This window comes from Erigeron canadensis, chromosome 1 (genome assembly GCF_010389155.1).
Source record: "Erigeron canadensis isolate Cc75 chromosome 1, C_canadensis_v1, whole genome shotgun sequence".
Lineage (NCBI taxonomy): Eukaryota > Viridiplantae > Streptophyta > Magnoliopsida > Asterales > Asteraceae > Erigeron > Erigeron canadensis.
In genome coordinates, this window is record NC_057761.1 from 6,617,637 (window position 1) to 6,689,725 (window position 72,089).

The window sequence follows — 72,089 nt, forward strand, 5'->3', positions numbered from 1 at the left end:
CATGTAGATACACTTAACGTTTTGTCGTGATCTTGATATACTTAATCCTTGTTATTTATTGTTGAATTGTTGGTTGTGTATGCATGCTTGTAATGATATTATTGGTGTGTCTTCATGATCTTGATTGTCTAAGGTTTAGATAATTGGCTTTATGTCATGGGTTGGTGAAGAATAATTCAGTAGCAATAGGATTAAGTGTGTTAACGGATTGGTAATTCGGTAGACAAGATTGTCATTAAAATAGTTTAACAAACTAATTGGTTAGGCAACTATAGGTGGATAGGGTGGTACTCACACTTGTAGCTAATCGGTTAGGGGATTTGAGTAGGAGACAAGGATTTGTTAGCGGATAGGGTGGTACCCACGTGACCGAGCCTAGTAACTTATTTAGATCTCAATTATGGTATTGAATAGTGCAACCTGAAACATATCATGGATTTGATTCGAGGTAGATGACTTTTTATTTTGTTGTTTTTAAATTAAAATCTTTTCGTTGTGTCTTCCGACACGGCCTGCCTCGGTAATACCGGATTTAATTGTCTTTTATTTTCATTAGTTTAATTAGTGATAAACCCCCCCCCCCCCCAACAAACCTTAGAATTACTTAGTCTTACTTAGTTAGCAGGATACGAAGTCACCTTCGTACAGGTAAAGCTATTTATACCTATAACGGAGATCGACCTCCGTTCAACATAATTACCCCGGAGCTCCAAAGGTAACAACTATCCAGTTCCGAGGATACATATAATAGAGATCAGATTAAGATCTTTCCTATAACTATCATATTTAACATATATCAAAGCTCTGATATACTCAGATACGACTTGGTAACAAGATTACCACAAATCTCCTCAAGAAGGAAACAAGATATTCACAAAGGAGAAAGAGATTTACCCTAATTCTCTTACCCTCCTCTCCAAGTTATCTACCCTCTATATAAATAGAGGAGGAAGCCTCACGACACATCATCATACACATCATACGAATTACATACATAAACCCTTACTTATAGTTTATTCGACCTTCGAATAAACCCTAAACAAAATCCAAAAATCCAAAGTCGAACATAACGACTCTGGATCAACAATATTCGACGTAAAGCGGCCTCTCGGACCCTCTGACCGTAAGGGAATCGCCGACAAACACCAACAACCACACTCACACCTCAGGTTGAGCCATAGTGCGATAATTTGATCAAACGGTACCGATACTTCCGGAATAATAACTCTTTTAAGCATTGAAATGAAGTCTTTCAATATGGGTTTTTATCACAAAATGGACGTTCATCACAAATACATATACTTGAATGTCAAGTACATGATCATAAGTATATTTATATTTAAAACTGGTTTCAAAAAATTCTATAATAGAAAAATTATTATAGCATGTGCCATGTGGAAAGACTACGGCAAACAATTCCATCAATATGTATCAGCTAATAATTACAGTGACGAAGCTGTGATTATTGTACCACAACTTGCAAAGTATAATACTTGGAACCGTATATCTTCAAAATTACAAGCTTTTATGATTTAAATGTACGAAGATCTAATATTAATAATATCATAAGCCCCGTTACAGTGTTGGATACGAGTATAAAATCTAGTTATATTATTACAACATGCGTTTCAAATAGCCAAACACCCATCCGGCGCAAAGAGTAATAATTACGAGTAACAATTTAACATTATTATTATTCCATTAGGATCAAAAAATATCCGATCGCCACACAAACACTTTTGATCAGTTCCCCGCCTGCTGCTCCGCTTGGAAATTAATTAGCAAAAAAGAAAGAGAAATGGAGAGCTCGGGAGAGATGGTGGGGTTCCCGTTATTAATAACGCCGATCGAAACCAATTACAGGGCGTGCACCATCCCTTACCGATTCCCTTCTGACAACCCCAAGAAACCCACTCCCACTGAGCTTTCTTGGATCAACCTTTTCGCCAATTCCATTCCTTCTTTCAAGTATCCTTCCTTTCCTTTCCCATTTCCATTTCCATTTCCATCGCTATCATTTCATAGTTCTATATTTATTATTACTTTTCCAATTTTTATTCTAAAAGGTTCAAAATAGTTTTAGGAAGTAGAAAGGGTTACAAGTAATTTAACCAAAATAGCTTCTATTTTTTTACTGGATCATAAGATTAAATTTACCACATTTAATATACTGGTTAACTATGCTTGAAAACGTATCAAACTGTAGCTTGAAATCTGTAGTTCGTATCCGATTTTTAAATAGTTATATTGTGCGTAATCAGTCTTAAAAATGTTGATGCTGTATGTATCAAGATGTACGTGGCATCGTTATAAGTTTCCATGTCTAGTGCCACACCACTAGTTTACAAGTTTTTAATCGGTCGGATTCATGTAGTTAACACGTGCGGTTATCTAGGGAGGGCGAGTTTTTTGACCGTCCTAACTGGAGTGTTTCAATAGCCGTTTCTGAACACAACTTTCGCATGTTGCCTAGTGAGATTCGAACCTCAGATACGTAGATAGGAATATTAGAAAGTTAGATACACAAATTTTGCCTAGTATAGCATTTGTTTTCTAGTTTTGTATGTGTTACGTTAATATTTTGCCGCAGGAAGAGAGCTGAAAGTGATGAAACAGTCTCTGATGCTCCTGCAAAAGCTGAAAAGTTTGCTCAAAGGTATTACTATTATTTTCATTTGTAACCTCTTCATTCGCTACTTGTTTCATTTACAGGTTTCTACTCATATAGTTTACTTACTATTATTAAGGCAACAACATATTATTATAGTTTTCAACTAGCTAATCTTGACAATGTTTTCCAGAATTATCGTTGCACGTTCCTTAGTCATAGTTATGTTTTCTTTTTGTGTTTAAATTGTACACGGATTAGTGTTTCTTAGTACTTGACTTCAATGTTACTCATGGCAAGGTATGCTGAAATATTGGAGGATTTTAAGAAAGATCCTGAAAGCCATGGTGGACCACCTGATTGCGTAGTAAGCAAAAACTCCCTGGCATCCATATACTTGATGAAGTTGTACTGCAGTTATAGACATTGATGTATTTTTTGGTTTCGATTATTGCAGCTTCTTTGTCGTATCCGTGAGCTAATCCTCAGAGAGGTTGGTTTCAGAGACATATTCAAGAAAGTCAAGGTGAGAACAATATGTTTCACTTTTCACACATATCAATCATTCAATCAAGTGTCAGATGCATGTGAACCTACAATTGTTTCTCTCAATCCTTGATTTAGCTTTTGCTAGCAATTTCAGTGTGAAAGAGTGCATTTTTTTTCTATATAAACATGTAATATGAGTAACCTCAAACCAATACTTTGTTTTTAATGGAAGGATTGTTCTTTTAATCTTTTTTTCTAATTTGATGACTAGGATGATGAAAATGCCAAAGCAATAACCTTGTTTAAAGATGTCATTCATTTGAATGATGCTATTGAGGATGAACCAAAACGCGTGGAGAATTTGGTCAGGGGAATATTCGCAGGGAACATATTTGATCTGGGTTCTGCACAGGTAAGCAAATACTCTTTGGTAATATAAAACGCAAATTCTACCTGTTTGCCATTCTTTCTTTCTTTTTTTTTTTTTACCTGTTTTGCCATTCTACCTGGACATAACTAGTTCTTCATCTTTAATAAAGCAATTTGGCTGAATTATAGTATTTATATTCTGTATTACATTATTATGTCATCTAATAGCAGGTACTCAAACTTGCATCAAATAATGAAATGCATTTTTGATAACAGGCTAAGTGTTGATTGATCTCAATTATTATCTTCATTTTATGATATGCCGTCTTTTGACATTACTGGCTTAATCTATGCACACAAATGTTGATAACTTACGGAGAGTAAAATATATGCCCATGTTTTATCTATGCTATATATGTGAAATAAAGGAATCATTGTTATAGGTTCACTAGCCTCTCATTCGATCCCTGAGCACGTTTTTCTTATTGGGTATCCTTGAGCACATTTTATCATCATATGATAAATAATCTGGTTTCTGGTGTAACTTTTTTCTGATTTTTGAAGCTTGCAGAATTATTCTCTAAAGATGGAATGTCCTTCTTGGCTAGTTGTCAAAATATTGTACCCCGACCCTGGGTTATTGACGACTTGGATACTTTCATTGCAAAATGGGCCAAGAAATCTTGGAAAAAGGCAAGTCCCGCCATGATTCGTCCCGTAATCAAATAATTCTCTATTTTTATGCATGTCAGGGTGAAAATGTTACTAACCTTTATACATTTTTTTAAATCATAACAGGCTGTCATATTTGTTGATAATTCTGGTGCAGATGTTGTTTTGGGTATACTGCCTTTTGCTAGAGAATTGCTTCGTTGTGGGACACAGGTTGGTTGTCAAACCCAATATTTTGTTGATCTTGTAACTCAGATGCTTCTACATATTGATTGCCTAGCATTTCCCATGATAAATATGATTTTAGGAATTGATTTATATTTTTGATAGTTGTAATTTCTTTGTTCTTTGTGTGTTTTCTGTATGCCCAGTTTCTTAGGAAGGGAAAAGTATTATTTGCTTGCCATGGCCGTCTTGTCTTCTATGTAGATCATAACCTTAAAATAACAGTGTTTTCCAAATTTATTCATGTCTCGGAAAGATATCTAGAGTTTCATGCGTTGACTTGGAAAGTTCTAACTTCCTATTTAATCCCATTCAATGATTACCTTCAATGGTCAGTTGAATTTGGTACAACCTTGAAGGTTTAGTGCTAAGTTACCTCTGTGTTTGTTGTTTTTCTGACTAATAATGAAGCAAAGGCTACGTATCCAGTGTAGCTCCAAAAAGTTGAACCTAGGAATTAGATATAATAACATCAAAGCAAGAATGACAGAGTATAAAAAGAATCTGATGTAGTCCATTGACCACTATTGACTGTACTTGTATTATTTGTATGTGCTGTATGGAACTCCCAATTCTCAAATTTTTACCCAGATTTTTAAGCTAAACACTGCCGTGAGCCCTAAGTACCCGTAATGATAGGTGATCACATTTGATACCCGTATATAGCCGAATTCGAAGAAAGGATAGGCATACCTCAAACTAAGTCGAACCGGATCGGGTCCAGATCCCCTTGGCTGCCGGATGGGGGGGTCGGCTCCCTTTATTAGGCTAATCGGGGTTGCCCCCCCCCCCCCCCCCCCCCGGCGCGTCTATGGATCTTTCGGCCTTGGGTTTTAGGACTTGACTTTTATTCAAATAAACATCTACATCCACACAGCATCCAAATGTTTGATTCGGGACAAGGTACGAGATTAGGAAAATACGTGTCAAATGAGGATTGTCTACAGAAGATTGCGTTCGACAGCCCGAATCCTCGTACTAACCTTTTATGGGCCCAAAGATCAATAAAAGAACAAGCCATGTACTTACGTTACCCCAATTTGGGATTATGTAAATAGCCCCAATCATTAGGTATCATGCACGTTACTCACAATCATTTAATCACATTCATTCAATCCTTCTAAAATTCTGAGAAATGCAATTCTCATTTTAGGTCAACCATGATGACCTTAGATTCCATCGTTATACAACTTGTCAATCTAAGCTTAAACAATAGGCCTGTTGAACCAAACTGATTTTTTAAGGTAATATATGGGAGGTATGTAGTCCCTTTATTTATAATAAAGTTATGTGCCTTCACGGCCATGTGATCTTGCACTCTTGTTTATGGGTTGAAGAAATAGAATGAGATTTGGGTCATATTAAGGGTTTTTTTTTTAATAGTTGACCCCTTGCAATATTAAGAGTTCTTTTCCGGTAATAATATGATACCCTCTTTGAATCCTTACCCTAGTTAGATAATATCAACGCCTTAGTTGGGACTCAGGGATAACTACATAAAAGTCTTGGTTTTGCTACAAATGTGGCATCTAGTGAAGGTTATGTGTAACTAAATATTAAAAGTTTGTTTCTGCCCCCTCTGGACACTTGATTGCACTCTAAGACCTGTTAGATATGTGCCAACCGAGACCTGGCTGTCATTTAGAAGCCTGTGCTTCTCATGTCTTGCACAGCCAATCTGCCTTGTGGATTCATTTGTGTGCTTAATGTGAAATCATATCCTCTGATGATAATTCCTTCATGGTTTACTATGGACGCCACTATCCTATCTTGTATGAGTAGTTGTTATAAAACCATATCATTTTTCGTCATCACTTACAATATTCTTGGGATACGCCTATACCTACCTGACCACATCTCATGTTTTACTGCCTGCCATAGTTCTCTAATCATATCTTGTTCTCATATGGCTCTGTTAATGCTTTATAGCTATCGTAAAAGGTTCTGGCGGCCATAAATGAGACCATCCATGGTCTTGTTTCATCTATCACACTGGGTTCTTGCCTGACCTCTTTGGCCATTTTGGTTGTTCCAAAAGCTTGGTCAAAGTGTCCTTGCTTGCTCCGAAGCTTCTAAAAGCCCCAGTGTTAGTTTCAAGAATGTAAAAGGTTCATACTCTAAATGCAACATAATGGAATGAATGTTATTTATATCAAGAAGATGTCTGAGACTCTGAGTACTAATATCCCAAAACTTTTATGGACTTTTCTGCTGATATAGAAAAATAACACTGTACCAAATACCCATAAGTGCTAAATTTGTAAACAATGGGATTGCAACATTCAGTTTTGATCATTACAATCTGATTATTCTCTGCAGTACTCTCCTCAGTCCTCACTAGACAGCTAATCTCTTGACTCATGACCTAGTACTTTTTCACAGTATTTTTCTGTAGAAGTTGTGGGTTACTTTTCTATATGGACTATTCTGTAATCTGTTTCTATCGACTGTGTGGTAACAGAATCGCCCTAGGAGCTTGTTACGATCCGACATCGGCCAAGTATGGGATTGGTTGGTGATTTATAAGCCTAGGTGTCCCCTTCTCATTTGAGCTAGCTTTTGGGAGTGAGTTCTACACTTAGCTTATGGCTTGATGAGAGCCTATTATGGAATGGGTTCGTATAAATTGGTATCAGATCCAGCCGTACCTTTCGAAATCCTAACACTCGAGTGGTGGCCTATGGAGTGGTGGCTTGGACCCGGAAAAAGAAGGGTGCCAACCGTGACCAATGAGCTTGGAGTGGTGGCTTAGACCCAAAAGAAGACGGGTGCTAGCCTTGACCAACGAGGACGTTGGCTCTTCAAAGGGTGGGGTATTGTTACGATCCCACATTGGCCAAATATGGGATTGGCTGGTGGTTTATAAGCCTAGGTGTCCCCACCTCCTTTGAGCTAGCTTTTGGGAGTGAGTTCTACACCCAGCTTATGGCTTGATGTGAACCTATTCAAAGCTCTGCAGTCTTATCTTTTCGATATTTATCTGGAGTATATTTTGTCTCGGCTTAGCCTCTAACCCTATAATCCCTGTCTTCTAGACGAATTCCATTCTGTTCCTGTTGTGCTTTCTGGTATGTCAAGGCATTGTTATTCTCCTTTTCTTATCAGGTGATGCAAGCCGTCAAGCAGGCAACAAAGTTGCTTATTCGTCTTCCCTTCTGACAAAGAAGAAAAAATGGAACTGTATTTTTGTTTCAACTCTTCCGAATTGTTTCAACTCTTCTAGTTTATATTGTAACCATGTTACACTGTTACACGGTTGCTTTGTAAAACTGATTTCAGAAGCATTTTCAGGGAGGAGGTGGAGGTAGGGAGGGACATGTACAGAGTTGCATCAAAGCTAGTTGAGAATTTTTCGAGAGTAGAATAGGAGACTGCACTATTGGTTGTGTTTTGTTATACCAAAAATTTGCTTAATAAATAATACCCAAACATACAAACATACCAGTAGTTGAGCATCATTTTATACTTTTTAGGGGTTTGAGCACTTCAAGCTTCTTTGTGAGGTTCTGCATGCTGGATAGAGCACATACTAATCTACTTTTTTCTTCAAATAGAACCGGGATTTTTTAAACTAATCCTCCAATCTGCATCATCCTGTTAACATCTTCAGCATATCTGGTTGTCTCACTGACTTCATTTACATTAACAAGCTCGCACGGATCATAGCCCTGCATATAAGATATTATATAGGTAGATCAAGAACTGGACTCAGTGGTATCTAAGTTTGTTGAGATTTTTTATATATAGTAGAATATGAGAGTCAGTACTCAGGACCACGAGACTATTCGTTGTGTTTCCCTACACAAAGAAACTAATACTTTAGCATAAAAGCCTGCCAGTAGTTGAGCATCATGTATACTTCTTAGGGGTTTGAGTATCTCAAGCTTCTTTATGAGTATCTCAAGAACTTACACAAAATGTTTATGTAATCCCTCTAGATATACAGCTCTCTGATGAAGGAAATTTAGGTCAATGATGAAGATTACGCATTTGGGTAGATAAAGGGTTCACTTGGATAAATATGATCAAAATGCTTGTCAGTACATAGGGTTATAAATTCAGAAACATTACGACTCTAATGCAAAAGAGTGACAAAACTGTCGATCCATGACTTAAGTAGTCAAGATGACTTGGTGAAAAGAGTAAACCACTAACTACATTGTAATTGATTGGAATAATAATATAACTATAATTGTCAAAGGTAACACAAATATGGATATATTGTGTGATACATTTAACGACCCCGGTTACCTTTCTTGTAAGGTTTTTCTTTCCTCATCTTATATTTCAATCATATGGCTGTCATGGTACAGGTTGTGTTGGCAGCTAATGACCTGCCATCTATTAATGATATAACTTATCATGAGCTACTAGAGATTATATCAAAGGTACTAGATCTTTAATTAATTTTGTATCATATGTCGTTGGATTTTGTTTAACTAGAGAGGTATTATTGCTGTCTGGTTGATATTTATATTAAATATGCTTTCTGAAAATCTACCAGTTGAAGGATGAAAATGGACAGCTTATGGGTGTGGATACTCAGAATCTTTTGATTGCAAATTCTGGTAACGATTTGCCGGTAAGATAGAGGAAGCTGTTTTATTTGGTTGTTCATGTGCCTCTTAGTTTGTTGAGAATTATCGAGTACAGTAATAGCGATCTAATTTTTAATACAGGTTATCGATCTCTCAAGTGTGTCCCAAGAGCTTGCATACCTGGCAAGCGATGCTGACCTAGTAGTTTTGGAAGGAATGGTGAGTACTTTTTTTGTATGAACCATGCACTATTGGTTTGTTTGCTCATCAGTTTATCCCTATGAGATTCCTTGAACTCATTAATATTGAAGCCATCTCAATTTGATGTTGTAAGTCTTGATTTCTAATTCTCAACTGTACATAAAATATCTGGCAAGCTCTCACTGTGATGGGTGGACCAACAGCCAACTTAAACACATGTGCCAACTTAAAATTGGCAACATGAAGTTAGGGAATTGCATATATGCAAGTTCTAAATAACAAATACAAGTACTCATGGTTCATTAGGCATCGGAAAGCACTTGCCACACATTATATACAAACATACAATTCTCAAGCAGTCATCTTTGTGATTGGTAATGTCTGTATGGAATAGCCACTGTTAGCTGATTTCTAATTTGTTGACAGGGTCGTGGAATTGAGACAAATCTTTATGCTCAGTTTAAATGTGATTCTCTCAAGATTGGAATGGTTAGCATTTTATTCATGTGAACTCCCTTTCGTGTTTTCCATTCCCTTTTGCTTTAGTCTTAACTTTTGCATACAAATAGGTCAAGCATCTAGAAGTTGCCCAGTTCCTTGGTGGAAGGCTCTATGACTGTGTACTCAAGTTCAATGAAGTTTCAAGTGGTTGAAGTCACTCTGCAAAGTAGATAGACTGTTTATTTGCAAAAGGCTGGATTAGATCGATTCTTTCTGATACTATAAACAACCTGAGTACCCTATATATGATATGGACTTTCCGTCTTGTCCTGATGAGAATCTTATGCCACTTTGTCGTTCTTCCAAACAATATTTTAGATCTTAGATTTTCACTGCAACAAATTTAATATTATATCCTCATTTGGTCCCTCTGAATAGTTGATTTACCAATCCTCATTTGGTCCCACTAAAGAGTTGATTTAGGCTTTTTGCTTGAAATGGTGTCCATTGTTTATGTTTACCAGGGCTCGTAAATGAACCAAATAGAGTTTATCTGTGTTGGTTCGTTTAAGTCTAACCAAACTAATGATTGAACACTTAGAAACAAACGGATTTTGTGTTCATGTTCATTATTTATTTACATTTAGACGAACAAAATGATTGAACGTAAACATTAATTGAACGAGAACTTGTTTGTTACGAAAACAAAGGTTCTTGTGCTCGTCCATTTAGAAGGGTTAAAGGAAACGTATAACCTAAAGTTAACAAATAAAAACGTATTAACGTCCAAAATTACAAACACCTTTGGTAAAGTTTCTCATGCTTATACGGTCATACTCACGACCAACACCTTTATATATTACACATTATTTTTTTCTTTTTTTATTTTTATTTTTATTGTATACACTATTTATTTGATGTATTGAATACATTTGGGCCTTCACATTATTAGACTTAACATAATTATTAAAAATTTAAAATGGACAACAAACTTACATTATTATCTTCTTTGGGGGTGGGTGGTTGTCTACTTGTCTGGGACCGAGAAGTAGTGGCTTACCCTTTGATAGCACCCAAATTTTTTATTTTATGGTGTGATCTATTATTTATCTGTCTCTTTGGACATTTATAAAATCCATCCATTTAGTAGCACCTGAAGATGACATAGCCTTAAAGTTAAGGGCAAAGTTCAAATGAAGAAAGCCTTACGCTGGACACCTAGGCACCCAAAGACACAAGGAAGTAAGTCACGAAATGCTTCGGGAAGATAAAAATAAACATAGATCCGGAGATTACCGAATACGTTCACCTTTTAAACTGCTCATAAATCCATAGGCATGCAAGTGGCAGAAATTAAAATATAATTCTAATACAAAATTAATATCACAAATGTAATAAACTGATCTTTGTGAACCTGTGCTATGTGATTCATCTAAAACTTACGGTAGCTATTGGAATCATATTACGTGTACCGAACTATTGATTACATTTTACCGAAAAAACTATTGATTACATTCACTTAATTATAAATCTCTTTCTGATGCGCTCCAAGCAGCGTAATGTAAGATGATCTGGGGGTAGTATATCTTCATTATCATCTCTGCAACTTTCCAATGGAATGCAAATAGATGGAAACTGAAACAACACTAATCACATATGCAAATGACACAAGGTTAACCTCAGTCCTCAGTGAAACAACTTGTTTCATTAACAGTAACTGAACATCACTTACGTTGATCCAAGGAAAAAAGCAAGGGATAGATGAAAATTAAACAGGAACACAGAAACAACTGCTGTTAGTAGCATTGCTACAGAAGTCGAATAAACCTGCAATATTCAAGTGAAACACTCTTTAATACCATAAACAAAAAGCAAAAGATATGTAATTAGTGATCCCCTCTTAGTGTACCCTTTTTAATGAACACACATGATACCCCATTACCCCTTGCCTTCCATCAAGCATATTGCAACAGGCTTGGCTTACTCAAAGTATTATTTCAATATGTTATGGACGAGCCATTTTCAGAATCCCATTGATCCGGAAAGAGGTTACGGTTCTGTCACCAGGATGGCAGGATCCCTTGACTTGCATAAATAAAATTTCGAAATATGTAGACTAATAATTTGTTTTGTTTATACAAAAGCTATGATATGAGACAAGTAGCAATTTTATACTAGAACTAGCGCGTACCCTCAAAATGCAAAAACCTTACTAATTTTAATTTATTGTATTTTAGTTTATTTCCATGTATAGGTGATTTAGAGTCGTTATATTTCTCAAACTTTCAAACTTTAGTAGATTTAGGTTTCATATCATATTCTAGTTCAAATACGTATTTCATACTTTACTTTCTATGCTGAACCTATTTGAAAGCCAATGCTACAGCCATTTAGGGGATCCGGGATCGTTAAGTTAATCTAAACCCGCAAACTTCTATTCTCTACAGTCTACACTATTCTGTCTATTCACGTATCGTTAGTTCATTACTTTTTAATAAGGTTTTAGTAGTTTGCTAGAGCATTAAATCAGTTCTTAACATGTGATTTAAACAAACCCTTCACTTACTCTTACTCTAGTTTCAGGACAAATAGACGAAGATTAACCATCTATCCAAATTTAGTCAAAGAATAATGGCCACAGGAGTTATCTTCAATTACAAATTTTTTATTCATACCGGTCCCCTTATGTGTACTATTCTTGGCTTAGGTGCCTACTACACCTACACCATCTAATAATAAGAAGCCTACTATAAGTCTACGATTGGACTCAAGTGTAATATGATAGACACATCAAGCATCAGACCTCTAGCGATATGTTTCAACTTTTTTATTGACTAGAAAGGAAATCAAATATGAAAAATTCAAGCCATCAATGAAGCAGCTTAGTGGTATAAAATCATTTCTTCATTAAAGAATTAAGGGCACCACGAATAATAGGGAGCATTGAGATACAATATAAAGCAAGCCCTTACCTTGACAATATTGTCAGCATACTTCATCACCATAGAAACAGCAATCCCACTGAAAATATTAAACAACTTTCTTTCAGATATAAAGCAAACTGAAAGAAGTTGACCCAGAACTTTTGGCATGTTCAGAAAGAAAAAAAAAATTAACGTTACAGTTGGAACTCAACTTAGCAACTATCATATGTAAGCAATAATAAAAACTGTCAGCCTCTGTTGTCTGACAAGAATCAACGGTAAACAAATTCCCAAATAGATAGATGAAAACAAGGTATCATCACTCATCAGGTTTTTAGGCCCGCTGTCGGTGAATGTCAGGTTGTGTGAATGTGCTTCCGTGTGCATGCTTTCAACTATTTCGCAAAAGATTTATGCGAGCATGGAGTCCTTTTCAAAAAGTAAGTAGAAAACTGGAGGATGCTTATTGTGGTTAGAAAAACCAACTTCTAGTACATTCGTATGTATGTATTATAGTAATTCCCACCTTTGGGTACCAAAGTGCAATTGTTATGCTTTTGGTAGCATTTTAAGTGGTACATGATTCCACGAGATACTGAGCAGTAGAAAAATTAACAGAAATAGTGGTCTGCCATTTTCAACCACGATTGTTCTTCACAAAGATGATGCAGGATTCATCAAGCTGATGGTCAGAACGTTCAGTGTTTCTAAAACATCTCTGCTTAACCGGACTGCACAAAAGGGTCTTTTAGCCCAGCGGTGTTGAGGTGAACTGACGGTCAAAATGTTGAGTTCGATTCCCATTAGGAACACGTGTGGATATATAGTATGGTGTGTATGCGTATCTTTCTAAAATTATAAACAAAAAACAGTCTAAGGTGTTAAGCATCCCCAGAAGCTAAGAACTTAATGATTAAACAGGATTAATTAAGCCGGGTGGGACTGATCAGGTCCATCCATGAATATACTTTTTTCGCTAAGAAAGCCTCTATATGCTTAACACAAACTGGTCCTCCCTCTAGCACACGGGGATCGGCCCTATGCACCGGGGACGAAGCGTAGAGGTCACTTTAGCTTGTTGTACCGGAGTGGTTCATCGTCAAAAGAACAACAATGGCGTGTACTCTAGTAGTTCAATTGATGTTATGCAGAAGTATATCTTTAATATCATGGGAGACAACTGACAAGGGATCAAACTACACTACACACTACACAGCATTAAAAGTGTCCGACGCAGTACCTAGCAGCACAATTATCTAAAAGAACAAATAAATACCTCAGGGCATGGTTGATAATCATGAGAACTGTAATAAGTGAATATCCATGGAAAAAACCCCTGTATCAGAAAGTGGGGCATTTCATTAGCAGTGACTACTCCTAGATAGATATCAAACTAAGTACGACAAAGAGCTTAAGCAGCATACTTGTTCACAACCGCATCAAAATCTTGGGTCAATATCGCAATAACATTAAAGACCATCCCAAAGACATATAGCCAAAAATTCTGTACATTTATGTTTCTGGAAGGCCGCTTTTTTATAATAGCCTGCAAAATTAGCTTGAACATATAATTGCAGATACACCAAGAGCCTTGCAAGAAGTCATATAAAGTTCCAAGTGACAAAATGGAGTAGAGATGAAACAGCCTAACAATTACAATGTTCCTAACTGGAAGTGAACTGCATTTTTATAATAAAAGTGCAATACACACCCTTTACCTCAGTGTACACCCCAGCAAAACCACTTAGAAGTGCCATGATCTGCATCCGAATAATCAAATACAAATTAGAATGCCACTTAGGTGAGCAAAAAACTTTTTTGGTAACATGGAGAAGTAAGCTGAAAAGGTAAGGACTCACAATGGCCATCATCCAGCCTAGAAAAGGAGTTTGAAGAACATGATCAGAACTGTGAAAACAAGTAAAGCACAATATAAAAAGAAGGGCAATAACAAGATATAAGCAAACCGGGAAATAGAAATTTCAAGGACCACTAGGTTTTCCTAGTCACTGCATACCCAGGACCAATACACAAAGAGGTTTTTTTTAACTTCAAATAGAGCAGAATAGCAGATATTCATGTCATGTATACGTTGATATGAGAGGGAGTTACAATTAGGTACAATGCAACAAAAAGCAATTCCATAATAGCTAAACAATTTCGTTTAGACTATCAAAGGGAAACATATGCACACTTGTGGATACGCTATTATTTACTAAAGAAAGAAAAATCCAACTGTGTTCATATGATCTATGTTTTTTCTTGTTACTTTGTTTCCTAAGTAGATAGGGTATAGTTCTCAGCTGGAATTGTTGAGATCGTACATCAAAATGAAAGTCCTTGGAGACATTGGACAATGGGGCTTGGGCTCTACCTAGCTTTGACGATGCAATACATGAAACAAGTAGAAGAAAAGGCATAGGAAGTTAAGGGTCAGGAAACCAGAGACAAATGAACCACATGTACATAACTATCAGGAGAACAGGAGCCGGGGAAATTTAAATGACCTAGGTACATATAATTAAATAAGCAATGATACTGTAAATGAGTTAAGGATGATGATGAAACTCTAACAGCTGTTTAAACAATAAAGAGTGGAACTGAATGATAAAGATCCATATGCAAAATGCACACATACATCAGTCTAAACCAGAAACAACAAAAGCATGGAACCTGCAATATAGAGGGAATCAAGCTTACGAAGGATTAAGTTGTGCTGTTGTGCACCCCGCACAAAGTAAAACGAAAGCAGCCCATTGGATCTCGCTTAACCTGTTCAAAATAAGTGTAATGCAACTTCGTCATTCTAAAATATACCTGATCAGAAACAAAGAATAAATGGCAGCAGAAGCTAAGGTTCATCTTCAAAGGTAAAAGCACATACTTCTTCTTGAGAATTATGCGGTAAAGCACACCAGTGCTGATAATATTCAGATTTTTGAGTATTTGATACCCTGGAGCATCCACATATGCAAAGATATAGTACTGCCAACACATGCAATCCTCAGATAGATGTAAAGTAGAACCTACTAATAATATCAGATAAAACAACTATAAAAATCAACCTGGAGCAAATTCTTGACAAGGTAAAGTGCCGCAGGAATGGGGTAAACACTAACTTCATCCACTGTTGTACTTAACCTGACACCAGATGACAGAATTAAAAGAATTAGTGAAGACTGCAAGCTTCTTATAATGGTTTGAAAGACGTATGCTGAGGAATTCTTACAATGTATTCCATGTACAAAGTAGTTGTCAAGTTATTACTATCTGATAGGATTTTCAAGTTTTTATTTTCTTTTACATATGACTTAATATATGAAGGAGAATTCACACTAAATTGGTGAATGCCAAAAAGGCTAGTCCTAAAAAGTAATTAGAACGGCTTATCTAGTTATATGAACTATTACAAGAACCCAAATGCTTCCACTGGTATTTAGAAAGGCTTGGGAATGTGACCAAATTGAAGCACGGATAGGTTTGTTGGGGACAATTCATCAACTTCTCTCAAGCAAAAGTTTGGTGAACGATATAGCCTATCATACATTTGTCCAACGTCAATTACTCAATTAGTCACTAATATTGTAATGAAGTTTGTTTTTCTGAGGCAGACTCAAATGGCTTATTCTCTAATTCTAATGAAGATGTTGATTTCTCAAGGTAGAGAGGTAAGGGATGTCCGGCTTAATAAGTGGTAATGCAGAAAGTAAACAGACTCAAGTGAGCTCCATACAACAAACTTAAGGACTCTACATATTGTGTATTAAACCTTCTCTCTAAACAACTTATATACCCTTTACGTACCAAAAAATAGTCTTGTATTGTCATAAGCCAACATCCCTAAAAGTACGTCTATATGTAAATGACTTCAGTTCTAAGTGGAATAACCGCAGATGTAAGGGGTAAATGACTAAATTGTGTAGCATGATCCAAACCACTATATCGTACCATAGTATCAAAGTTGGTACATCTGCAAGTTTCGTAGTGGAAATATTAAAAGTACCTGTTATCTTCAGTCACACCTTCTGTTCTCCATGTCCTGGACAATGCCGCAAGAGATAACGCACATTTTAAAGCCTCAACCTGATTCCAAAGCAAGGAAAATGGAGGTCTAGCATAAGACACGTCAACCAAAAAAATCCTCAATCCTAGTACAATGCAATAAACAGAAGATAGAAAGCATTAAAGATAAACGCATACTCACCAAAAAGTTAGCTGTAGTAACGCTATACTCATATCTTCCGGCTCTTTTTGACCAAACAATAAGTATAGCTTGCGAACTAGTGAGAAACGTCAAAGCCAATGTAACCATCGACCTATAGTAGTCAAAACAAGGTACCCGACTATGAAAATCACAATGACACGAAGGTTTGCTTATTGTAAAACAAACATGAAAGAAAGTGAGAGCGACACATGACAATCTTTGGGCAGGTGTGTATGGGCTTGCATTACTTTTTCATATGTATGAAGAAGTGAGCCACACCCACCCAAAAATCGCCGGATGTCATTCTCTGCTAGTTGCATATTTATTTTACCTTAAGGGTTTTTTACTTAAAAATTCCTACATGTATATATACACACATATACATAAATACATACATATATTTTCTGTATATATATATATATAGAGAGAGAGAGTTTGATTAAAAAAACTTACTTCATTTTCCACTTGGTTTTATCATAAGGTACAGGAACTGCATATACATATAAAAAACAACATATAAACCCCAATAAATATTTTAACTTAAATTACACAAAAAAATAAAATATGAAAAAGTATAAAATAGAAATTGAAAAGGGAAGGATGATGATGATGATATTGATATACTGGCATCTAAAATGGGGGGTCTGCCACGTAAGCTTTCAAGGTCATTAGCAGGATCCATATCTTTATCCTGCCATTACAAGAATTGATTGTAAGAAAGCCCTAAAAAGAAAAAGAAGAAGAAAGAATCTTTATGGAACCTGATCTTTGATTCTTCTGTACTCCATTGGATCTACACAAAGATCTCTCTCTCTCTCTCTCTCTCTCTCTCTCTGTATGCTTATAGAGTGTCAAGAAACAAGTAGATTCCCAGACACTATCAAGCAATACAATACTGTAGGATTTTATGGGTTGTTTTGGACTTTAGATTGTGATTTGTGTTAAAAGTTTGAAACTTGGAGGGTTTTAGTAACTTTTTGATCACTAGAGTTTGTGCTAGTGTGATTTCAGGCTAGTTTTTTTTTCTTTTCAAAGGAGAATTTCGCTCAAAACTTCATGTCGCGGTTCGACAGCGAGAGATCTAGCATATGTTGTCTTAATCGGATCCGCGCTAGAGAGCTCTTTCAAAGTAGAAATGCTTATTTCAAATACCCGATGGGGGAAAACCCCCTACTAATCCGCCCGAAGGCACGACGATTAATAGGAGTAAACTCTGCCCCTTTAGACTTGAACCTGGGTAAAACCCAAGCCAAACCCTCATAAAGGGACTTCCTTATGTCCTCCCTAAGACTTGAACACGTAACCTCATGTATGAGGGGTGGTCTTTCAACCATTGAGTCAATGCTTAAGGACGATTTCCGACTAGTTGGATAGGAGGATACACGACTAAAGAGCAGGGGTATTATGTCCGGTTTTGTTTACGGGTCGGTTTTATATGATAGTTCTTGTCTTCGTGATACTTAAGTAATTAGAGTGTCGAGATTTTAAACGAATTATTGAACTAATTTGATAGATTAAAAATAAGATTAGCAAATGGATAATCATATTTTTTTTTTTAAATGTGAAATTGTGAATTACTCATATTTAAATTATTATCAAATATATATGACCATAAGCGTCGCTACATCATTTGGTTTGGTGATGATTGGATAATATTTAAGTCTTATAATATATTTAATTTAAATCTATTATATATAATTATAACTCTAATATAGTATTAGAATTCGAGTTAATATCATAAAATTTGAGTTAAATCTGTTTTCCTGATAAAACAGGATCCCAAATAAAAGAACCTTCAACAATTTACCACGTGACAACTAGCCTAACATACAGTATAAATCAGTATTTGTTATGTATGGTACATTCCTACTCTAAACGTATGTTTAGGTGGCATGTCCGCTACTCTCCCCTTAACGTAGCCGGGTGATACTTTCAGTAAACAGGTATATTTTTTTCTCATGCTTCTTTCGACCGACAGGTATGTAACCTAATCTCTTTACACCTTTTTTTACTTTTACCTCTTTATGGCCGGAGGTCCTTATGGAAGCAGTCTCTCTACCTTTAGGTAGTGATAAGATTGTCTACAGTTCACCTCCCCCGTACCTCGCTCAAAGATTGGGTCCTGTTGTTGTTGTTGTGGTTATGTGGGGTACATTTATTACTTGCGGTGGGAAAACTAACAATTCCCATGTAATATGGCTTCCATTATTGTGTCTTTGAAATTGTTAGGCAAATCACAAAAGAGAACCTCCCAACTTTAGAACTTATGAAATCCGAAGATTTGCTTCAGAAATCTAGAGCTAAGTGGATTAAACAAGGGGACGAAAATTCTGCCTTTTTCATGGCTACATAAACAATCGAATAGCCAAAAACAGAATAAATGGGCTGGAGATTGACGGGGCGTGGCATGTTGACCCACCTTCCATCCGTGATGCTGCTTTAAAGTTTTTCAAAGATAAATTTAGTGAGCCCATCAAGAACCAGCCTGAACTACACTGTCACGGGCTTAGAACCCTGACCCAGGAAGATGCAGCATCACTTATCGCCCCATTTACTTTAAACGAAGTCACCCAGGCAGTTTGGGACTGTCACAACGAAAAGGCTCCTGGGCCCAACGGTTTTAACTTTGCTTTTATCAAGAGATATTGGGATTACTTAAATGGGACTATTTCAATATTTTCTTGGATTTTCATTCATCGGGCTCAATCAGTCGCGGCTGCTACTCTTCTTTTATCACCCTCATCCCAACATCAACTTCTGTGAAGACCCTAATAGATTACCGTCCGATCACCCTAATTGGAAGCATAAAGAAAGTAATCTCATAAACACTTGTAAATAGACTTAGAACAAAATTTGAAAGTGTCATCAGCCTGACTCAATCATCTTTTCTTAGCGATCGGAATATTCTTGACGGCCCATTAATGTTGAATGAGATTCTACCCTGGCTGAAAAAATGCAAGAGAGAGGTCTTTTGCTTCAAGATAAGTTTTGAGAAAGCATTCGATACGGTCAACTGGAATTTTCTTCTCTCTATTATGTCTCAAATAGGCTTCCCAGACCTTGGGATCGCTTGGATTAAAGGCATCCTCAAAGCAAACAAAACTATTGTGCTTATCAACGGTTGCCTTACACCATAATTCAACGTTGAAAGGGGAGTTCCACAAGGGGACCCACTCTCGCCATTTCTCTTTCTAATTGTTATGGAGGCCTTTTCCAACTGCATTCATCGAGCTTCTACACCGGGCCTTATCTCTGGACTACAATTGCCGAATTTTGGCCCAACCATCACGCATCTCTTGTATGCTGATGACACCATTATACTTGGCTCCTGGTCCCCCGCATACCTCTTAAACATATCACGAATCCTTCGCTGTTTTAATCTAGTCTCTGGATTAAAAGTGAACTATCACAAATCCTTTTTCTTTGGCATTAACCTCTCCGCCGATAACATAAAGCTATCTAGTGAAATCCTTCTGTGTAAAACTGGTGAATTCCCGATTTCTTACCTCAGTCTTATGGTGGGTGCCAATATGAACCTATTAAAAAATTGATCATCCGTTATCACAACTTTTGAGAACCGATTATCCCTTTGGAAAGCCTCTACCTTAACACTTGGTGGTAGAATAACCTTCATTCGCTTCGTGCTTGACAGTATCCCATATTACTTCTTCTCTTTGCACTGGGCCCCGGTATGTATTATCTCTAAACTTGATTCAATTAGATGTTCCTTTTTTTGGGGGGGTTCGGGTTCAAATAGAAAGATTCCCTGGGTTTCTTGGGATATGGTTAGTGCTTCTATTGACTCGGGCGGGCTTGGTTTGGGATGTTTACACTAAAAAAATCTTTCTCTACTCTCCAAATGGTGGTGGCGTTTTAAAAAAGAACCAAACAGTTTATGGGCATGTGTTATCACTGCACTACACGGTTCACCACGCAATTGTTTGCTATTACCTCTCAAGTCGGATATGGCGGGAGTTTGGAAGACTATTGCCAAACTCAACTCCCACCTCGAATCTTTTGATATTGCCTTGGAGAACCACCTTACAGGTACGGTTGGAAATGGAGCAACACTTCGATTCTGGATTGATAATTGGAATGGAAATGCTCCGCTACACACCTCCTACCCTGATCTATTTAAGCTGGAGAGACACAAAGGTTGCTACATTAAGGATAGATGTACTAGAAATGGACGTTTTTCCTGTTGGGAATGGGAGTGGACTCGCTCACCTTTATCCTCCATCGAGCTGCACCAATTTCAAGACTTGCTGTGTCGAATCTCAAATGTTTCCCTATCAAATTTGAACGACTCATGGCACTGGAACAAAGACCCGACCGGAACCTTCATAGTTAAACCAATGCGTCTTCTTCTTCAATCATCTTTCCATGGACCCTCTCGATGGATCTTTCCATGGAATCCCCTTGCACCTGTTAAGGTAAACGTCATAGGATGGAGACTAGCTTTGAATCGACTCGCAACGCTTGACAATCTCATAGTACAGAAGATACCAGTAGCCTCCCCTCTCTGCCCTCTCTGTAAAAACCACCCTGAAATGACGGACCATTTATTCTTAAACTGCACCTTTGTTGATTCTGTTTGGAGCATTATATCCTCATGGTTTAACCAGTCAAGTGCCAAAGCTTGTTCGATAAGAGATCTCTTCGAGCTACATAAAACAGTCCATACAACCTCATTGAAGAAAAAGCTCATAAATCTCATTATCATGGCTTTCGGCTGGACAATTTGGTAGATCAGGAACGATTGCACCTTTTCTAACAAAACGCGCTCCATTCGCTTCACCATTAAAGAAATCAAGAGTACGAGCTTCATGTGGTTTATCAACCGAGCAACCAAATCAGATGTCAAGTGGCCCCAATGGAGCAGCTTCAGTTTCTAAGCATCGTTTTTGTTTACAGTTCCCTTGTTTTTATGTTCTATGATATGTAACCCTGTATTTGTACTCCCAGACTCTGTACCCTTCAACTAGCTACTCGCTAGTTTCTTCAATATATACGATTTAATGTTAAAAAAATAGGCCAATGTGAAAGTGGATTATTAGTGAGTTTTTCAAGAATTTTAGGTTGCATATTTGTAGTTTCGAAGTAGAAGTGAGATAAACTATCGTTAAAAAAAGAAATGACATGTGTCTTACGTTATAGATAAATAATCATATTTAATGATCTTATTTTGAGGGTGTAAAGACTATATGTTGTGAGTTTAATGTTACTATTTCATCCATTTTTCTCATTAGATGATGGTTCATGCATATGTTGTCGATATTGAATTTGGATTCAACATTTGCGTTTTTGAAAGGTGAGATTGTGGTTTTAGAACATACGGAGCTAGTAAGGGTGTCAGAGGACGTTTGGTCCTTTTATCTAACATAACTCACAAATCCTTGTATAAATTTTCATTTTAAAGTTTAAATCCACGTTTTTTTCTTCCATCGGTTCCTCCTAATTAATCAAGCAACCACTCCTTTTAATGTTAAATCCTGATTGGGTGTGAGATTAAGACGAATGTTTGCCAGATATTGAGTTTAGTAGTTTGTTGTTATAGTTCGATTGGACGACTTCTAATATTTCTTTTGTTTATGTATATGATATATGATGATGATGACATTGTAAACTTTACATACTCCTTGTTTTGTGTTACATTTTTGCCTAAATTCATTCAAGGTTGAATACATACCGAAAAAATTGGGATCAAACTCAAGTAGTTCATATTTCATATATACTACACTTATGCCTGCGCAATGCGGCGGTAGTGGGGGTAGTAATGACGGAGGTGGTGGTGGTGACGGTGGTGGGGGCAACAGTGGGACAGTGATGGGGGCGACAGTGGTGGTGAATGTAAAAGTAATTGATGTTAAAGTGGTATTATATTTATTTTAAGTATTGGCAGATCTATACTGTAAATCATTTCATTAAGGGTATTATAGGTATATTAGATGGAGATGTTTAAATTAGTGAATAAATGAGAAATGTATTTTTGGTTTTTCAAAGACAGAAAGTTTAAGAAAAAAAAGAGGTGGTTTGTTTTATTAGACTAAATGGGTGCCCATGCGATGCAACGGTGATGGTGGTAGCGACGAAGGTGTAGCGACGGTGGCAGTGATGGTGGCGATGTACGGTGGTGATGAATGTAAATTAATTGATATAAGAGGGGTTAATATGGTTATTTAAAAGGTAGAAGATCTATGTTGTAAGTTATTTCATTAAGGACATTATAGGTAATAAGTGAAAATGTTTAAATTAGTGAATAAAGAATAGGAGTAATATGTTCATTTCAAAGTTTTAAGTGAAGGAGATGACAATTTGCTTGCTTTATATATTAGTATAGAAAATCCTGTATGGTGTGTGAGATTAAGAAGAATGTTTGCCAGATGTTGAGTTTAGTAGTTTGTTTTTGTAGTTCAATTGTCGACTTTCAATATTTTAAATATTTTATTTGTTTATGTATATAATATATGATGATGATGATGACATTGTACACTTTACATACTCCTTGTTTTGTGTTACATTTTGGCCTAAATTCATTAAGGTTTCGTATTTGTATTTGTATTGTTAAACATGTTTATAAGATATCGGTAGGATACATGATTGATAAACGTTTGACCCGCATAGTAGCCGGACACAGCAGACAGGTATTTCTTTTTTTCAGATTCTCGGCAGACGGGTATGATTTTCTAAACATTTCTCATTTTCCGTCTTGCACTCCTTTGTAGCCGGAGGTCCCTATGGAAGCAGTCTCTCTACCTTTGTGTAAAGGTAAAACTGTCTACAACTTACCTCCCCCATACCCCGCGCAGGGATTGAGTCATGTTGTTGTTGTTGTCGTCGTCATTAAGGTTGAATACATACCGAAAGAATTGGGATCAAACTCATTCATATTTCATATAATATACTCGCGCAATACGGCGACAATGGGGTAGTGATGGCGGAGGTGGTGACGGTGGTGGGGGCGGCAGTGGGACGGTGATGGGGGCGACGATGGTGGTGAATGTAAAAGTAATTGATGCTAAAGTGGTATTGTATTTATTTTAAGTGTTAACAGATCTATACTGTAAATTATTTCATTAAGGGTATTATAGGTATATTAGATGGAGATGTTTAAGTTAGTGAATAAAAGAGAAATGTATTTTTAGTCTTTCAAAGACAGAAAGTTTAAGAAAAAAAAGGTGGTTTGTTTTGTTAGACTAGATGGGTGCCCACGCGATGCAACGATGATGGTGATCGCGATGAAGGTGTGGCGACGGTGGCAGTGATGTTTGCGATGTGCGGTGGTGATGAATGTAAATTAATTGATATAAAAGGGGTTAATATGGTTATTTAAAAATTAAAAGATTTATATCGTAAATTATTTTATTAAGGGCATAAGTGAAAATGTTTAAATTAGTGAATAAAGAAGAGAAGTAATATGGTCATTTGAAAGTCTTAATTACTTAAAGTAGTAGATAGTATAGATATAGATATGCTATTAATTGTTATAGAGTAATTATTTTTCACTGAAGGTAATACTCATATCATAAAATTTGATAAATATATCATACAAGCTATGATAGATTAATGTAAGTTTATGATACGAATATTGATCACCTCCATCCGAAAGTGTCCAATGGTTAGTTGGTTTGTGATATTCATAAATGGACTTGATGCCAGTAGGTAATATATCTTAATTTGCTACCTTTACATACCTACTACCTTTACATACGTACTAATAGATTATCAACGCATGTGTGAATACAACTATTAATGTTTTTTAATCCCTCTTTAAAAACTTGTTAAGTAGTTGTTCAAATAGAGTTTGATACAATATAAAAGAACAATATCAACACCCGAATCCTTATATAAACGGAGAATGAGTTTTGATTAAACATTTTTGATTAATGTAATACAATGTATAAATTGTATAACTGATTGTACAAATTGGTAATATACAATTGTATAAAAAAAACGGTAGATTGATAGAAACCGTTTTATCTCATGTATTGAATTGGTACCCACATAACTCCAGCAAGGATAATGTCAAGGTAATTCAACCACTTAAATTCAGTTTTTGCCTCTGACAAGATTCGGACCCAGGTTGCTCCCAAAAAATGTCAGCCGGTGGCTAACTCTTCTATGAAGAGTTAGTTTGATAATATACAATTGTAATATATTCATAAAAATAAAATGGTACGAATATTATTTCCCTATAAATTTATACTACCTATATAAACAAACTACCCCATCCCCCATTCAACTCCCCACCTTTGAATTACCTAATATACTCTCTACATTTAAACTAACTCCACACACTTTATCCCTGAAATTCTGAAATTACCCTTAATAAAAAAAACTCACAGTTACTTAAAACCCCTATATTGTTATAAAATCCTCATTAACTCTAAAATTATTGTTGAAGGTATTGCTACAGATAATAAAAAACATCTTAATTGTCATATATTATATTACAAAATGTTTAAACAATAATTACCTTATTATAACTCACGAAATTACAAACCAATTATGTCTTTTGTATATTCGTATTAAATTTTAATCTTTAATTATTTATTTTTTTAATTGTCTTGGTCTCCTTCCCTACAATTGTAAGTGGTTATTTTTCATTGGTTGCACTTCATTATTTTTTGCACCAAATCCGTGACTTATTTTTAGAATGATATATACGGTTAGATCCTGCATTGACGCATCTCATGAAAGTAAACTGAACGCTATAAACCGTTTACAGTGTCTAAAACGTTATAGAACGTCGTCGCTGCAACGCGCGGACACCGCTCTAGTATAACAATAATCAAAGCCTTTTATATTTTTAATACATTTCATATACTCGTAGTAAAATTAAAGTAACAATTTATTTACATATATTATGATTTATTTTACTCCGTATTTGTTAATTAACCTTGTTTTACCTTATTGTATATACCACGGAGTAGTAGAGAATTAAAGATGATTGACCCGTCGATAACACGTGATAAAAGATGATTAATCGACAAGTATTCAAGTTAGAAAGTCAAAGTAACATACCCATCATAAATCATACTCTATGCTTTTGCTGTAACTGTGGGGTATGCTCTCCTTTGATGGATCCCACCACCTTTCGCCGGATCCCCAATCAAACTCTAAATCTACATTATAAACATTTACCCGATTCCATTTTTACTAAGATATGAAAAGTAGATTTAGTCAAGGTATGGAAATAAAACTCATAAAATATGACATTTAACACTTCTTTTAACGATAAAGGTTTGGATCAGTAAAATTATGACCACCGAAACAAAGGTCAGAAGTTCGATCATCATCCGACCATGCAAAGGTCGAAGGTATTTTTCTACTATTTAAGTAGAATATGAACAGTCTCTCTACAATTAGGTTAGGCGGAGCCGGTACCGGATATGTACCGATTTGAACACCGCGCCGACCCCCCGGTTCACGGTAGGGTGGGGACCGTCTTGGTGACCACCGTGCCGATTTCCCTGCTTATTGATTCGACCGTTACACGCTTAATTAACAAAAAATTCAATGGGACCCACTTCAACGGTTACCTCTCTTCTTTTCTTTTTCTCTTCTTTTGTTTCTTTCCATTGTTCTGCTTCTGTTCTGCCTTTTTTTTCTTTTTTTTTTCAATCAAGCAACACAAAAATATATACACATATATTTATCATACAACAATCATGAACCCTTTTTTCAACAATTATATATTTTTTGAAAACGGCCCAACACCCCAAATATTCAATCGGACTCGAGTTCTTCCGACGAGACGGAACAATATATTAATTTCTTCACAATGGCGCATTATGCGATTGAACAAGATGTCTGCGATACTGCCTCTTCTTCAAGAAAGTATACAAACAGAAACAATCGTATTGAGTCGCACGACCGTCTTGTTAGAGATTACTTTGCCGAGGAACCGAAATTTGATGAGGATTTTTTTAGAACACGGTTTCGGATGAGTAGACAGTTGTTTGTGAAGATAGCTACATATTTGGAAAGCAATTTTCAATATTTTCAAAGGAGGGTCGACGGTCGTGGGAAAATGGGGTTTCCGGCTTTACAGAGATGCACATCTGCCGTTCGCCAGTTAGGATACGGTAGTAATCCGACAGTTTAGATGATTACTTAAATATGTCGGAAAGATCGTCACGTGACACCCTTAATGCTTTTTGTGATGGAGTCATTAGGTTATGCCGGCATGAATATTTGCGTAGGCCAACGCGTAATGATATGCAACGGCTATTTGATCATCATGCATCATGGTTTTCCCGGCATGTTAGGTATATATTTACTTACATACGGTTATGTGTTATATATATATAGGAAAAAGTGAATATAAGGCTGTCCGGTACGTGTAGAATCCCTCACATACTAATTTTTTAATATTTGTTGAATTTTAATTAAATCACATGGCCCCCAGATTTTTATGGATTAAAAAAACAATATATAAGTGTTTCACACCTAAACTTAGCTACTTAACAACCTTATATTCTCATCCCCATATATATATATATATATATATATTACGTAGCTTACTTAATATTTTGGGTTTATTAATGTGTGTGTGTGTATATATATATATTACGTAGTTTAGTTAATACTTTCAGTTTAATAAATGTATATATAGGGAGTCTTGATTGTACACACTGGGCTTGGGATAATTGTCCAGTGGCTTGGCGTGGCCAGTACACGCGAGGTGACCATCACGGGCCAACAATATCTCTTGGGGCGGTGGCGTCACAGGATACGTGGATTTGGCACGCATACTTTGGTGTTGCTGGTTCAAACAACGACATTAATGTGTTGAACCAATCTCTTTTGTTTAATAGCTTTAAAGACGGCACAACACTGATGGTTCCTTTCACTGTAAATGGAACCGAATATAAGTACCCGTATTTTCTCGTGGATGGGATCTACCCAAGATATGTGATGTTTGTGAAAACGATTCCTCATCCAACCGGTGAGAAAATGATTCGACTTGCTAAGGCACAAGAGGCTGCAAGGAAGGATATGGAGCGAGCTTTTGGTATTATCAAAAAAAATTAAAATACTTAGAGAACCGACACGACAAGTGGATGAACTCCCCATCCATAAGATCATGTATGTGTGTTGTATTCTTCACAACATGATTTTAAAAGACGAGGACCACGCATTATGTCCTGATTATATTCCAGATCCCCCGGTTGCACCACAACCATCAGGTGGTCGACTAGCAGATATACATGACTCAAACGTTCACGAAAATCTTCGGATGGATCTCATTGACCATATTCATCGCACATTCATCCCGGGCCTCGACCGTTAGTTTTATGTATTGTGTATTTGTGTTGTCGTTTCGTTTAAGATTGTAGTTTGGTGTTTTATTTTCTTGTTTTATTTTAATATTGTACTAGTTTTAATTTATTAAATGAAAATTTTAGTTATTAAAAATAAACAGAAATTAAATTAAATATGTAACAACCGTCACCTGAGAGCTTCGTCGGACTATAATTTTCTGTTCGTATATGGTCAATGATTGTCAATTTAAGTCATTAGACGTGTGGTTGTATGAGTTAGAGTATGAATAACACAAGACATATTTATTGGGTATGGGTGTTCTCGACTTTTTAAGACTTGGAAGAAAAAAAGGTTTGAGGAAGATTAATTGCCTAATAGAAATGTCAAATAAAGCTAAAATAAACTTTTAAAATATTAAGGGGATCAATGGATATCATTTACCATGCCTTAAATTGTGTCGTTTCTACAAAAAATGGTATATGTAATTAATTAAACAAGTCGGCAACTAAAAAACGTACTGATTTTGTTTTGGTCATAACTTTTTAACCGTAACTCCGTTTTTGACGATTCAAGCGGCCACAATTTTGTAAAAGAGTCTATTTTACAGATATGGGTCAAGTTCGACCTGATTGAGGTCGACTTGGTCGAGTTAGACCTGGTTGAGTTCGACCATGGTTGAATTCAACCATATTCATGCCTATATATAGTTTGTTCTTTCATTCCATCAAAAAGGATTTACACACATAAGATTTCTATCTAAGGTTATCTTTGAAAAACACTTTTTTATCACAAAAATCCAAATTTCATAAAGAGTTTGTCTTTCAAATCCTCTCTTAAATCATTCTCTCGATTTCGGTTCTAAACGCTTTCAATCAATCAAGGTTTCAATCTTCGATCAAGAAACTAGTGTGTGTTATCATTTTCTTCATCAAAAACATAAAAAGGTACTGATTTTCATGTTTTTAATTCGGCCGTTAATATATTTATGTAATTACTTTATGGTTCTTATCAAAAGCTAAGCGAATCATGTCTTTGATTGTTGATTGTGCAATTTCGGTTACAATTGTGTGTAAGAAACAAATTGAACCTTGATTAAGGCTTTGATTTGATACATTATGCACTCATGTAATTTGGATTTTGTGCAACTACAAAAATTGAATATATCCTTTACTTGGCTAAAAGACTCTAAAACTAGTCGATTTCGTATCCAAGATTAAGGTTTGTGCAATTGTCAATCACATGATGTATGAAATCGATCGAACTTCACCCTTTTTGTACTGATTTGTGACACCTTTGTGCAATCAAGACTCATGGGTATGGATTGGCTAGCCTTACATCTCGTTATTTTAACAAAATCGCGTCAAAATTGTTCGTTTTTGCTCAAATCGCGTATGAATCTGACCCCGGCCAGGTCTAGCTCGACCTAGGCAGGTCTAGCTCGACCTCTACCTGGTCTAGCTTGACCTCTGGTGGTCTAGGTTGACCCTCTGTTGACTTTTGCCGCTTAAACGTCACGTAAAGTTACTAGTTTGACCCGAAATGACTTGTTTTAACTCTCGGACCCTTAAGTATCGTGAAGAACTCATTTTGACCTATGTCCAGATCGAACTAGACCTTCCATGGTTGAGTTCAACCACTTTTCAACTCATATATTCGATTTCATTAGCCTTTCGTGTCCATACGTGCTTAATCGGTTCTTAAACTTGACTAGTTTTCTCAAAAGGTGTAGTTTTGGTCCAATTGGCTAACGTATGATTAAAAGATTTTAAAATAACATATTTGGGCTTTAGTTGGTCTAGTTGAACCATTAGGTTGAGTTCAACATCTACTCATTTCGGTTTCGTAAGCTTTTCGGTTAAAATCTCCGGTTTCGACTAGTTTTGATTAAACTCGAGTAAAACTTATTTTGCGCTTTAAAATGACTTCAAATCGAGTCTCGTCATTTTTAAACGTCGTTTAAAAGTTAAATAAAGACATATGAACTTAAAGGCATTTCTAATAGGCCAAGACTTTAGACAAAAGATTGTCATTGTGACTTGTCATGTATTATTGATAGTTGTTGATTGTCGTGGACCTTGATTGTGCTTGTCGTGCTCGTTCGTTATACTTTCATAACACTTTTTAGGTGAGTTTCATAGCCCGTCTTTTTACAAGTTTTGGGGTGGAAAGTATACTTATTTTTGAAACAGTTTTGTCGATTTCTGTTTATGTTCAATATTGAGCCTGTACGTATAGAGTTACTTGTGCCATTTGACGTGCTCTGATCTTGTTTGTATGTGTGTGATTATGTGTTTGTTTGTTGTGCTTTGGACGTGCTTATTGTGTGAGTATGAGACTTGAGACTTGGACTAAGGCAGGTACCGTAAGGGCGGACTTTGAGACATTGAGACTTGAGACTTCTGGACTTATTATGGTGTAACGCTGCTCATTATGTATTGAACTAATACTTGTTTAGACTTTAAAGAATCGACAAAAGACTTATTTCTTTGACTAGACTTTTTGACTAAAACCTACGAACTCACCAACCTTTGCGTTAACACGTTTTAGTATACTTTTCAGGTACTCAGGCTATTCAGGGATAAGGATTTTCATGCTAGGACTGGACTTTGGAGACTAGAGCTCCTTTAATTTTGTCAGACTTTAAGGTTGTATGCCTTGGTTTATTCCTTTTATGGATGTACTTGTAATAAGCTTTTCTAGCATTGTCATGACTTTGAACTCATGTTTTGGGAATATATTCGTTATATTCTATTTCATATAGCAGTATCTATGTAATTCCATGTCGTGAGGTACTTTTCATGACACCTCATGTTTCCGCCAACGGTGGGGTGTTACAAAATAGAAAAGGGTGGGGAGGGGAGAGGTGGTGAGGCATTCCTAGCTTTAGGCAATGGGCGGGGAGGAGAAGCAAAATCGGGAAAGGGAGGGAATGAGGGATAGCGAGACACTCCCCCACCCTTAAGATCTGTCTACATCATAAACTCCTCCGAGGTATTGTGAGCCAAAATCTAAAATGAAAAAAGAAAAAAAAAACATCAATGGACAATTCTTCTTTGACATGTGAATGATACATAGAATGAGATTTCATTATTAACTACCTAAAGGTAGAAAGATTGTTTTTGAATCACTTTCCCTCGTCTTACCTTTTACCTAAAGATATAAATATCTATCTAAATAAACTTTCGACTATTTTACAATGTGTAAAACTCAAACACTTCACATCAGTATTAAATTAAAATTAATATAAAATAAAATATTAAAATATAAGCTTATAACACCCTGTAATGTAACACAACCATCTCACTTTCAAACTTTCTTATATCCTACCTTTCCTCATTTCCTTCATTACATACAACTATATCATTTCACACACCTCTCCTTTGAATCTCAAATTATCAACACACAATGACTTCCATGTTACACAGGGAGAAATCTCTCCCAGTCTCTCATCAACCCGACACAACCGATCCATCCTCGGTATCATCCGTCATGCGAAGAAGGCTCTCCTCCATGTCCTTAAAGATCCATCCTTCTTCCATTTCAGACACCACGTCAGCTGCGACTGCATGGGCCATGCGTCGCTCCAAATCGGTCTCCTCAATGGGCGAAACTGCCTCCACGTCGATTAAAACCTGGTGGGCCTGGGGTTTTGGTTGGATACTTTCTAAAAAACCGGTTTTTGCGCAAGATCTTGAACTTAATCAACATGACACTACTTTAGGTGGTCTTACGTCACGTGATAAAGGAAGTTGGAAGCATATTTTGTTTAAAGTTAGATCTGAGATCCGAAAACTTATTAGATCTGATGATAAAGTTGGTCTTCCGCAAACTATTCGTTACAACTCGAATTCTTATTATCGAAACTTTGATGACACCACCAACAAGTTCGTCCGAGGCTAAATAATATATATATATTTTATCGATTCTGTATGTACGGTGTGTTGTTGTACCAAAGAATTGGATTTCAAAGAACTATTTTATTTGTTAATTTTTTTCAATTGTAAGAAATAGAAGACAAACGGGCAACAAGTTGTGCTGTTATATCTTTTTGTATAAACTACGTTCATAGATCTTGGCTGTCTTCGAAATCAAATCAAGTTATAAGGAAAGTGTAATTGATGCGCTATCATTATTAAATATTCTTATTCATATTAATATTCATATATATCGAGATGTGCTTGTGATCTGATGGGAGTAAAAAAATTACTGTCGGTGGTATTGGATTTTACCGCGTACGTACGAGTAGAAAGCAAAGTATATTTGGGGAAGTAATAGTGATATATTGTAATTTGTATAATTTGTTTATGTAGTTTTCGATTCTTGTAATATATTTAATTATTTTGTATATTGCATTTCTTAATTAGATAAATTATCAATCTTTGTTCTCTTTTCTTTCATAGACAGCATTTTGTCCCGGTAATTTGGAGTAACTAGGCTGTTTTGTGTACATCTTTGAGGTTAATATTGAGTAACACTGTACTTAATTTTGCCTTTCATAATTGGTGAGATACATATTGTCTTAAAGTAGAGAGAATGCTTCAAAAAAATCCATTCATTTTGAATATTGTTAAAAGAATTGAGAGTTGTAACTTGTAAAAAAAAAAATGGGTGGCTTGTATATTGTATGATCATGAATTGCCTCAAGCACATCCATATGGCACAATATCAACATCAGAAAAGTCATTATCAACCATATGACTCTATATTAATTTGGTATAATGTACCATTTCATTGCATTCACTAACATAACCTTTGATCAACCTAACTAAGTAACTGGTATCTTTATATTAACGGGCTGTGAAGTAAACTTGGAATTTATTGTTCAACCATTTTCTCATAAGTTTGAGGAAATTTTTCATGCTTTATATGAAGTTATTGAATATTGATTATTGATCTTTGGATGGAAAGGGTATATATATATATATCATATTACATTACATATATATCTTCATATAGTATAAAGGGTCAAAGCACTCAACAAGTAGTGGTAATTTCTTGTATGTATGTGTGTCACAAACCAAGAATCCAAGATGCATAAATATATGCATCTTAGGTTGATTGGTCTGATGTAGAGGATCCAGAAAAAGAAGTCTTCTTCTTGCCCTTTCTCACTTGTTTACGAGGTGATAAACGCTGCACATAATGGTCCTCGAAATCCAAATGGATACCGGGATCATTAGCAGAGTAACTTCCTCGAACCATGATAGAATTGTTGACCCCTTGGAAGTTGCCATTAAGGTAAGTTGTCAATGGAGTAAGTGTTTGTCCATTATGGTCTTTTGTACCCGATTTGTGATCCTCCATGCTCATTTCGCCTCTCATGGTGGCACCCTCGTTGCTACCGGCCATAGTTATGACACCAAAACCTCCATGATCATCCTCCTCTTCCTCATGGATGTGGCTTCCACTTCCTCCATCCGTCGGTTTCTTTTGAAGATGAGCAAGACGACGAGTGAGCACTGACATCATATCTCTAATTTCACGATCGAATTGCTGCTTTGGTTGCTTTTGATCTCCTAACTGATCATTACCCGTCGGCATAATCTTTTGTTTTATATTAATTACCTAAATTGTCTAAGAAATAAGAGACACATAAGTGACAACGGTACCATGATTGTAGGTTGAAATTTATATAGAAGAACACACAAACAAATCTAGAGGTAGAATTATATTCAAAGTGTGGAAATTCTTTCCTTTAGTAGCAATTCAAGCATTTAATTGCCTTTAGAACCTTTAGTTTAAGGCCAAAAAATTTAGTAGTAAGGAAGGGATTGCTTGATTTACGGTTCAATGTCTTGTTCTACATGTGCATTTGCCTCCCCCTCTCATTTTATAAATCAAAACATTATCAATCTCTTGTCACGTTCTTTATTATACATATAAAACCGGCCTTAATTGACACCATCTTCTATCTTTATATCCATGTTGCTACGTACTTAGATACAATCTCTTACGCCATTAACGCCGTACTTAAGAAACTGTCTTAAGCTAATTAGCAGAATTATGAAAAGACGGGGAGGCCCCCGGTCCCTACTCCGAAGTTTACATTTGTCCCTGCATTATATACAAACAGTTGTGTGTTGTATATGTCGATTGAATTTCATCAAAAATAAATTAGTGATATGATGTTCCGATCCTAGTCTTAATTAAGTCACCATTTTAGGTATAAAAGTACTGTTTCTTAGAACATCCATATGTATATCAACACATTTCACATATATACTTTATAGTTTATAATAATATCTTATCTAATATATTTATACGACTCCGTAATTGGCAAACCCGGCCTCTGAAATCTAGTTATCAAGTCAAACGTTATTATTAGAATATTAGTCGATCAGTCTGTAAAAAAATAACTGCATTCAATCCGCCCAACTTGTATGGTCTAAAGATAAAACATATACGCACTTGTAATTTGTAAATTAAAGAATAAACGAATTAAGTATGCTTGCTATCGATCGAATACGTACCTTCAGGTTTATATAATATTTGTCTAGATCGATTGATCGAATACTATCAGGTTTATAAAATATCTCTACTACATTATAAAACATTTGTTTCCGCCAAATATTTTCAAACTTTTCAACATTTTTATTTTTCTGCTCAAATCTTAACCACTCATTTTTTTCCCCTTCCATAATTCGTTTTATTCCTTTAATTCAATCAAAATCTTTTATCTCAAAAACCGTACATCGATAAATTATAAAATTTATATGAGTATTCTTAAAGTTTCATGTTGTTCTTTCATTAGAGAGGTCATTTTTTTCGATATATTTTCGATGAATTTTTAAATCCGATGGCGGAGTCCATACGGCTAACGCATTTGACTATCACACTTTATGATCTATCACCCTCACCATCTAACTGTCACAATGTGCAGGTACTTTCTCTCGTTTAGACAAAACAAATATGACATTTTTTTTATACCCCGATATAATTTTTAAAAGTTAAAATTAACTTCATTAAATTTTATGTTTCAATTCGCAAAAATAGTTAATTTCACGTGGTTTAAATAGAAACAGCCCAAAAACTATTGATCCATCACTCTAAATACGTGTTCTTTCAAGTGGAAAAAACAGAAGAGTATTAGTTGTATGACATCACAAAATGCGAACAAGGAAGGTTGTCCATGTGTGTGTTACCATGATTGGAAAATGGGGTGTCACCGACAAAAAACCATTGCCAATGCCAGCTGCCCATTTCATTCTCTCCCACAAAATATATATGCGCACCGATATTCGCGTTATTTTCCATTAATTTAGTTCATTTAACAAAATGGAAAATACAACGATTGTTTTATCTTTAGTCTCCTAATAATGCAAATCTCTTCCCCATTAAATATTTCTGTCTTTGAAATACTTTATTTGCCTTTGAACTTTTTTGTTTTTTTTTTCTTTACGTAACTACCCAAAATCCCTAATAAAGCAGACTGTTTTCCCCACTATTACCGCCGCATTGCGCGGATACCATGCTCGTTTTACGCTTAAATAAAGAGGGTTTTGCTCAACAACGGAACGGTATATAGAGCGTAAGCTAAAGTAATATAAAACTAGGACCTGTATCAAATACATGAGTTTATATTGTTACTAGTGTTCAGACCCATCCAATGGTCGGGTAATCTCAAAATATATCAATCAAAGCTAAAAAATTGGAATTCAAATATATTAAATAAATATACCGAAATCAACTTGAAAATTTGCTAGTTGAATAGCCACTCCATCGGTCAAAATTCTTCTAAAATTTTCCGCTCATTCACCATTGACCGAGCCATGTATGATAGTGTCTTGCAAATAGCAAAAAAAAAAAGGAAAAACTGACAAGTTCTATTAGTGTGTTTCTATGTATTTAATCCAATTTTAAAAAATGAACCCCAAACAAATTAACCATAAGAATCGAATAAACATCTTTGCATACAGATCCAGGAAAATTATTTAGGATAAAAAATGAACCCAACCAAGGACATTCCTGAAACGACTCAATCCAAATTAGACTTTAAGTATCGAAATACAAAAAATAAAATAAAATTATGTCTTATACTTGGAAAAATACGACCAATTTTTTGCGAAAAATCAAAATGTTTCAAATCAAGAAATGACACTTGTAATGTTCTTAAATGATGTAAATAGATTACTATTCGAGTTTCAGGTTCCGAAAAGATCAAACGAAGCCTCGACAAAAACTTAGTAAAAATTACAGAAAGAGCTCGATTCTTGTTTCTGCAAAAGCAAACAAGAGCCGTCCGCAAAGGTCGTCCCTGGAAACAAAGGACATCCTCCTGCAGCTTCGTACTTTTAAACTTTAATCAACTTTCGACCCTTTTCCTCAATACCGAGTTTCGTACATCTGATAAACAACTTCATTTTGAAATAAAAGACATAACACAACATTTCCAAAAGTCATTATACCATCAGTTGCTACAAACCAAGTTTACACAAGTAAATGGGTCGTTTACCAAAAGTTGACAAAATAGACATTTTACACTAAATTGATTTATACTTCAAAAGACCATATGACCCAATAATCTGCAGAAAATACAAGCTCATCATTGATAATGTACAACCATTGTACCAAGAGCCATTAGTCCAAATAGGCTACTACGGGTTCTAGCTTCAATACCATTTTACCGCAATTATCTAACTTTTCCAATTTCCAAATTCAACTTTAATCTTCAAAGTACACAATCTTGTTTCCATCTTCCGGAACCTATAAAAATGTAAACAACTAAAAGAATAAACTTTCGCTTAGTGAGTACGTTTATACACAAATATACACATATTCAAAACAATACATAAGGAGTGGTTATAGAAACTATATTACCACACAATCATCTTGTACATAAACACCTTCATATCCACACAAAATATGTGAAACCATGTAGTCAATCAACAAATAAAAACATACTAACCAATAATCAAATCACATTGCCATATCCCCAGTGGTCTTATACCAACTTATCTAAATACCCAACATTTATAAATCTACACAAATACACAAATACATCGGAAAAGATGATCGGAAAAGAAAGAATGGAAGAATAAATTTATTTGTATGATTTTCATTTTTCGTCCCTCAAGTAGCTATTTTTCACTTTTCGTCACTCAAGTAGCTATTTTTTCACTTTTCGTCTCTCGGTGTAAGGTGAAATGACATTAGTGCCCTCACGTGTCTAGCACGTGCGTATGTTAACGGCCATTTTTTAACGCCGTAAGGCCAAAGGACGCTTATTGAAAAAGATGGCCAACTTTAGGTTCAAAATTGTAATTTTTAAAGTTTAAGGATCAAAAGTAAAAAACATGCCAACTTCAGGGACGAAAAGTGTAATTTACTCTAAAGCATTTGACCCTCTTATTTTATCAAAAAAAACTTGATTTATCCAAACTATTTATCTCTTTCATGTACTAATTTAATATATGCACAAAATATACCTATAATATCTTTAATAAAATTATTTAAAACATACATCCCTATACTTTTAAGATAACTACAATACCTCATTTTATATCAATTACTTTTATATTAATAACCACGTCACTATCAACACCCCCTCCACCACCACCACCTGTCGCCGTCATCACCGCCACCCGCCGGCCGCCGCTACCATCGGCGCACCGTGACATCGTACAAGCATATGACTAGTTTCCATTAATGGATGTATTCCGGTTTTGACTTAAGTTATGAAATATGACTTTTCAAATCAATGTTTAGAGAAGTTTATTTTTTTTAAGTGTCTAACCTAGAGATGAGCCAATAATCCCAAAATCCCGATCCCGTCCCGGTATCGTCTCGATCCCGGTACCGGGAAGTTGTACCGAGTCCCTGGCGGGATCGGTACCGGTACCCCATTTTACAAGTTTTCGGGATTGGTACTAGTCCAGATCGGTATCAGGAAAATACTGCTAATCCCACTTAGTCCCATTTAGTATCGACTTCACTTAACCCAAATTAAAAGCCCAATAATCTGGCCCAATTTTTCCTCCACTAATCCAGACATCCACTTCCAAACTTTCAATAATGAAATTAACTAAACATTTATTTAAAAAGGAGGTTTTCTTTCACAAGTTCCCATGTTAATCATCAGCCACAAAAACTAAAAAACTCATCTCAATTTCAAGATAAAAAGCTATCCTGATGTTCATCACAAAAACCCTAAAATCTTAATCTCAAAATCAAAATATGAAAGAATCATCTAAAGTAAGTTTGTAATTAAATAATCTATTTATTATTTACATTTTTGTTCTTGCAATAGTATTTGACTAGTTAGAATTAGATGTTAATTTTATATATATTTAATTTCGAATTTCGAATCATGATAGCACATCATTGTTTAACATGCTTTGTTCTTCCACGAGATTACTTATTAATTTGTTATGTGTTTTTTTTTTATCATTTTTTTTATACTTTCAGTACCTTATTATTTTATTTTTTCACCATTGTTGTATATGTTTGTAATTTCTCAGCTTCTATAGTTCCAAGCATACTTTTTTACTTGTTATTAATTGATCAGCAAACTAAACCATATTCATTTTGTGAATCTTTTTTGTTTAGGATGATGATACTTGTGTTGAGGAGACCCAGTTTGAAGAAGCTGCTGATGTTGATGGTGATATGAAAGATTTTAATGAAGAAATAGAAACAATGGAGCCTAACAAAGAAGGCGAACAACTCAAAAGAAAACGAGAAACTCAAAAGGAAGGAAAGGAGTGGTCAGAATGTTGGCAATACTTTGACAAAGTTTACAAACGGGAAAAGGATGGAGTGAAAAGGAAGTACGGACACTCCCACCATTGCAAAAAGTTTATCAAAGCTAACACGAAAAGGAATGGTACGTCTGGTGTTAAAAAACACTCGAAATGTTTTGAAGTAAATCCCGAAGTTAGAGCTAAAAAAAAAACCAATCTAACCTAGTGTTTAACAAAGTAACTAGTGGGGAGGGCGGTAGTAGTGTTAATGTATGGATACACGATGATTTAGCAATTAAGGAAGCTTTACTAGAATTTTTTGTTTGTGCGGAATTACCATTTAAACTTGTAGAACATTGGGCTTTTGTTAAGTTGGTTAACCGATTGAATAGGAAGGTAAAGTTACCATCACGCCATAAACTCTCCAAGGACATTGCTAAATATTACTTAGAAGAAAGAAATAAAGTGTTTGTTTATTTAAGTGACCCGAAGACTACCATTCACTTGACTACCGATACATGGACATCATCTTGTCAAAAAGTGAACTATATGATAGTCACCGCTCATTTTATTGATGAAAACTGGGTGATGCATAAAAGAACTATTAACTATAGACCAATTGAAAGTCACAAGGGAGATGACATAGGTTTTGAATTGTTGCATTGTATAAATGGTTGGGGAATTCAAAATGTCATGACGATCACGCTTGATGATGCGGCTAGTAATGATAAGGCTGTAGAGTACTTGTTGAAAAAGTTGCCTAACTTGTATGATAGGGGGGCAAATTTGCACGTTAGGTGTATGGCACACATCTTAAATTTAATTGTGAAAGATGGTTTTTGCAATCAAGTGTATCATGTTAATTGTGTGCAAAGGGCAGTCAAATACATTAGACATTCAACACAAAGAATAAGAAAGTTTAAAGAATGCATGAAAAAAGAAAAGTTTGAATCGCAAAAGTTCTTATGTGGTGATTGTCCAACAAGGTGGAATTCCACCTATGATATGTTGAAGATTGCAGTTTCCCTACAGAAAGTCTTTTCGACGTATGAAAGTGCAGATCCAAGTTATGAGCATGGTTTAGGAAGAATACCCGATTATGACTTATGGATCTGCACTTTCATACTTCGAAAAGACTTTCTGTAGGGAAACTGCAATCTTCAACATATCATAGGTGGAATTCCACCTTGTTGGACAATCACCACATAAGAACTTTTGCGATTCAAACTTTTCTTTTTTCATGCATTCTTTAAACTTTGTTATTCTTTGTGTTGAATGTCTAATGTACTTGACTGCCCTTTGCACACAATTAACATGATACACTTGATTGCAAAAACCATCTTTCACAATTAAATTTAAGATGTGTGCCATACACCTAACGTGCAAATTTGCCCCCCTATCATACAAGTTAGGCAACTTTTTCAACAAGTACTCTACAGCCTTATCATTACTAGCCGCATCATCAAGCGTGATCGTCATGACATTTTGAATTCCCCAACCATTTATACAATGCAACAATTCAAAACCTATGTCATCTCCCTTGTGACTTTCAATTGGTCTATAGTTAATAGTTCTTTTATGCATCACCCAGTTTTCATCAATAAAATGAGCGGTGACTATCATATAGTTCACTTTTTGACAAGATGATGTCCATGTATCGGTAGTCAAGTGAATGGTAGTCTTCGGGTCACTTAAATAAACAAACACTTTATTTCTTTCTTCTAAGTAATATTTAGCAATGTCCTTGGAGAGTTTATGGCGTGATGGTAACTTTACCTTCCCATTCAATCGGTTAACCAACTTAACAAAAGCCCAATGTTCTACAAGTTTAAATGGCAATTCTGCACAAACAAAAAATTCTAGTAAAGCTTCCTTAATTGCTAAGTCATCGTGTATCCATACATTAACACTACTACCGCCCTCCCCACTAGTTACTTTGTTAAACACTAGGTTGGATTGGTTTTTTTTTTAGCTCTAACTTCGGGATTTACTTCACAACATTTAGAGTGTTTTTTAACACCAGACGTATCATTCCTTTTCGTGTCGGCTTTGATAAACTTTTTGCAATGGTGGCAGTATCCGTACTTCCTTTTCACTCCATCCTTTTCCCGTTTGTAAACTTTGTCAAAGTATTGCCAACATTCTGACCACTCCATTCCTTCCTTTTGAGTTTCTCGTTTTCATTTGAGTTGTTCGCCTTCTTTGTTAGGCTCCATTGTTTCTACTTCTTCATTAAAATCTTCCATATCACCATCAACATCAGCAGCTTCTTCAAACTGGGTCTCCTCAACACAAGTATCATCATCCTAAACAAAAAAGATTCACAAAATGAATATGATTTAGTTTGCTGATCAACTAATAACAAGTAAAAAAGTATGCTTGGAACTATAGAAGCTGAGAAATTACAAACATATACAACAATGATGAAAAAATAAAATAATAAGGTACTGAAAGTATAAAAAAAATGATAAAAAAAAAACACATAACAAATTAATATGTAATCTCGTGGAAGAACAAAGCATGTTAAACAATGATGTGCTATCATGATTCGAAATTAAAATATATATAAAATTAACATCTAATTCTAACTAGTCAAATAGCCGAATTTCATACATCATGATCAAAATACTATTGCAAGAACAAAAATATAAATAATGAATATATTATTTAATTACAGACTTATTTTAGATGATTCTTTCATATTTTGATTTTGAGATTAAGATTTTAGGGTTTTTGTGATGAACATCAGGATCGCTTTTTATCTTGAAATTGAGATGGGTTTTTTAGTTTTTGTGGCTGATGATTATGGGAACTTGTGAAAGAAAACCTCCTTTTTAAATAAATGTTTAGTTAAGTTCATTATTGAAAGTTTGAAAGTGGATGTCTGGATTATTAGAGGAAAAACTGGGCCAGATTATTGGGCTTTTAATTTGGGTTAAGTGAAGTCCGTACTAAATGGGACTAAGTGGGATTAGTGGTATTTTCCCGATACAGATCCCGACTAGTACCAATCCCGAAAACTTGTAAAATGGGGTACCGGTACCGGTAACGGTGCCGTTATCGATCCCGCCAAGGACTCGGTACAACTTCCCGGTACCGGGATCGGGACGGTACCGGGACGGGATCGGGATTTTGGGATTTTTGAGAGATACTTGTCCGCAATAGCTAAAAAGTAATGTAACAGGGTGAGATTGAAGAAAAAGGAGTCAAGATTAGAATTAAAGGATGAAAAATAAAACATAAAAAGTATTATAAAGTAAAACGAAGTTGAGAAACCGGGAAAAAAAATTGTTATATTGGGCTTTCATTCCACTTACGTAAGATGGGCTTTTATGGGTTAAATTTATACACATGATGCAATGGACCAATAAAATATGATACAGTACTATGGCTGAACCGTCGAATTTACATATACACAATAACGAGTTCTTGCTCAGCCATTGGTTCCTTCAGAATTGGTGATTGTGGTACTGGCCCATTGTATTTTTTTTCAATTAAGGACCTAATCGAATGACATAAAAATGTGGTTGTGGGAAGAAAAGCTCTTAAGGTGCTAAAAGGAATCATGTTCATTACTCATTGGCGCATTTGGAAAGTTAGAAACAAACAAAGGTTCGAGATGTTCAAGACTTATAAGACATTAAAATACATGGTATAGGAATAGAACTCACTTATGTACATTTAGCTGGATAGATTGGGTAAACTCAATATTGTTTAATTCATTGTATTTTGGATCGCTCTTCGTTTGTGGGAGTTGGTATTTGTAAATAATAGTTACTTAAAAAAAACATATACATAGTATATCTAGGGGTTAGCAACCATCTAACTGGAAAGAAAAAATTGAAAAAATCAAAAAATTCGAACCTCTATAACCGAAACCGAACAAAACCAAATTGTTTGTTTTGTATTGCAAAAACCGAACGGAACCAAATGTATTTTATATCTACCAATATATATATAACAAGGTGATAAATTCATTCCTAAACAAACAAGAACCTTTGGATGGATTTCATCTTTGATTTAGAGTCATTAGATCGAATTTAATTATTTTATCTTTCTTAAATGACAATATTAATACTTATACTTTTATGATTATACAAAAAATACCCCTTTAAATTTAATTTATACTTTTTGATTTTCCATCACAAATTTACACTTTTTACCCAATAATTTTAATCAAGAAATCAAAAATAATAGTTAACATATATATATATATATACCCCTTTAAATTTAATTTACACTTTTTGGTTTTTCATCACAAATTGACACTTTTTACCCAATAATTGTAATCAAGAAATCAAAAATAGTAGCTAATATTTATATATCTAATAGAATAATTGTTAATATTTTTTTTTAATATATTATTATATTATATATAATTAATGACATTTTAAATTTTTATAATATCATATATTAGTCGTTGATTAGATTCCTCTTTACAGTGACCAGACACTTTTGTAACAAACCTTAGTCATTGTTTCTCATATATATTTATGTGTTATTTAACCACACTTTTGAAAAAGGGATACATCATCTATCAGAGGTTTCGCTAAGTAAAATTTTCATTTTTTTTTTTGGATAACTTCTATTTATCCGGATATGTCCGCATTATCACTGCACTTGTGTTTTAACGTTTTGCTCGAATAGTTTAGTTATACACTAAAATTTCTAAGCAATTTAATTGTCAATCTATATATTCCAATAAAATAATAGTCAGCATATTTTAATTGAAATATTTGAGATATGTTTCATTTAAAATATATAGATCAACTTTCTATAGATAAAAATAGTAAACTACTTCCTCCGTCTCATCAAAAGTGTCTACTTTTGAATTTTTAAAGTCTTTGTCTCGCAACTTTGACCTTAAATATTTTTATTTATAATGTATAATATTTGATGAAAGTTATATGAGTTGATAGAGGTTTCGATATGTTTTCATTGAGTATAACTTATCAAATATTATATAATGCAATAAAAAAAATATTTGTAGTCAAAGATACAAAAGAAAGTCTTTGACAAAATAAAAGTGGACACTTTTAATGGGATGGGGGAGTATATTTTAAACCATGAAAAGGTAAAATTGAATATTAATAATGTTGTAACATCCTGTATCTACAATATTATATTATACATACATACATATATATATATATATATAATGTCTGGTTTAGTCAAATTATCAACGGTAGTATTTAGAAGGCCGAGTTTAGCTTAGGTGAGTGACAACTTTGAGAACATCAACTTTTAACATTGATCTGCAATTTTGGAGCATGTGGTGACAGAAAAGTTGCACTCTATTAAACAAAATAAAATAAATTATCGAAATTAATGATATATAATTTAGCTTGTAAATATGCGTGACTATTGTAATTAATATTATAAAAGAATTTGAAAAAAATATAACGTTTTTATATACAACTACATCATCAATGTATTGTACATTCACCCAAACAAAAAAAAAAACAATTTTCCAACCTGTTTTTTTTTTTCTTCCTATTCTATTAAAAATCAAAACAACTCAAAAATTTTGCTCTACCAATAGAAGGCAATTGTCAGGTAAAAAAGTGGGTGGTTTAAGCTTTGGTGGTCTGGACACTCTTAATTTAGCATTGATATGTACAAATGAATATGACATGTGGTTTAAAATCTGAATTACGTGAGGTTTTAAATCATCAATGTGATTCAAAGTTCTGAGTCTGCGTTCCCGTGTAAACAAATGGTAATAGTATATGGAAAAATATATGTTCCTCATTATCTGAGGCACACCCGATTGCTAGCCCCCTTAGGATGTTATTAAAGAACAGTTGGGAGTGAAAATAAAACAAGATTTTGGAATGTTCATTGGCTTGATGGTGGCAATCTTGCAACTCGGTTTATAAGGTTGTATGCCTTTGCACCATCTAAAGAATGTGTCATGTGTGATATTTTTTATGATTTAACATGAAAATTCGAATGACATTGAGATATTTGTGATGACATGAATAAGCAATAACTTTTGGCATTGAATAATTTTTTTTAATCAGTAAGACTTAATGACCAACACAATAAGTGTTTGTGAAATTATCAAGGTTGAAAAAACAAATGTTAATAAAGTGAAATTGAATATTTTAATTTGTTAACTATTAATTAAGAAAATAGTATTTTAGATATATATATATATATATATATATATATATATATAAGTATAAAAATATATTTACCCGCGTATTACGCGGGACAATAATCTAGTTTATATCATATTACATTTATTACTTTTAGTTAGTAAATATGTTAGAATATTTAAAAATTTTGCCTTTTCAGTATACAAATTAATATAAATTGTATGTTTTAGAGAAGATAAACATCAAAATCAACTCGTTTTATAAAATATTACAGTACATGATTTAACACCAAAAAAATATAATTATTTAATAAAAAATATTTGTGTTTTACTTTCTATATCATATTTTATCCTTAACAGTTGAAAGTTAAATTTATAACATAATAATGAAAACATAAATTTTATTTTATAAACAAACCGAAATCAAAACCAAAATCGATCCAAACAGAACCAGAAAACCGACAAACTGAATCATACCAAAATCAAAAGAAATCGGATTACCGAACAGATCAGCTCGCGTTCCGACCCAAACCTACCCGTTATAAGGTTAAAAGATTAGCCAAAACACCCGCAAAGCTATAGTGAATATCCTTTCCTTCCAACCGCACATTTTTCTAGGACCAACAAACATACATATAACAGAATCTTGAATTGAACCAACCCAGCCCAACAAAAACAACAACCTATAATAGGTGAAGAAATCCGAACATGGCGGGCGTGGTTGGCGGTTGTAACACACTAATTATATCAATCCCTAAACATCCAACAAAACCAATTTCAACATCCTCCTTAATATTTTCTCTGTCTCCTCAATCCTCCAATCCTAAACTCCTCCTCAAGTTTTCCCCAATCCATTCACGTCGTATGTTGTGTGCAACTGCCACCAATCCTGTTCTTCATCAAACCTCCTCGCCCTCATCTACCGGTACCTTTACCTGTACCTTAGTTTTTGTTTTCTTTTTTACTTTTCTGTCTTTTTATAGATTTTACTACAACAACGATATTCAATCCTGGCAAAACGGGCGCATGGGTGGTAATACGTAAACAGTCTTTCAGAAAGGACCTCTCTAGCTTGTATAGATTTTAGATTGACTTATATATATATATATATATATATATATATATATATATATAGGGTTTAGTATATATATAGGGTTTAGTATATGTGGATGTAAGTAACTTTTACATTTTTTCTATTGTGTGAATGTAACTTTCATTTGGTTCATGGTATGTAATCAACCCGTCAAATTGAACGATTAATGTAAAAGCATATACGTGACACACCATATGAGCTGCCACGTAGAAGTTTTTGATTGGTCAACCTTAAAATTTTACATTAATCGTTCAAATTTAGCGGTTTAGTTGCATACAATGAACCAAATGAAAGTTACATTCACACAATCGAAAAAATGTACAAGTTACTTACACTTTCAGATATATACATTCCATATGTCTTAATTTAATTTCCACAAATCATATATATCAAAAATAAAAACTAGCTAGTCAGTTTATGATATGTGTAATGAAAGCAATTTTTAGTGACTAGAATATCAATCAGGAAAATGATAAATCCTCCTAAAGAATATCAATTTTTATCCTTGTTAGGTGTTCTCTAAGAGCCTAAATGAACCTATGATATAGGGCCTTATCTGTAGAAATTTTACGTATTAATAGTTGGGCGTTTAGACATACGTACTTTAGGCTTATTTGCTTAAAAGTCACTTCAAATGTAAAGAAAGGGAGATGTGAAGTATAGTGTAATTAATTGAGAGATATTACGGTAAACATGTTGGGGTGGTTAGGGAGAAGGGTTGGAAACAGTCACAGAGATACTCCGGTTAGGCTGCGTACATTTGAGTCAAGTACTCGCCATCCAGGGTGACATTATATGTTTACTGTTTACTCGTTGAATAGGTGTGTAGATAAATTACTTTTTCATAAGCTTCTATTTAGAAACTTTATCACATAGGTTATGGTTTAGGAGGTTACTTTGTTGTTTTTTTTTATGTTACTAATACTTCCTTGAGCCATACGAGACTCCGCGCTTGAATTCATGAAACCATGACCATAAGCTCAAGCTTAGATAAGCTTATACAAAATGGCCAGACAGACACTCTTGCTTTTAGTTCAAAAATGAGCCTCAACATATACACAAGCACACATAAAAGGACCTTAAAGAATTTGGGACCAAAAGTCATAGTTTTAGCAGCCTGATCCTTGAGACGCCCTTAAACTCTTTAATTATGTCATTGGTTTAGAAAACCTGCATCTATTCCAAAGGTAATTAACGGTAATATGAGAAAAATAATAGTTAACACTCGTTTATCTTAGGAAGTGGACATTCATTTAGAACAAGTTAAATTGGTAATCTGGAAATTTTATCTTTTAAAAAAATAGCAATGACAATTAAATTGGAACGATGGGAGTAGAGTAGTAGGCTTAGTAAATTGATAGAATGTTATTCACTTATTTGCGCACTTTAGTTTGCTTTATATTGATGTATGTTATCTGGATTGTTTTTTGATATATGATGGATGATATATGTCAAAAGGGAGTTGGTCGGATTTTGCTGGTAATGTTTCTGGTGAATGGGATGGATTTGGAGCTGATTTTACTATTGATGGCAGCCCAGTTGAGCTTCCTGAAAATGTAGTACCTAATGCTTACCGAGAATGGGAGGTTAAAGTGTTTGATTGGCAAACTCAATGCCCGACTCTTGCTCAACCGGATAATTCTTCTTTAATATACAAATTAATTAAACTGCTTCCTACTGTCGGCTGTGAAGCTGATGCAGCCACACGGTATACTATTGATGAGAGGGTTGTAGGAGGAGCAGATAACATGGTTTCATCGTTTGCGTATCAATCCAATGGATCTTACACTGCTATTTGGACGACACGGAAAGCAGGTTCCAATAAAGTATTGGAGTTGGAACATTGTTTGTTTCATCCACATGACAAAGAGTCACGTGTAAGGATCATTCAAATTGTGGGTGTGGATGAAAACCAGAAGTTAACTTTAAAGAGCATAAAAGTGTTTGTTGAGCTATGGTATGGCCCGTTTAGAAATGGGGAACAGCTCGGTGGATGTGCGATACGTGATTCTGCTTTTGCTTCAACACAAGCTCTTAGTGGTTCACAAGTTTCAGGTGTGTGGCAACGTTCAAATGCTATAGCCAACTTCCAAGACTCTCCCGACGTGAGTTTAGTTAGTATTAAATATTTGCCGCTTGAATGGTATGTATTATTACAGATACTTTGATATTGATTGACATATCATGACAGCACATTCTTCGAGAACTTGTAACAATCGATGGTATAGAGAAGACCGTAAGAGAAGAAGAGCATCTAGTGTTGCTGCCAAAGAACTTGTGGAGTTCAATGAAAGAAATAGATGGAGGAAACACATGCTGTGAAGTCGGATGGCTGTTGGAACCAGGACGTGCCATTACATCAAAGTGCATCTTTTCGCAAACTGCAGAGCTACAAGTACGTAATTTGGTTCGTATTCTGTTGGTTTATAATCGTTTTACTGTTCTAATAAGCACGCATCTCGGTTTTTTTTTTTGCAGGAGATCATAGCTTCATCTGAAACTACAGCTCCACGAACAGGACTATAGCACCTTGGATACTTGTACAAATGGGGGCTTATAGCTGGTTTCAGTTAGTTCCAGGAAAGCTGTTGGGCTTGCTTGGTTTTTGGAGCTGAAATTGAAATTTGATCATTTGTAGAACTTTCTCAATAATACATAAAGAATAAAGTTATTTAACAAATCTTGTTGATCTATATGTTGTTTTTTTTTTTTTTTTGTTGGGGGGGGGGGGGGGGGGGGGGGTTATAACCATAGCCAAGCTAACATATAAACGAGTCATAAGTGAACACCGGTCCCCATCTGTTCTTGCTGTTGGCCGGCTATGCTCAATTAATCAGTTCTCATGTCTGAACCAATCAACACCATATTCCCTACAGCCACCGGAGAATGAAAAAAAGGAATCGCAGGAAAGAAAACAGGAATGAAGTGGAAGAATTATGTGCATAAAGTTTAGTTGTATCAACTATTAAGCAAGAAAAAAATGTTGTCACAAAGGTACAACTTGCAAGAATTTGAACAATAACAACAAGAAACTGTGCACTCATTAAGTTCTTACATCATTTGAAATAATACAACATAAAACAAAAGCATATCCTCATACATTAAGCATCCATGGCCGCCCAAAGGCGGCAAGCATTTAAATCATGGCCTTGAAGCCTCAATTGCCACACCTACTCTCTCATCCAGCTGTACAATCTGCAATATGTCAAATGTTCTCTTATTTAAGTTTTTCCATGTGTATTAAGAACAATCATAAAGCAAGCGGAGATTTACCTGTAAATGAAATGGTGAAACTTGAAAGGGATTTACTAGAGCGCCCCTGGTGCATCTCTCATACTAATATTCAGACTGTTACGCATTGTTCTCCTTCCAACTCCAGCATTTCCTTTGGTCATCATGGCCACAAACTCCCCGTAATCAATCCTCCCATCCTGCATCACATCACATACTCATCATTTAGTTTCCTTTCAAATATTCCAACATATAACTACATCTGAAAATATTGGACTTACGTTATCTTGGTCAACTTCTTTGATGATATCTTCTACAAGAAAATCAGTCATGTTGTGATCTGCACAAGCTTGCTGAAGCTCATCAACCGTTATATAACCACTTCCATCCTTGTCAAAATACTGAAACGCGGCTACAAGGTGCTCCTCTCTTTCCAGTTTGTTCAGGTGAATCGTTGCAGCTACAAATTCTCCATAATCAATTGTCCCACTGTTGTCCACATCAGCCTGAAAACCCACACATACCAGATCAGACAAATGCAAACTTGACCAGTTCAAGGCCTAACAAATAATAGTAGTACCGCATCCATAAGGTCTCGTATCTCTGTATCTTTTAACGTAGAACCAAACTTCCTTAAGCCTGCTTTGAGTTCATCGAATGTTATTGCACCACTATTATCCGTATCCATTGCCTTGAACATTTCTCTCAAACCAGCAATCTCCTCTTCTGACAGGCTTTCAGCTATAACCTGGACCCAAACAAAGAATAGAAATGACATTATTTTTGGATAAATCAGATATCTTCCAGTCATGCAACAGAGTCATCCGTCACACTCATGTTGTATTGCAACAAAAGCCAAATAAATGTTTATGCTTAGCCTTTTAAGAAAATGAACATACCCGCAAAGCCATTTTCTTCAACTTGTTCATTGCAGAGAACTGCTTCAAACGAGAAAGAACGGCTGGATCCAGTGCTCTATCAGGAGCAACACCATTTTCACAAATCCAAGGATGACCTGCACAATGCAGATAATATGCATAAATTTGTGTTACACAATGTTTACTACATAGAATAACGTAAACAAGCAACCAAAAATCTCAATAAGAACACAAGAGTGAAATGAAAAATAGGTAATATGATTCATTACATACATAGAACTTCATGAGCAGTTAAACGGTCTGAAGGTCGCGAGCATAACATCTTCCGGATAAGATCCTTTGCACTGTCAGATATAAGTGGCCATGGGTCTGATTCGAAGTCTATGTATCCCTTCAAAACTGCATCAAATATCCCCTGTTGTGTTTCTGCAACACAAATATTAAGATACAAGGTTAATATGAGCATATCTATGGATGACAAAATCCAAAACACATAACCAAAGCATATTTAACACGTACCAGCCCAAAACGGCGGGACACCACTGAGCAGTATGTAAAGTATCACCCCGGCAGTCCATACATCTGCTTCTGGACCGTAATGCTTCAAAAGCACCTCAGGAGCCACATAATATGGGCTGCCTACAACATCAGTGAAAATTTGACCTGGGCAACAACCACATTTTGAACTCAGTAACACATTAAATTAGTATAACCTTGTATAGTGGCTACAATATGATTAACTTACCTGGTTTAAAGAAAACAGATAGTCCAAAATCAATTGCCTTGAGGGAGAAATCATCGTCTCTATTAACCAACAAGAAATTCTCGGGCTTCAAATCCCGATGCATAACCCCAAGTGAGTGGCATGCCTCAACTACACCAACAATAATCTTTGTCAACTCGGCAGCCTTCCTTTCGCTATAATGTCCCCTCTGAATGATCCTGTCAAACAATTCTCCTCCACTGCAAAGCTCCATGACTATATGCACATACAAAGCATCCTCATATGCACCCTTAATCGTGACGATATTCTTGTGCCCTGCCAAATGATGCATTATCTGAATTTCCCTCCTAACATCCTCCAAATCCTCTTTCGAAATCAACTTCCTTTTAGAGATAGATTTACAGGCATAATCTACTCCAGTTGCAATCTCGGTGCACAGATATGTAGTACCAAATTGACCTTGGCCTAACTTTTGACCCAATGTGTACACATCACGAATGTTCTCAGTCTTATGACCAAGAACATAATAAGCTTGATTCGAGGTTCCATGGCGGCTCATGGCGTTTTCTTTCTTTGGAACAGGTAGCGGTTTCGGATTAGGGGGATCTTTGGAAAACTCTTGGGCTATAAGCTGGTTAGAGATTAAGGTGGTAGGTGAGTAATCTAAAGAGTTGTTAGATAATTCAGAAGAAGGGTTGTTTTGGTTGGAAATTGACCGGTCTTCAGGCTTATTCAAACCCTGTGTGTCTTTTATTCCAAAAGATCCACGGCATGTATTGCCCATAAAAACAATCAACTTCTTCTCATCAAATTTTCTGCAAATATTTTTCAAATTCTAAACAAATCAAATAACACTTCTCTATATATAATATATATATATATATATTAACAAAGCTCTTTGTGTTCTGTTAATCACTAAAACAAACAAATAAAGATCTGCCAGCAGATCAAGCAAGTGATCTTCAGTTCTAATACATATATATTAATCAACTAAACAAGAAAACACCCATATAACCAAACCTCTTTATTATTATATGAATATACATAAAGACTTTAGCTTTACAGATTTCAGGCAAAACCCACATAGAAATTTGCAAACTTGAACAAAAAAGACTTCAAATTTAATGATTTTAAGCAAAGCCCAGATGGAAATTTGTAAACTTGAACAAAAAAGACTTAAAATTTATTGATTTTAAGCAAAGCCCAGATGGAAATTTGTAAACTTGGACAAAAAAGACTTTTACTTTATTGACTTTAAGCAAAACCCATATCAAAAAGGTGAATGGTTTTGAAGTATAGAGTTACAGTGAATAAAGATAGAGATCTGAGTAGTAGTAGTAAAAAGGTACCTTGAGATCCTGATGGATGAATATACTGCAGGTTGATGAGACTAATAATAATAGTATGTATGAAGATAATGAAAAATTAGTGATTAGTGGATGAACATATGATAATAATATTATTAATAAATAGTAATAATAAATGGGTTGGACTTGGGGTGTAAAACAGGAAGGCTGCAGTGTTGTTGCTGAGAAGGAACGTAGATGGTGGTGGTGATGTGCTGCTGACCAGCTAACTCCTACTACTACTCACCCAACCAACCCATGTCCTCTGACTTCCTCTATCCACTTTACTATACTATTTACTTGTTTCCCCCTTACTCTATTCACTATATACAAACCAGTCCCCATTTCAAAAGACAAGTGATAAATGTATTCTTATATATTTTAGAAAAGTGAGTATGTGACAATTATGCATCCAATTTGAGTGGAAAAAAATTCTCACATACCAATATTTTAATATTTTGAATAAATATTTTGCTCCCATAATTTTTATGGTTTAAAAAAAGGTATGTGATCGGGCTTTTCACCCAACTTAGATGCTTAACAGCCTCATATTCTTTTCCCCCTATATATTTTATTAGTATTCATATTCATGATTATAGTTAAAATAAAATAAATATTACAATAAAACAACTAAAATAATAGATTTTTCTTTATTAATCATCGTACATTATGAAAATCATCCTCCATTAATATATATATATATATATATATATTTGTGTTTCGTGAATATTTGTGCATCAATTTTATAATAATATAAGGGTCGGGATTTTGTTTTATTTAGTTTACTTTAATACATGTTTTATAATAACCAACCCTAATATTTTGATATAAGTGAGTAATATCTAACTATGGATTAAGATTTTCTAAAGTTGAAAATAACTTATTTGACCCTTATAATAAAGTCATAGGTTAAGATTTAAAAATCATCTTTGGATCTTAACTCTTGATTTTAATTCAAATCTCAAAATTCCCAATTTCATTTATAAATTTTTTTATTCAACTTTAGATGATCTCCATTCATCTAACTTATACCAAATATATTTGATAGTTATTGTTAAAAGATCATTTATATCTATGTTTTAATCTACGCTTTTTTGGAAAAAAATTTACTCGAACCAAATACTAAAATAAAATACATGATCTTTTTCAAGGTACGGAGGGGGCGTTTGGTAGGAGTGAATCAAAGATAATGGAAATGTAAAGGAGAATGAGTGTTTGGAAAGAGAATGGATTCCGTCGTTTGGTACAAACAGAGAATGAATATACAAAAAATACAAAATTTTGAATAATAATTAAATTTAATATATATAACATCACTAAACCAAAAAAAAAAAAATTTCATTCCCATCAATTCTCTACACTTTATAGAGAATTGAGGGAATGGAATCGATTCTCACTTCTCGATTCTCTTTCTAATTCTCCATTGCAACCAAACATGAGAAGTATTTCTCATTCCCTTTCCACCCTTTCCATTTCATTGTACCAAATACCCCCTGCGAACAAATTTTATATGATTATGAATGTGAAAATGTTATTTAGTGACGTTAGAGAGTTATATTGTCACTCAATAAATGTTCAAAGGAGCAAGATGCAACTTTAAAGTTTACATAGGTTGGAAAGTCAATATACTATAAATGTAAGGACTTTACCAATCTAGTATAAAAGTTAAAAGGAATAACACTTGCATTAGCAGACAGATATCCATTGGGGTACAATTACAAAAGGCAAGGCAAATAAAGTGTAGTGCCCAACGCTATACTTTAATTTTTATTAATTCGTTTCATTTTTAATTGAAAGAGATTCATTGAACAAGCAGTGCAGGGACATGCAAAGAAAGAGAAATCAAAACTTCTTCTTTCTCCTTTAAATAAGATTTGATAGAACGCAAATAAAATTCAATATAAACTAGACATATCTTAGGCTCTATTTTATTTATATGTTCATTATTTTATTTTATTTAGGCTGTATTTTATTTATTAATCGTGTCATAGCTAGTATACGTGTATAAATGTACAAGGTTGTTCCTTTTAGTTCGATAATGCAAACACATAAACTTGGTCATCGAAATCAACTTCTTTTCTGTTTTTGCTTGTCTTACGATAAGTCTAAACACTTGTTTCAAGACCTGTAATTGGACTTGTGGTGGCACATCTTTCATCCCAAGCCTATACGTATAACTATAATTCAATTGGTCTTTAAGTTCAAGTACGAGTTCAAAGTTATTTTAAAATGTCTACAAAATCCGTTTCAAGTTTTAATAAAAATTTTAATGCTCCTAAATGATTCCGAACTATTTGTACTCACTACAACAAAAATTTCATTTATTCACACTTAATTTAAAGAAGTATAAAAAAACTTCTTAACTTATTCACATTTAAAAATAAATAAAAAGTATATACATGTAAAAGAGTTGAAGTGTGAAAAGTTATAGGGAAAATGATCCGTACTGCAGAATTTACCTAAGCTTATATAATGCCACTTCAAAAAAAGTTTCAAATTAAACTTTTTAATTTGATAAACATACATAGTCCCCCTGAATTTTACATAACCCCCTACCCCCTTGAATTTTACACAATCTCCTTTGCTTTACCTAAGATAGGTGTTACATGCTTTACCTAACTTTTCCCCCAACATTATAATTTTTTCACACTTATATATGTGGAAAGAAAAAATTTACACCTAAAAGTGTGAACTAATGTCAAACATATTCATACTTCAAAGTGTGAAAGTCAAATTGTAACACCTAATTTCTTCACACTTTTCTTGTGAGAAGAAATTTGGTGTTACATATTAATCCTTACATTTCTAAATGTGAACAATTGATATAGTATTAAATACTTGGAAGTGTGAACTTTTTTTTCCCACATATATAAGTGTGAAAAAGTTATTATTTTTCAAATTTTTCACATTTTTAAATATGAATACTGTTTAAACTTTTTTAACTGTGAACAAATGAAGAAATTTTTTCACACTTCTTATAAGTAAGTGTGAATAAATGATATTTTTTTGTAATGACTTGTGATGGATTGCCAACATTTGTTGTAAAAATATCACTAGCCAAAAACAAATATACAAAACACAAATTTTGAAGTATTTAACTATATGAGTTAAAGAATTTTGCTACGGTTATTTTTATCCTTTTTATGTATATTATCTATTATATATTAGGGTTAATTACAAAAATAGTACCTGAACTATCTACCATATTGCACAAATCATACACAGGGTTTATTAATTACGCTCGTCATACCTAAATTTACCATTTTTTCACTCAGACCATACCTGGACCAAACGTCCGTTAGTTGTGCTGTTAAGTGTTCCCATGTACAGGTATGAAAACTGTAATTTTCATTATACTTTAGGTACCATTTTTGTAATTTCCTCTCATTATTAATATTTTAGTTTATAAACTATATTTTATGAATTAGTATTATTTAATAAAAACTAATATTTCTAATGACTATTATTTAGTAATAAATTATAGTTTTATAAAAATATTAATATTTTATAAATATTTATTTTTCAAAAAATATTTACTTTAATTTTATGAAATAATATTTAATTTTTATAAAAGATTCTTTCTATTCTGTAATAGTTATTAAATTTTATAAAAGAATGTATTTTATTGAAAACTATAAATATATTGAATTATAGATGCATGATTATTTTGATAAATGCGCAACTTCATCTTTATTTATTTATTTTTGTAGAAATTTTATTGCATGGTGATTGTGTAGGTATTAATGTGATACAGGAAATTAAGACATTCCTTTTAATTCACCAGAAAATAAATCTTGAAATACATATCTATCAAGATCATTATAGATATACAATTCAATATGAATAGTTTTTAATAAAATTTAAATATTAGAAAAATAATATCTTTAAAGACTAATAATAATTTTTTTTATAAAAGTAAAATGTTATATTTTAAAACAATATAAATATTTATAAAATATTAATAAATGTTCTTAAAATTATAATTTATTACTACATAATAATCATTAACAATAATACTTTTAATTAATTATAACAATACTAATTGATAAAATATAATTTTATAGAGTAAAGGTATTAATATACAAAGATGGTACCTGAAGTATAGTAAAAAAGTAAATAATTTTTATAAAATTATAATTTATTACTAAATAATAGTCATTAACAATATTAATTTTTATTAAATAATACTAATTGATAAAGTATTGTTTTATAAACTAAAATATTAATAATAAAGGTAAATTACAAAAATAATACTTGAAGTATAATAAATATTACATATTTGATACCTGTACATGGGGACACTTAACAGCACAACTAACGGATGTTAGGTCCAGGTATGGTCCGAGTGGAAAAATGGTAAGTTTGGGTATGATGGACGTAATTAATAAACCCTGAATATGATTTGTGCAATATGGTGGATAGTTCAGGTACCATTTTTGTAATTAACCTTATATATTATTTTATAAAAAATGCTTAATGAAGCCTTTTAAAGATTCACTTAACGTGTATAAAAAAGATTGTATATTTTCATGTTAAAAGTTTACCGCCTGAATTTTATGATAAGTATACATTTATTTAATGCGATTTAACAAAAGCATTAAAAACTATATTTAGCAAAACCTTAATTTATTTATTAATAAAAGTTATTTGGTGTTTAGAATTTTGAGGGTTCAAATTATGACATGACACAAGATCTCTAAAATCTACGAGACAAACTTGCTTCTTCTTTTTTTTTTTTACTTTTGTTGCGACATATGTTCCCTTGTTTTTTTTTCTGGCTGTTGTATTAGGACAAGATAACAGGTTTAATACTAATTCTAGATAATGGATAGGTTATCGCTTGCTTTTTTTAGTAAAATTTATTTACTATCGGTAAAGAAACCTCATTAAAAAAGGAAAAGAAAGTTGAAAACCAAGATCGAGAAAGTTAACAAAATTTGAGTGAATAATAGAAAGTGAGAATTGACGATGATGATTAATAATGCCAATGGAAAGGGGGCAGCGGTAAAATCTAATTTGAAAACCTTTTTTATTTTTTGGAATGGCAAATCTAATTGGAACTTGACTTTGGGTTCACATGGACGGCCCCATATGACAACCTAATAGTATTTGTAACCAATCAAAGTACTCCGTACTATATTAAAAAAAAAGTTTTGCTAAAGCTCTAAGGTTTTTTTGTTAAATTTTATTAAATAGTTGTATATTTACCATAAAAATCAGGGGTGGACTTTTGATATGAAACTGTACAATCTTTTTATGCACATTAAACGAAGTCTTAAGGGCTTTGTTTAACATTTCCTTTAAAAAAATTAAATGTATGTCCACACAATACGATGTAAAAAATGGTAATAGTGACGGATGATGGTGGCGTCGACGGGTGAAAATTGAGTCGATGGCAGTGGTGATTGAGCGCTTATTAATGTAAAAGTTTTTATGTAAAAGGAAGTAGTTTATTTATTGAGAAAATTACATTTTTGGTACTTCAAGTTGGCAGCTTTTGCACTTTTAATCTCTAACTAAAAAAATTGCAGTTTTCATACCTAAAGTTTTGTGTTTTTTTCAGTTTTGGTACCACTTTCATACGGCATTAATTTTTGCCGTTAACGCCCTTATGTGACAAACACGTGATGGGTATTTTAGTCTTTTGGCCCCCTCTTTTTGAGAAAATTACACTTTTGATAATTTAAGTTGTCAATTTTTTCACTTTTGGTACCTCAAGTTGTCAATTTTTTCACTTTTGACAAACATATTTTTATTACACTCTTCAATTTTCATCTCACATATTATCATCTATCAAACAACACATACTCAAAAGTCAACACACATGAGGTTTTTTATTTTATTTTATGTGTTTTACGGCTCTTGAAAAAACACCTAATGGTGTGCATCCATTCTTGAAATATTATATGTTGGTGTAATTGCAGGTGATGGTGGAGGAACTGAATGCATTGGTGGATCGATGACCGGAAAAAACTCATATCGCCGGAATACGCACCCACCATCGATCTCTTTTTTACATATTATTGAAAACCCTCTCACCCCTAAATTACCCTATTCTTTGATCTCTTTCTAGCGGTGTATGATTCATATTGAATTTATTCATGCATGTTTATGTATTAGATTTGATATGGTATAGAGATATATGTATACATGGATATATGGATGATCGCAATGTGTGTTGATTTTTGAGTGTGTGTTGTTTGATAGATGCTAATGTGTGAGATGAAAATTGAAGAGTGTAATAAAAATATGTTATCTACTTGAGGTACCAAAAGTGAAAAAATTGACAACTTGAGGTATCAAAAATGTAATTTTCTCAAAAAAAGAGGGGTCAAAAGACTAAAAATACCCCTCATGTGTTTGTCACGTGAGGGCGTTAACGGCAAAAATTAACGCCGTATGAATGTGGTACCAAAATTGAAAAAAATACAAAACTTTGGGTATGAAAGCTACAATTTTTTGAGTTAGAGACTAAAAGTGCAAAAGCTGCCAACTTGAGGTACCAAAAGTGTAATTTTCTCTTATTTATTTTGTGGATTGAAGGTTTTATGTTGTAAATTATTTCATTAAGGGTATCATAAATATATAAGATGAAAATGAAAAAATAAAAATGATTGTTGAGAGACAAGATAGTTTTTTCAACTATTTTCTTGTTGAAAGAGAGAGGGGTTCCCAATTATTAATATTACTAGCTTTGTACCCGCGCGATGCGGCGAGGCATAGGAAAAAAGCGCTGGTTAAGTAGTTGTATCGTGTCATTACATGAATGTATGATTCAACTTAAGTGTTTCTTAATCCGGCTGAAAGTGCAAACCGCCGTTGTTGTTTTAGAGTGAGCGTTGTTTATATTGATTGATTATTAAAGTCGATAACGCATGTGTGTTTTTTTGGTATACTATGTGAGCAACTTCTGGGAAGGGAAGGGACACCCGTAAGTTTTTTTTAAGGGTATTTTTGAAATTTCAGGAATAAATTGTTTGATGGTAGTATAAATTAAAAGGGTAAATTAGAGATTTAAAGATAGAGTGTTAAATTTTAGGGAAGGTAGTTTGTTTATATAGATAGTATAGATATAGATAAAAGATTAAAGATTGAAAAACATGGTCTACGTTTTTTTAGTTCTTTTGACGATATTTGGGTATAAAAGCACTCTCTTTTTATATGCTCAATTTTATTTTTGATATATTTTTTTTTAATTTTTAAATTTTGAGTTAAAAAATCGTTTATTTCGAAAGAAATCAATGTCTTTGGTCCACATATTTTGATTTGAAATGAAACCTTTTTAGGTTCAAAACCAACATAATAGGTCAGGTTAAACTTTTAAACTTTTATAAGAACGAGAGAAAATACTCGTACATTGCGGCGGTGAGATGTTAGGGGTGATAGCAAGGTCATAGAGTGTGATATGTCATAGAAGTTGATATGTCATACAGTATGATAGTCAAATGCCTTAGCCATACGGGCTCCGCCCTCGGATTTATAAATTCGTCGAAAGTATATCGAATGACATCTCTAATGAAAGAGCATGAAATTTTAAGAACACCCATAAAATTTTTATAACTTATCGATGTACGGTTTTTGAGATAAAAGATTTTGAATGAATTGGAGTAATAAATGATTTATGGAGGAGAGGAAAAAAAATGATTGGTTGAGATTTGAGGAGAGAGAAAGGGTATTATAGTTATTTTAGGTAAATATATAATAGATATGAGGGATATTTTGGGAAAGTACTTAAAATCAATATTGAAAATTTAAGTTCAATGTTGAAAATCTAGAGAAAATCTGCTTTATAATACGAGAGCAAGTACCCGCGCGTTTCGGTGGTGAGATGGTGGGGGTGATAGGTCATAGAGTGTGATAGCCAAATGCCTTAACCGCACAAGCTCCGCCCTCAGATTTAAAAATTCATCAAAAATATATCGAATGACATCTCTAATGAAAGAGCATTAAATTAAAAGAACACCCATATAATTTTTATAATTTATCCATGCACGGTTTTTGAGATAAAAGATTTTGAATGAATTGGAGGAGGAAATGATTTATGGAAGAGAGAGAAAACAGATGATTGGTTGAGATTTGAGGAGAGAGAAAGGGTGTTAGTTAAATATAGAATTGAAATATAAGTATTTTGGGAAAATAAATGTTGAAACTTAAATTGTAAACATGGGAGATCTGCTTTATAATATAGTATAGATATAGATAGTATAAACTTTTATAAGAATATACAAATATAAGATTAAAGAACCTAAACTTCAATAAACACCTCACATACTTCCAATCACAAAAAATACAGCTTGGCTTATCTAATTGTTTATTAACTTAGGACGAGTCTTTTCCAATATTTTTTTGTCTTTGTATATATGTATCACACAATTATATTGTACAACATACATTATATATAAAAAATGATATTGTGTCAGGATCACCCTTTTCTAAAGTATATATATTTTTTTCTTAAGCTCAAACATAAGCAGGACAATGATATCAACTAAACATGTTAAATCTTTTTGGTTTTACTTAAAAGTTAGATGTTCAATTATTGTCAGATGCAAATTCGATTTTTAAAGGGGGTTTACTGAGGGTTTTTTTTTTTGCCTACTCTAACTATTTATAGATGTTAAGTCATAATCAAAACAACAGATCACCTTCACCGAGTGATCTACCATTTTAAGATGATGAGGGCGTATTTTATTTAAAATTTAATTTTTAGAAAAAAAAAAAAAATGAAGTTTGAACATAACCTAAAATGTGAAGCACCCCAAGTGGCTAGTCTTGCATCCAAGATTCTTATTCATTAATCCTCGTGTTATATAAGTTAATATAAAAGTTATATTGCTAAAATTTTATATTAAAAAAAAAATTCATATCTATACTATATTTTAAAAAGAATGATCTCATGCTGAAAGTTACATTGAGAAATATGTCTAAGATAACCTTAATAATTATATTACACTATCAGACATTTATCTTTAAAATATTTTCATTAACCTTTTACATCAATTATCTATACCACTAGACATCGTCTCTACCACCAATCGTCGTCCACCACTACCACATCGTCAACGCTATAAACACCGACGCATTGTGCGGATATCGTGTTAGTGTACATGTATGCAAATTGAGTACAAAACAAAAACAATACAAATAAATAAAATGACCTATGTTTTGTCTTCAAGTTCCAACGCTTATATGTTGTATTGGAGTTTTGGTAGTAGATATTTAATTAAGAGTTAATTATAGGATTCGTTCAGGTGGTTTATTTATTTTCGTGGTTTATATCCTTGTTAAGTTTTCTTAAACAAATCCGTCTAAATTTGTCACATTCTTTGCAAATTACATCCCTGTGGCTAATGGCGTTATTATTTGGCCGTTAAATCGACACACGTGAGCTGCACGTGAGGACAGTTTTGTAATCTGTCACCCATAAATAGTTTTGTAATGGCACGGTTCGTCACTGTGGTTTGTCAATTTTAGTAGTTTACATCTCTACTCAATAATTTTCGTAAAATATATCCAAAGTACCCAAATTTGTTGCATGTTCCATCACTGTGGTTGATGTCGTCAATTTTTTTTCGTTAAATGGGATCATGTTTCATAATAAGTTTGATGGGTTTTTTGAAAAAAGTTGTCATTGATTTTTTAACGCTCGAATTAAACAACGTTTGAGGTATACAAGTAAGCAAACATGTTGATCAGTTGGTTAAAAATGCAAAATCCGTCATTGATGAGTTTCCCCATTGGAACCAACCACCACCAAGCTTTCATCATTACCACTACCACAAACAAAACCAAGCTGTTCTGAAATCCAATCGCGGACCGCCATTGATTGGTGAGTCTCTATTACCCAAACAACTACTTTGAATGTTGTTTACATACACACACACACATATATGGTTGTCCGACACATAAGCTTAGGTGTGGAACCTCTTACATACAAATTTTTTAATATTTCTTGATTAATGAATAAATGTTTGGGCCCCCATGAATTTTATGGATTAAAAAACCAATATGTGAGTGTTCCACACCTAAACTTAGATACCTAACAGCCTTACGTTCCCATCCCCCCTATATATATATACACACACATATATATATATATATACATATGGGAAAAGTGAATATAAGGCTGTCTGGCACCTAAGTTAGGTGTGGAACCCCTCACATACAAATTTTTTAATATTTCTTGATTAATAAATAAATGCTTGAGCCTCCATGAATTTTATGGTTTAAAAAAAAATATATGAGTGTTCCATACCTAAGCTTAGATACCTACAGCCTTATATTTTCATCCCCCAATAAATATATATATATATATATACTTATGGGGTTCTACAACTTTACATATACATATTAACATATATACCCAGTATATATATACTTATGGGATTCTGGGCCTTCTGGCTTTATATGTCGTTGTGTATTTATATGCAGTTTCTTTTTGTTCGAACTTTAACAACTTAAATATCACAAGAATTAATTTCAAAAATAATTGGATGAGAAGGAAAATGAATAAAAGAGAATTTGATGATCTGTGATAGATAGGTGAAAATAACAAGGAAAGAAAAACTGAATTGATTTTGGTGGAGTCGTAAGAAATAGGGAAGAGAAAAAGGATAGGTATAGGATTGGGGAAAATGTACGAAATACCTTCACATGTGTAGCGTGTGATCCCATTATAACGGAAAAAAACTGACGACATCAACCACATGAATTGAATATGCAACAAATTTCCGTAGTTTGGATCTATTCTGCGAAAATTCTTGAGTAGAGATGTAAACCACTAAAATGGACAAACCACATAGACGAATCGTGCAATTACAAAGCTGTTTGTGGGTGTCAGATTACAAAACTGCCCTCACGTGCAACTCACATGCGTCGACTTAACAGCCAAATATTAACGTCATTAGCCACAGGGACGTAACTTGTAAAGAATGTAACAAGTTTGAACGAATTTGTTTAAAAAAACTTAACAGTAAACCACGAAACCGAGTAAACCACATGAATGAATCCCGCAATTAACTCTTTAATTTATATTTCAAACCATTGCAGTCACATAATATGGGTAGAAAAAAATACCAATCACATGTGCATGTGGTATGTAAGCATGTTCCCACAACATAGATTCCATTACACATGACATGGATGATCACGCCAATTTTCAAGTAATTTTGTATACTATAATAAAAAGAAAAGTACGGGACTGCGTGTACTTTTTTTTTATTCCGCGGAAAATAGTTATATATACTTAGAGTGAATGAAATAACAAAGAAAATTGGATTGGGTAAGTGGTTTGAACGAATAACTTTGATGTCGTAGATCTTTTGTTCGACTCCTGCTCTCAACACTCTTCTAATTTTTTTTTTCCCCATTAATTACCATCATCTATAATTTGTTTCCTAAAACAAATTGATTGACAGAACTGGTCGGAGGCACTCCCGGTTTTATCCAAGATGTTCGGGAGTCACTTTAGCAATTTAAGTTGGCTCCAGGTGTCGGTAATAGAAAAAGATTAGATTGGGAAAGACCATGGACTTCGATTCTTAGGGATGATTGAGTTTTTCCCTCTAAATATTTGTTACGGCTAATGGTTAACATCTCGTTGTCTAAGGTACGTGTAAGGCTTGACCATTATACGGTGAGGTTTTCCTGATGTCATGTTCTGACTGAATGTTCGAAAAAAATTGATTGACACAATTTATTTATTTATTTTAATCATAATTGCTATGCAACAAATCTTTTTTTTTTTTTTTTATAGATTTTTCAACCTTTGATTTTCACCAATTTTTTTTTAATGTTAATAATTTCTTCTTATTATCGTTAACAGATGCCGTTTTTACTAATGCTAAACCTTTTTCTGTTTTGCTTTTCATTTTGTACTTTGTTGTTTCTTTTATTATTGTCACACAACTTTTTTATCTTGCTACAAGTTGTGTTTGTGACACATTATATCATTGTTGATGATGAAATGTCGTTATTCATATTAACAACAATATATAGTTTTCGTATAGCACATAACGTTCTGAAAACATGCATGTTTTAAAATATACACATTAACACACAAAATGATGTAATGTCTCCCGAACGCCAGAGTAACAAATCTCGTTTCATAATATATATATAGCTATTGAATTGAATAAAGAAATATTGTACGAGTAATCAGATAAAGTCTGTTTTTTGCTTCCATTAATAATGTCACGTAAATATATAAGCAGTTCTATACGATTGGCACTCCATACCGAGGAAATTGGTGGTTGTACTTGTGGAACAATTTCAAGGTTTTATTGAGAAGATTATTTTCAAAATGGTCCAATAATAAAACATTATGGAATTGATTATTAATAGATGAATTTAGATTTAAGAAGGCTTGAAATTTTAAAATTTTAGTGTAAGCAAAATATTTACAAGATAGAGAAATAAAGTTTTTTTTTTTTCTTCTCAAAATGAGTTTTTTCTAAAGTGTTGATGAACCCAAATTTATCATTAAAAAAATATTATATAGATTTAGGAAAGACTTGGATGAGTATTTTACTAGTTAACATGCATCTTTGAAGAATCATAAAATCTTTTATAAAAATATTCATGAAAATACCAATATATGTTATTATCTTTGAATAGTTAAAAGAAAAGTTTATAAATATTGTCACAAAAATACCAGTTAGGTTAGTTAGGTAATTATCTGAAAAAAACATATCACTTGCATAGTTGACATGCAAGGCCGGCCCAATAGATCAGCTGGACTAGGCCATTGTTTAAAGTCTCCGAATAATTAGTACTCGTATAATACACTTGTCCTCGTATGTTATTGCCTTATTTGGGTTCTTTTAGATCAGATACTAATCCGCTCGATAAATTTTAAGCTTTTGATAGCTAGGACTTTCTTTTTTTACAATAAACACAAACAGTCGCTCCACTTAAAGTTGTTCCACTCTCCACTCTTCAACGTTTTGCAAGACTCCAACGGTGTGTGTTTATGACGAAATCATATACGGAAAGAGGGTTATTTGAACTCAATCGTGACGTTAGAGTTACAAGAAGGAACTTTATGGTTGCTTCATTCCATAATATTACAGTATATAAAAAGAATTGCAACGCAATGTTTTTTCGTTCCAAAGTTTCATATGGGAAATGATAAACGTACCACAGTTTTTGATTCATCTACCACAATGTACAAATTTCATAGTTGACTGTACAAGTCAGTAATGCACAGTGGTGATAAATTTATCAAATCTTGTGGTACAAAACTACAAATGTCACCTCCCGTTTCATATTCACCTCATAAATGGTATGAAATTTTTTTTTAGTCAATATCACCTAGAAAATCATTTCGGTTCTCATCATTTATATTCATTCCATCACTAAATTGAACTGAACACAACTTGTTTTGTAATAATTTGTTTTGTTTTCTTTTATTTCTTTAAAAACTCGGAACATATTGTAAGAGAATTACCTCAATATTAGTTCTCACCTGAAGCCACAAAAAAGTTAATCCGGCCCTGAGTATGGTTTTCAAGATTGGTATCAATATACCTTCTGTGACAGTTTTGTTTGTGTATATCAAACTGTAATCATCAATTTGATCATTGTTGTATTCTTTTTCCAATACTATAAAGACTAGTTTTGATAAAGAAGTAGGATGTGCTTGGTTTGTTGATGGTTTTAGATAGGAGCATATGAAAGAAAAGGCAAATTAAAAAAATAAAAATAATAATTCTTCTATCTACAAGTTTAAGATGTAAGACACTTAAAACCTTAGATCTCGTAAACTTTTATGAAAACCTTCAATTTCGTTTTGAATCCTATTTTTGAAACGTCATCAAACTCCAACTATCAGATCAAAAAATCGTACTTTATTTCAAAATAACCCACCAAACGAACGTACGGGTCCTTACATTCTCTCTGACGATAACAAATAAAACATTTTCATATTTCATAAGAAATAAAACATTGCGATTTGTGGTGGTTGTAGTATTATATTTGTGATTTGTGAATGAGATATATCGTTTTGTTGGGCTTGTATGGTCTCTTGGGCTATTGCCTGCCCATTGAGTGGAATTCCGCAGCAGAAATGGAAAAGAAAAAAGTTCATGTAATTATGTGGCAACAAATATGAGTTGGACAGTCGGTAATTAAACATTTATTTAAGTTTAAGATGTGACAGCCTGACAATATGACCTTCGATGCATTGCGCGCTCATCGAAACTCCAAACAGGTAGGCGAACTCGTTTCCGAAACTCTATGGGAATAGAAACTCGTACGAAACGCGTACGAAACGTTTCCTTAAATTTTCCATGTATATCGAAACGTTTATGTGAAGTTTCCATACCGTATCTAATTAATATTAGGGTTTCAATTAGTTTTTTGTATTCCAAAAACGACTTCCATCTTGCGACTAAAAAAAGGGGTTGAAGGAAGGGACGCTGCCCCCGGTATCCCTTAGTTTGGATACCCACCTATACCACCCCGTAAGGCTTTGGTGCCGGTGAAACACCTTCACTTAATTTCCACAAGATATGGGCATCTCCAAGGATCGAACCATCGTCATTTAAGACTTTCCCAGTGGGCCATAAGCATCATGGGTGATGGGTACCACTGGGCTATTGCCACATTGGTTCCATCTTGCGACTATGCATAACCCCAAACACAAACCAACTAAATTATACAATTGAGATCACTTTTTCTGTTCCAAATTGATTAGTAAAAATTTAATCTGTGATCACCTGTCATCATCAAACATATATTATAAAACTATACATGTATATTTATACATAATCTCTCAAGTCTCTCTCTATATAAACTCAATGTATTTTTATTTTTTTAAATTTCTTTATTGCCGTATTTTTACCGTACCCGTATCCTAAATTTTTTAGTTTTACCGTTCCGTCTTTCCGTATCGTTCCCATGCCGCTTTGTCGTATCCGTTTCGATGTTACATAGTCGCGCTCTCTTATGTTTCTCAATATAAACTAGAGCTTAGAACTTGGTTACATATTATTGATTGTAACTCATGACTCTTGTGGTTTTTAATATTTATCTTGGATCCTAACCATCGATATATTGAAGTTTAATCTCTATATAAAGTGCTCATCTCCCTACCCAAACCACATCAAAGTAGAATCATATAGCTTATATCTATAAGAGATTTCTAGTTAAGAGATCATAATCTTCTCTACACCACGTTAGGAGATCAATTACAAGATTCTCCGCATCATGTTAACTTCAACTTCTAGTACGAGAGCAAATATAATGTTGGAAAATGCTAAACAAAATCCTTAGAGCTTGGCGATGTTATAATTTTATAGTGTTTACTTAAGATTCATACTTTGACTAGTTTAGATGAAATAAATAGGGACAACTCTCATGTAGCCACGCGTCAATCTTTATTTGGCAGAATCATGAATTCGTTTCTTTAAGGCCCTTCCCAATAAGCCTGTCGACAGGCCTTCGATAGCCTCATCGACGAGGACCTTTTAGGGAGCTTCTCGTCGACCGGCTTCGAATCAAATCATTTCGTTGCATCGATGAAGAAAGACGAAGGGGGAGCGGGGCTTGTCAGGGGAAAACATAAAAAAAAAAAAAAATTAATTTTGTTTTCAAAATTTGAAACCAATGGCTAGTTTTTTATTTTTAATCCTCCTTCTATATACTAATCTTTCACAACCCATTCTTCACAACTCATTTCATTCTTCATCCAGAAAAACACACGCTTTAAAAAATCTTTCACAAACTTCATCTCTAAATCATGTCAAATAACGAAAACCAAAATCAAATTAACGATCTTTGGAATGTCTTTCTTGAAAACCCGATCTCGGCTATGTCATCAACTAACCAAGGCCAAACAAGCCACACGTCAACGTCATCCAACCCGCCCCCAATGGGTCTTCCACCCTTTAGCCTCATTAACCCATTTTCAACACCGTATTACAATCAAATTAACTACAATCAAATTAACTGCAATCCAATTATGGGTCATAATTGGAACTAGACTCAACGTATGGCGTTAGCCCAAGCCCAAATTCAAGCTCAAATGGCGTTTAATTGTATTAGGTGTAATTTTTTTTAGTTAATGTTTAATTGTAATGTTTTATTATAAATAAAATTAAGTTTAGTTTATTTTTTGTGTAAATAAAATTAAATTAAATAAAGTTGTGGAAAAAGGTTATTGTGAGCGAGTGTGGAAGAAGTGGATAAAGAAAGTGAAAAGCTGATGTGGCAGCGTGAAAGACGTGTGGATGAGGATGTTATTGGGAGAGGCCTAACAAAAGTAAGCATGAAGTTAGGTTCCTTTTCTTGAGAGAAAATTACATTTTTGGTACCTCAACTTAACAACTTTTGTACTTTTAGTCTCCAACTCAAAAAAATGCAGCTTTCATACCTAAAGTTTTGTGTTTTTTTTCAGTTTTGGTATCACGTTCATAGGCGTTAAATTTTGCCGTTAACGTCGTCACGTGACAAAAACGTGAGGTGTATTTTAGTCTTTTGACCCCTTTTTTCTGAGAAAATTACAGTTTTGATACCTCAAGTTGTCAATTTTTTCAGTTTTTGTACCTCAAGTAGACAACATATTTTTATTACACTCTCTAATATTCATCTCACACATTAGCATCTATCAAAGAACACAAACTCAAAAATCAACACACATGATTTTTTTTTTTAATAGCTCCTAAAAAAACACCCAATGGTGTGTCTCTATTCTTGAAATATTATATGTTGTTGGTGTAATTACGGGGTGATGGTGGAGGAACTGAATGCATTGATGGATCGATGGCCGGAAAAAACTCACGTCGTCGGAAAATCCTCTCTAGTGGTGTATGATTCATATTAGAGATTTGAATCCTCTCACCCATAAATTACTCTCTTCTTCTATTGGAATCTGCTACAAACGAGATCCTAACGGAATATGTTACAGATGAATATATTTGCTACAAACGAGATTAGATCAGAATCTGGTGCATGGTGGGGAGGGAGATAGTCGACAACTCTTTCTAGTGGTGTATGATTCATATAAGAGATCATAATCTATTTATGCATGTTTATGTATTGGATTTGGTATGATATATAGATATAGGTATACATGGATTTATATGAATGTGTGCTGGTTTTTAAGTGTGTGTTGTTTGATAGATGTTAATGTGTGAGATGAAAATTATAGAGTGTAATAAAAAAATGTTGTCTACTTGAGGTACCAAAAGTGAAAAAATTGATAACTTGAGGTATCAAAACTGTAATTTTCTCAAAAAAGAGGGGTCAAAAGACTAAAATACCGCTCACGTGTTTGTCACATGAGGGCGTTGACGGCAAAATTTAACACCGTATGAACGTGGTACCAAAACTGAAAAAAACACAAAACTTTAGGTATGAAAGCAGCAATTTTTTCCGTTGGAGACTAAAAGTGCAAAAGTTGCCAAGTTAAGGTATCAAAAATGTAATTTTTTCTTTTCTTTAATTGGTGGAAATTTGATGGTTTCTTTAATAGTTGGAATGAAAATATGTATATTTGTTTATACATTTTTTTTGGGATATATAGATAGAAATATTATGTATTTTGGGGGAAAAAGTAAGTAAATAATGGCAAATGGCATTACGACATCATATATATATATATATATATATATATTACGAGGTTAAAATAACAGTCAGAAAGTATTATAAGAATGTCAGCTTGGATTTTTGACTTTTTGTGAAATAAAACAAAGAAAGGAACTACTTTTTTTTTTAGAAAATAATTGATTCTTTTAACAAATTAGCCTAATAATTCTCTAAAACTTTGACATGTATAATCCATTAATTATTTTTTCTCTATCACCCCCTTGATTTTTATTAAAGATGGAGATAGAGTTTTGTGCAACCATGTTTTAAGCTCAATTTTCTTATAATCTCATTTATTCTGGCCCATTTGGTAACACATTATCACATAAGATAGTTGAAAAATTGCATCTAATACTCATTACTTTGAATAAAGATTTACCTTTCAAATAAAATATTGAAATCGTTTTATTTTTTTAATTCATTCAAAAACTTTTATCTCAAAAACCGTATATCGATAAATTATAAAAATTGTATGGGTGTTCTTAAAATTTCATGTTATTTCATTAGAGATGTCATTCGATATACTTTCGACGAATTTTTAAACCCGAGGGCAGAGCCTGTACGGTTAAGTTATTTGGCTATCATACTCTATGAGTTGATCCATCATCCTCACCATCTCACCTCCGCAACGCGCGGACACTATTTCTCGTACATTATAAAGCACGAACACCTTCTTTGAAATTCTCAAAAGATTATTTGAAGCACCTAATATACCCCTCTTCTTTATTTACTAATTTAAACATTTCTTTCTAATCTATACTATCTATATAAACAAACTACCCCCTCAAGAATTTAACTAACACTCTACCTTTAAAATCTCTAATTTACTATTTTAATCTATACTACCATCAAACACTTTATCCCTGAAATTCTAAAAATACCCTTAAAAACGTTACGCATGTCCTTTCCCTTCCCTGAAGTTGCTCACATAGTATAACAAAAAAACACACATGTGTTACTGAATTTAATAAAAAAAGCAATCATACATTTATGTAATAACACGGTACCGCTACTTGACCAGCGTTTTTTTCTTATGCCCCACTGCATCGCGCGGGTACAAAGCTAGTATATATATAATACCCTTAAATCTCAATCACTCATTTTTTCCCCCCACCTCAAATCTCATCCATTCATTTTTTCCCTCTCTCTTCCATAAATCATTTTATTCTTCCAACTCATTCAAAATCTTTTATCTCAAAATCGTATATCGATAAATTATAAAAATTGTATGAGTGTTCTTAAAATTTCATACTCTTTCATTAGAAATGTCATTCGATATACTTTCGATTAATTTTTAAATCCAATGGCGGAGTCCGTACGGCTAAAGCATTTGGCTATTACACTCTATGACTTATCACCTCTTATGACCTATCTCCCCCACCATCTCACCGCCGCAACGCGCGAGTAATTTCTCTCATAATCTTATAAAGGAGGAGTCCCCCCTTTTTTTTAAAGAAAAGATGATTTGAACTAAAAAAAATACCCCTCTTCTTTATTAACTAATTTAACATTTTAATCTAATATCTCTATAATACCCTTAAATCTCAACCACACATTTTTTTTCTCTCTCCCCCATAAATCATTTTATTTCTCTAATAGATTCAAAATATTTTATCTCAAAAACCGTATATCGATAAATTATAAAATTTGTATGGATGTTCTTAAAATTTCATGCTCTTTCATTAGAGATGTTATTCGATATACTTTTGTTGAATTTTTAAATCTGAGGACGGAACTCGTACGACAAAGGCATTTGGCTATCACACTCTATGATTTATCACCTCCTATGACATATCACCCCACCATCTACCGCCGCAACACGCGAAAACTATCTCTTGTCGGTTTAAAGATATATGAAAATGGGTAAGGTTTGCAGGGACTGCTCCACAATGGGGGCAGTGTGGGCAACTGCCCCCATTTCAATTTTGGTACAATGTAATATTTTTAAAGGTATATTTGTAATTTTGTTCTTAAAAAATATAAATAAACAGAAAATACATACAAATGTCACCATCGTTGTCATACGCCTCTCCTTTAGAAGTATGTTACTTATTTTGGAAGCATTAGTTTTGAGATAAAATCCTCTATTGATAAAGTAAAAATCTTGAGTTATTTTGATTTTTAATAGAGTTTAAAAAGAGAAGTTGAAAAAAGTGTTTTATTTATTTGAGTTAATGTATCATACATTGATAAATAATATAGTTGTATGTGAAAATGATATTTTCTTTTCAAATTATTATATAATAGTAATCACAATAGTCAGGTGAAAATTTATGTAGAGGCTAAATTGCATATCATTGATTTTCGATGAACTTATTTTATGTTGTTTAATATAATGCAACCCCTCCTTTTACACATTTGCCAAAATTGCAAAAACCAATGTTTAAGTTCCCATAACTTGTACTCACACGAAATTATTTTAAGAGTCCATATTTTCTAATTCTCATGCAAGGGTCAATTTTTTTTTAAAAAAATTTTCCTTCAAAAATTACTCTAATAAATATAACAAGAGA

The 72,089-nt window shown here is 33.8% G+C and overlaps 7 protein-coding genes across 7 annotated transcripts; 4 read left to right on the forward strand and 3 right to left on the reverse strand.

Moving 5' to 3' along the window:
- The first annotated feature begins 1,689 nt into the window (after nucleotides 1-1,689).
- On the forward strand, nucleotides 1,690-9,971 carry LOC122602915 (damage-control phosphatase At2g17340-like). Its single transcript, XM_043775531.1, has 12 exons — nucleotides 1,690-1,968; nucleotides 2,591-2,656; nucleotides 2,909-2,975; nucleotides 3,066-3,134; nucleotides 3,369-3,509; nucleotides 4,031-4,159; nucleotides 4,265-4,351; nucleotides 8,677-8,751; nucleotides 8,868-8,945; nucleotides 9,043-9,120; nucleotides 9,529-9,591; nucleotides 9,672-9,971. The coding sequence occupies exons 1-12, from the start codon at nucleotides 1,799-1,801 to the stop codon at nucleotides 9,753-9,755; spliced, it is 1,107 nt and encodes a 368-aa protein (XP_043631466.1). The 5' UTR covers nucleotides 1,690-1,798; the 3' UTR covers nucleotides 9,756-9,971.
- An 864-nt stretch (nucleotides 9,972-10,835) lies between these two features.
- LOC122609184 (CMP-sialic acid transporter 2-like) lies at nucleotides 10,836-17,662 on the reverse strand. The gene is made up of 15 exons (XM_043782243.1): nucleotides 17,433-17,662; nucleotides 17,296-17,362; nucleotides 17,125-17,161; nucleotides 16,672-16,783; nucleotides 16,471-16,550; nucleotides 15,533-15,608; nucleotides 15,352-15,452; nucleotides 15,168-15,239; nucleotides 14,327-14,375; nucleotides 14,186-14,227; nucleotides 13,892-14,013; nucleotides 13,744-13,803; nucleotides 12,516-12,564; nucleotides 11,276-11,370; nucleotides 10,836-11,189 (listed from the first exon to the last, which is right to left on the reverse strand). Exons 1-15 carry the CDS (start codon nucleotides 17,457-17,459, stop codon nucleotides 11,138-11,140), a joined length of 1,041 nt encoding a protein of 346 aa, XP_043638178.1. The 5' UTR covers nucleotides 17,460-17,662; the 3' UTR covers nucleotides 10,836-11,137.
- An 8,793-nt stretch (nucleotides 17,663-26,455) lies between these two features.
- LOC122600513 lies at nucleotides 26,456-27,967 on the forward strand. The gene is made up of 3 exons (XM_043773277.1): nucleotides 26,456-26,759; nucleotides 27,290-27,688; nucleotides 27,801-27,967. The coding sequence occupies exons 1-3, from the start codon at nucleotides 26,456-26,458 to the stop codon at nucleotides 27,965-27,967; spliced, it is 870 nt and encodes a 289-aa protein (XP_043629212.1).
- A 3,264-nt stretch (nucleotides 27,968-31,231) lies between these two features.
- On the forward strand, nucleotides 31,232-32,284 carry LOC122583681. Its single transcript, XM_043756065.1, has one exon. It carries the CDS (start codon nucleotides 31,345-31,347, stop codon nucleotides 31,837-31,839), a length of 495 nt encoding a protein of 164 aa, XP_043612000.1. The 5' UTR covers nucleotides 31,232-31,344; the 3' UTR covers nucleotides 31,840-32,284.
- Nucleotides 32,285-32,988: 704 nt separating this feature from the next.
- Nucleotides 32,989-33,480, reverse strand: LOC122600605. Its single transcript, XM_043773386.1, has one exon. The coding sequence runs from the start codon at nucleotides 33,478-33,480 to the stop codon at nucleotides 32,989-32,991; it is 492 nt and encodes a 163-aa protein (XP_043629321.1).
- An 11,844-nt stretch (nucleotides 33,481-45,324) lies between these two features.
- On the forward strand, nucleotides 45,325-48,491 carry LOC122598556. Its single transcript, XM_043771150.1, has 4 exons — nucleotides 45,325-45,643; nucleotides 47,270-47,916; nucleotides 48,003-48,206; nucleotides 48,290-48,491. The coding sequence occupies exons 1-4, from the start codon at nucleotides 45,427-45,429 to the stop codon at nucleotides 48,335-48,337; spliced, it is 1,116 nt and encodes a 371-aa protein (XP_043627085.1). The 5' UTR covers nucleotides 45,325-45,426; the 3' UTR covers nucleotides 48,338-48,491.
- A 259-nt stretch (nucleotides 48,492-48,750) lies between these two features.
- On the reverse strand, nucleotides 48,751-52,226 carry LOC122598544 (calcium-dependent protein kinase 26). Its single transcript, XM_043771140.1, has 9 exons — nucleotides 51,994-52,226; nucleotides 50,666-51,459; nucleotides 50,440-50,583; nucleotides 50,194-50,346; nucleotides 49,942-50,057; nucleotides 49,623-49,790; nucleotides 49,324-49,548; nucleotides 49,085-49,242; nucleotides 48,751-49,006 (listed from the first exon to the last, which is right to left on the reverse strand). Exons 2-8 carry the CDS (start codon nucleotides 51,426-51,428, stop codon nucleotides 49,120-49,122), a joined length of 1,692 nt encoding a protein of 563 aa, XP_043627075.1. The 5' UTR covers nucleotides 51,429-51,459; nucleotides 51,994-52,226; the 3' UTR covers nucleotides 48,751-49,006; nucleotides 49,085-49,119.
- Between the last annotated feature and the right edge of the window lie 19,863 nt (nucleotides 52,227-72,089).

Excerpts from the sequence above, each read along its gene's own strand:
- LOC122609184 (XM_043782243.1), bottom strand. The coding sequence starts at position 17,459 with ATGGAGTACAGAAGAATCAAAGATCAG. Across the intron at positions 16,551-16,671 it reads TTACTACAGCTAACTTTTTG|GTTGAGGCTTTAAAATGTGC; the intron begins GTGAGTATGCGT and ends CTTTGGAATCAG. Across the intron at positions 14,228-14,326 it reads TAGGCTGGATGATGGCCATT|ATCATGGCACTTCTAAGTGG; the intron begins GTGAGTCCTTAC and ends ATTCGGATGCAG.
- LOC122598544 (XM_043771140.1), bottom strand. The coding sequence starts at position 51,428 with ATGGGCAATACATGCCGTGGATCTTTTGGAATAAAAGACACACAGGGT. Across the intron at positions 50,347-50,439 it reads TGTCCCGCCGTTTTGGGCTG|AAACACAACAGGGGATATTT; the intron begins GTACGTGTTAAA and ends TTTGTGTTGCAG. Across the intron at positions 49,549-49,622 it reads TACGAGACCTTATGGATGCG|GCTGATGTGGACAACAGTGG; the intron begins GTACTACTATTA and ends GTGGGTTTTCAG.
- LOC122602915 (XM_043775531.1), top strand. The coding sequence starts at position 1,799 with ATGGAGAGCTCGGGAGAGATGGTGGGGTTCCCGTTATTAATAACGCCG. Across the intron at positions 1,969-2,590 it reads AATTCCATTCCTTCTTTCAA|GAAGAGAGCTGAAAGTGATG; the intron begins GTATCCTTCCTT and ends ATTTTGCCGCAG. Across the intron at positions 8,752-8,867 it reads TACTAGAGATTATATCAAAG|TTGAAGGATGAAAATGGACA; the intron begins GTACTAGATCTT and ends AAAATCTACCAG.
- LOC122600513 (XM_043773277.1), top strand. The coding sequence starts at position 26,456 with ATGGCGCATTATGCGATTGAACAAGATGTCTGCGATACTGCCTCTTCT. Across the intron at positions 26,760-27,289 it reads CGTTCGCCAGTTAGGATACG|GGAGTCTTGATTGTACACAC; the intron begins GTAGTAATCCGA and ends ATGTATATATAG. Across the intron at positions 27,689-27,800 it reads GGATATGGAGCGAGCTTTTG|ACGAGGACCACGCATTATGT; the intron begins GTATTATCAAAA and ends TGATTTTAAAAG.
- LOC122600605 (XM_043773386.1), bottom strand. The coding sequence starts at position 33,480 with ATGCCGACGGGTAATGATCAGTTAGGAGATCAAAAGCAACCAAAGCAG.
- LOC122583681 (XM_043756065.1), top strand. The coding sequence starts at position 31,345 with ATGACTTCCATGTTACACAGGGAGAAATCTCTCCCAGTCTCTCATCAA.
- LOC122598556 (XM_043771150.1), top strand. The coding sequence starts at position 45,427 with ATGGCGGGCGTGGTTGGCGGTTGTAACACACTAATTATATCAATCCCT. Across the intron at positions 47,917-48,002 it reads ACTTCCAAGACTCTCCCGAC|CACATTCTTCGAGAACTTGT; the intron begins GTGAGTTTAGTT and ends ATATCATGACAG. Across the intron at positions 48,207-48,289 it reads CGCAAACTGCAGAGCTACAA|GAGATCATAGCTTCATCTGA; the intron begins GTACGTAATTTG and ends TTTTTTTTGCAG.